The sequence below is a fragment of the Haliotis rubra genome, unplaced genomic scaffold (genome assembly GCF_003918875.1).
Source record: "Haliotis rubra isolate DU_JTF1 unplaced genomic scaffold, ASM391887v1 Scf57, whole genome shotgun sequence".
Lineage (NCBI taxonomy): Eukaryota > Metazoa > Mollusca > Gastropoda > Lepetellida > Haliotidae > Haliotis > Haliotis rubra.
The window spans coordinates 2,304,605-2,376,693 of record NW_025767268.1 but is presented as its reverse complement, the minus strand read 5'-3'; the positions used below and the strand labels follow the sequence as shown (position 1 = coordinate 2,376,693).

General features: G+C 39.9%; 1 protein-coding gene across 2 annotated transcripts; it reads right to left on the bottom strand.

Moving 5' to 3' along the window:
- Positions 1–39,846: 39,846 nt before the first annotated feature.
- LOC124254312 (homeobox protein araucan-like) lies at positions 39,847–65,892 on the bottom strand. 2 transcript variants are annotated; one of them, XR_006892452.1, is made up of 6 exons: positions 65,534–65,892; positions 63,919–64,161; positions 61,996–62,102; positions 57,512–57,822; positions 53,316–53,926; positions 39,847–40,442 (listed from the first exon to the last, which is right to left on the bottom strand). XR_006892452.1 is itself a non-coding variant. In XM_046688230.1 (5 exons), exons 1-5 carry the CDS (start codon positions 65,591–65,593, stop codon positions 53,652–53,654), a joined length of 996 nt encoding a protein of 331 aa, XP_046544186.1. In that variant the 5' UTR covers positions 65,594–65,892; the 3' UTR covers positions 53,221–53,651. The 2 variants fall into 2 exon arrangements, 1 of the variants encoding a protein (XP_046544186.1); XM_046688230.1 differs by lacking the exon at positions 39,847–40,442 and having other exon boundaries at positions 53,221–53,926.
- Between the last annotated feature and the right edge of the window lie 6,197 nt (positions 65,893–72,089).

Genomic DNA, 72,089 nt, shown 5'->3' with positions numbered 1-72,089 from the left:
AAAGTGTTCGCTCATCACACCGAAGACCCGGGTTCGATTCCCAACGTGGGTACGACGTGTGAAGCCAATTTCTGGTGTCCCCCACTGTGATATTGCTGTAATATTACTGAAAGCGGCGTAAAACCATACTCACTCAATGCAAGATTCCTGTATTATCAAATCCCCTACAATAACAATGAACACAGTTAATGATGGTCTCGTTGTGTTGAAGATCTGTATATCGGTAGGGGAACACGTTTCACGAACATGTTTACGACCAGGCCTGCAGAAACGCACTGCAGAAATTCTGGGACTAAATTGATGACAAAGTTATAAAAAAATAGATGAACTTTTTTGAAAGCAGCATGATCTCTTATCCAGACAACAAACTAAATTGTGGCGTGGTGTTTTGGGATAATGACTTTGGCAACTAACCGATAAACAAATTAATCTCTATTATCAACTATTTTGGGTAATAAAAGAGGAGCACGTATTCAAGTAAGGATTGAAAATTTAAGCTATATTTTTTTCTTTAGAAGGCAGTTAATCTTTGTGGAGGGGTATTCCTCTCTAAACGAAATGCATATAAATATGATGTTCCCAATTAAATAAACACGTTTGTCTAATAAACCCCGACCTCCTTTATACCATTAAAGGACAACTTTCTTTATCAACGCTGCATTCCGTATTAGTTGGGTAAAGCAGGGCCCCGGTATACTTGTCTACATTTGTCGATCTGACAAATGAGTGAGGGAGTTAGTTCTGTTTAACGACGCTTTATCTTGATACGGGATGAAAGCCTTACGTAATGCAGGTCTTGAACGAATACTACTTAGGTGCAAGCTACGAGCACGGGTACGGTGCTGGCAAACGAAGAAACGTAGTGAGGAAGTTGGGTTTTACTCCGCTTGTAGCAATATTCCAGCAACATCACGGAGGGGAACACAAGAAATGGGCTTCACACATTGTACCTATGTGGGAATCGAACCCGGGTCTTCGGCGTGACGGGCGAACGCTTTAACCACAAGGCCACCCCACCACCCCTGAAGAAACATAATCGGGGCGAACTGGGATTCAAACTCACCATCATATGTTTCTGGTATGCACAGCGTATTGACGCGCCTCGGACCACTGGGCCACCCGATTGACGAGGCTCGGGTGCTAAGCTATGTGACCTGACTGGATGCGTATCGTGTCTACCATATGAAATCGTCCATATTAACCAGTTTCAGATCGTTTTGCTGTATAAGATATAATAAACGGAAAAGCAGAGTGGCCGTTATTTCGGGGTCCGGATATAGGGCGTTTCGCTGTGTTGTTGCAGTTTTAAAGCAAGAGATATGTCTCTAAATGCTAATGCAAAAGGATGTTCTTTCACTAAAAAATAAAACCGACATATGTAACGACACCCGTTTTAATTTCCCCAACCATGTCACTCCGCCAACCAGGTTGAACATTGCAGCACGTATATCAAAAGATTAAACTCTTAACCTCAAATGTTCAAGCTCAGCTGTCGAGAGCGCCCTGTAGGGTACAAAACAGTCTTTGGGGTGTTGGATACCAACTTCTTGAAATAATGCCCGAAACTAGAGCCATTCTCTTCTGACTATGCGAAAAATAAACGACTGTAGTGCCGCCATTTTGCCGTCGCTTCATCAGCGATATAGTCCCGGAGCGCCATCTATCATAAACTGGCGCATATGTTCCACCAGATATTTGGCAAGTGGTCCCAGGTGGCGCTGGTGTACGTCTGCTTTCGCACGTTATCTCCTCGTGCTCTGCGTGCCGCCATGTTTTTCTCGCACTTCGATGTCGTCTGCTCCTTCCCGCCATTACCACTCCAGCAGACGATATCCCAATGGACAGGTTCAACATTGTCTAAAATGGACAAAACTGGCAAAACTATCGTCGGCCTGCTGGCGGGGACAAAGATTCAACACCTTCAAGGATTGGAAACAATTATTTCTCTGCTGCTTATTAGCATACACTGACAGCGAAGATTTATTTTGCATCTCTTTGACAAAGGCTGCACGAAAAGCATAGAGCTGGTCTATTCGCTATGGACACAACTGCTAATGCAGAAATCATTATTTTGGCAAATTCTTTTGTAATTGTCCGACGTTTGCCTTTTAACGGGTGTTAATCCTTTGGTGCTGTTTTAATTTAGGTTTCCACTTTGTCGCCATAGCCTCTTGAGGGAACTGCCCCAAAACCACATTTGAAGTTTTCTTTGAATTATGAGTAAGAATGATGCACTCATGCCAAAGCGTCTGTTTTCCTAATATGACACCCAGACCTTCAGCGTCTTGTCACAAACATATAAATTAAAGCTGAGATTGGACGTCGCTTCACATTTATCGCGATGACGTTCATTCAAAACTTCAACTCCACAGAACAATCAGTTTCGATTTTCTAGTGAAACTACGCTCATTGTATGAGAACCTGGATAATCCGGACGACTTGATATTACCGGACTGACCACATCTTATGCTGGGTGAAACCCAGGGCAGGTCATGTTTATCCTTTTTGCGATCACTTAGTGGCATCACTGATTTTCAGTGAAGTAGCCAACAGGTTAAAGCGTTCGCCAGTAACAAAAAAGGCCTGGGTTCGATTCCCCAAATGGGTGTAATGTGTGAAGCCCATTTCTGGTGTCCCCAGTCGTGATATTGCTGGTATATTGCTAAAAGCGACGTAAAACCAGACTCACTAGTTTTCTCAGATCCATTCATAAAATGTTTACGGCGATTTTGCCTTTTACGCCCAGTGGAATCTGGGATAATCAAGAGTCGGTATTCTCAGGTGTTGGTGATCTATATCTGTATAATGTGGTGGCCAGTAAAAGGCAGAACAATACGTAACTCAGGTTTCAGAGGAAAACTCGGTGACGTTTGAGTATTACACAGTTAGATTTAAATACGTCTGGAAAAAAACGTGTGTGTTTTATTTTTGTTCGAATCCCAGGTTCCAATATCTTATGAACCTCTTGAAGTAAGATCGGGTAGATTAGTGGTGAAAGCGTTCAACCGCGTTCAGCCGTCTCCTCAATAAACGAGTCTGTTCTTCACATGGGTATACTATGTGGAACCTTTTATATTGTCACCGCTGTGATGGTGCAGACATATTGTCATAAGTCATTGTCACGCACCCATTAATCCAAGTCAAGTAACATATTTTGTATATTTTTTATAAAAGATAAAAGTAAATTAAAATGACACACAACCATACGCAGAATTTAATCACTGACATGAGTAAACAACAGACGCAGCTAACACAACAGTTCCCAAATCTTACCTCCACACTGGGTTTGAAACCAATCTAACAATAGAATCTGACATCAAAACAGGAATAACAACGCGACTCATTCACTTCTTCGCTCCATTAGCCAGCTTTTTAAGCCATCGCATTAGCGTAATCAGGGACAACAGAAATAAACATTATATCAAGTAGACGTGTCTATCTATATCATTAAGGGACGGATAAACGGCACTTTGCCCATGAATACATTGTATAGCCCTTGCGCCGCCTTTGGCTAACACTGAGTTCAAGTATTTATACTTATGTCAAAGGAATATTTTATGTGTAGAACCCCCTTTTCCTAACACATTAACAGTATCGAAAGGTGTTTTCATACTCCAATTATCAATCATGACTTTGATGGTGCCTTCAACAAGATCAGCCTTTCTCATAGTTATTATAAGACTCGCGAAATCGCGTGCATTTTTCCGGCAATAGAAGTAAGCCGATTTATACGCCCACAACTTCAAAAGCCAAGGGAGACAACCGAGTGTACTTAAACATCACGATTAAGCTCTTTTGTAAAGGAGGCTAGGTTTTCATTAATATCCAAGATTGACTTTAACTGCTTGCCCCTCAAGCTCTTTATACAGATTACCGGATCTTAGCAATAAGTTTTAATTAACCTAAGCAGCGGCAAAGGACTCTATTCAAGCTGTTTACATTAGAAATAATTTGCAGATTTACGTTCTCTGGTCGTTATTCTGATTAATATAACACCCTGAGGCTTGGCAACGGAGACAATCCGAAAAGTTTGCCTAAGGAACGCCGAAGAAAGGACCACTCTGGATGAAGTACACCTTTCGACTTTTAAGCTATCTTCCATGAAGGCTTCACCGTAATCGGCAGCCACTGCACACGACCACAATGGGGTCACGTGACCGTGTAGTGTTGTTCTAAAGGGGAGTAATAGTGATCTATCGATCGCCCGTACACAAAGACCAGTGTATCCTCCTTTTGCGTGGAGTATCTTGATTTATTCACGGGAGAGCCCGGAAATTCAATTTACTTCGATAAAAGTGCTTTCTTTCCAGGTAAGGTGGCTTTCAAAACTACAGTCACAAAGGTGTCCTACTAAGAATTGTCGTCCCTACGCCTAAACTCGGAGGCAAGCGGAAACAGCCATTAATGTTAAAAAGACAAGATTGAAAAAATCAAAGAATTTTCACCTGAAAATCAATCGCGCTCATTGGCCGGTTTGCAAAGCTAATGCGAGCTTTGTGGGACAAGCCCGTTTTGACGAGCATCGCAACAAAAAGCCTCGGGCTGAAAAGGCATCGATTGTGACCATGCGTGTAAAAAGTATCCCTAAGTGTGTAACGAACTATCATTTCTCGAGGTATTTTAGTCTTTGTGACATTAAACAAGATGTATTTGTTTAAGCAAAGAGTCCCAACAACACGGTTTGTCTATTACCAAACTTCCAGGTTCCATTCCGCTTGTTGAACTACTCGATAAAAATTGCCTCTCTGGTAGTTATTATGTTACGTCCCCGCATTATCCGTGTTGGGGCGGTTCTTCTCCTCTCGCCTTATTACTTATCTCCGTTTAACGAAGATGAATATTGATTTCATGTATAAAATTCGGTAAACACGTTTATTACATCAAAATTTATCGCTTAATTTGAGCTTAGATTTGTTAGCACCTATTAAATTATTTTCCAAGTCCTTTGATTATATTTAGATTCGCTTAAGTAAAACTGTGCCGCTCACTTAGACATTAAAAAGGAGGAAAATGCATTTTATTGTTATTCGGTTACTTTGTTAAAACGTATTTGATAATCATGTGACCGTTACGTTTGTCTGTTTTAAACATTAAAGTTTTAGTATTTGTGATACAATTGCATGATTGAATGTTCAAAGGCTCGAGAAATTCCAAACACTGTGTGACGATTACGGTAATGTGTTTTAATGTCGGGTAACGGGATTTGTAAATTCAGATGTCATGTCAGTGTGGACGATAGTAGCTCGTTTCGTGATTTAGTAAAATGGCTCAAACTATATTTCAAAGTTATTGTACTTTTTAAATTCTATTTTCTTGATATCAAATTATTTCGAATAACAAATTTTATTAATATAATTTACATAATATTAAATGTAATAATCCAACTGAAAAATTAATAAGGAAAAGCCGATGTCTTTTCAGGAAAAGGTAAACAAGATGTGTGATTAATAAATTAAATTAAACAATTCTAAATTAAAGCGACAAAAATTAGTTTCCATAAATAAATTGTATTTTAGGCTAGTGATATCCAAAAGGAACGTAATTAGCACATAATTCGGAAGAAAGTACATTTTTTGAGAAAATATATATATTTTGTGCATGAATAATATATATCGTATTAATATATGTGTTCAGCCATATGAAGTATTCTGCATATACATTGAATGCATGATTAGGTGTAATCATTCAATACCACTATGTTCTTACTGTTCGTGCTATGTAGATATAACCCGATCTTCGATGAAATAATTACATGATTTTTTATTTCATTTTTAAAAATACTTCCCGCAATGGCTGAGGCATATATGCCACGTAAGTATTCAGCTGAAATGAGAACTAAAATAAAGACACCATAAACGCTGGAGATGTAAGGGTTTGGACAAAAACAAAACCTATAAAGTTATGATTGAAATAGAACTATAAGTGATTCAGCACCAAGGCCCTTAAGGCGGAGTTATTACTCTCGTTAGTGTTAATGTGTCTCAGCATCAAACTGTTATTTCAAAAAATGATATATTTCATAAAATGACATCTGTCATATTTCATCAGAATATGTCGTTCCAGATGAACAGATGTCTGGACAAAGTTTGCACATTTAACGACAAATTAACTTACCTTTGTACCTCGTTAGTGAATCTCCATACAATACCATACTGTATATCAATATCACCGTCATCAGATATCAGAACAATCTGTTCCTAAGGGTGATAAACGTGGTACGTTGACACTAGCCTTCAGAAATTCCTTATATTGAGAAAGTGATAATCAATGGCCTTTTCTTCTTGCAAACTAGTTTCTATGTTTCGTTATTGACAAGGCTATTGACAAGCCTTTAGCCGCGTACACCTTGCACCCTATAAACCTACCATATGTAACAGCCATTCAAATTGCTTTAACACGAATTTGTTAAAGTGAAAGTGCAATGCATCTTTGCATAAGTCGATTATTCGACCGAAAGTAAGTAGGAACATATGTGTACATCATTTACCATCCTTGTCAAAGATATATTTTTATCGAAATTTGTAATAAGTTATTGTTAAAAACCTTTAAAAAATCTTTGTATCCTCAGCAACATACACTTAATGCTCACGGTTTATCAATAACGAATATCGACACTTTAAATACAAGGTACATGTATTTGAATGAACATGGAGAAAAAGACTTTGTAAAATGCTTTCCGCGTTTCTGAGTCAGTTGGAATATTTTATGGGTAATTATCTCTGTATTTTAAATATAACCCCAGTTTTTGATAGTGTAAATATATGTATTCTTACTTCACATACAAATGAGTTAGTTACAGGCAAACCTAACCATTATATGCCAGGCTAGCATGATTTATCAGTCGTGCTGGATTAAAGGATATAGCAATTTTAATCAGGACAAAAAGAAAGCTGTTTCTTAATTTGTAGTTCTTTGCTAAGAACAACGCCCTATTGTGACCCCATGCTATATTGTAAGTATACAATAGCAAAGTCGGGTACTACAATCTATAGCAGGTCCCTCACAGAATTCGCCTATCGTCATAATTATAGTGTCACATTTCACGATACTTTATACACTGACTGAATGAGTAACTCAAAGATAGCTGTACATGCATTAATTGAGCATATTGTATCAAATATGGAGGGGTATTATTGGCACGTTCATTGCCACAATGATATTAAGAGACATCATCATCGTCGTCGTCGTCGTCGTCGTCGTCGTCAGCAGCAACAGCCTTGTCGACATCATCATCGTAACTGTTATTGTTATGATCACCTTCACTTCCGTCTTCATCACGATGTCATTATTGACATAATCATAATCATCAGCATTAACGTCGTTTACGGCGTCTTAAATAACATCAGCATCATAAGCTTCATATTTGAAACCACCACCCTCTACCAGGATCATATTCATCACCCCTCCCACCAGCATTAAAACAATCTCTCAGCCAGCTCCGCCTTCTATCCATCTCACCCTTTAACCTCACCCAATTCCTAATGGTGTCCGTCGGCAACTGTGACACTACCAAAACTACTTGTATCGAATCAAAGTAATTAGGGGCAAGAGACTGGCCTCGGTTTCAGGCCCCAGTGGGCTGTCCTTCCATTAACTCGACCGAGACATGGGTCATGTTACCATCATGTAAGCCCGAGCGCCAGACAGCCAAACATCCAGTGTCGATTTTCGCTTAATTAAAATCAATGTATTTGATAAAGAAATCAATAGTGCGATAAACCTTCCTAACCATGTTCACCAAAGCCATTGCCGTTTTTCCTTAACCCCGTCTTAGAAGCGGTAGGCACTTAGTCAAATTAAATATCGAGGTGACACTGGCTCCCCTCTATCGTCAATTCAAACGCTTTTGGTCCGGACATGGTATCTCTTTTGCTCGAAAATGCCGATAGCCGAGCAAACACGTGTCGGCGTATAGTCTATTAAATGTCAAAAATGTCAACAGCCCGTCAAATTGCCAACCTAACACGCACAGGAAATGAAAATAGTCATCACGGAAACCCCGGCCTAGGGAGCCGCGCCAAGGATGCCAATTCCTTCGGCGATTCTTCGGGCTGTTTCAGAAGCCAACGGTTCTAATAACTTGGTCTTGTCGGGTGTTGTGCGGTAGTTTGCTGAGCTAACGCTAACAACGCAATTCTGAAGAATACACCACCTTAACGTGCCCCCTTTGGGCGACTCTTTTGAGCCTCTGCTTGCCTAGCCGAGATTTCATTTCAGATGAGTCCCCCAAACCACGAACCAACCCTTTCAAGCTACCAGCCTAAATTTCCGGCATTGAAATGAATAGGAAGAGTAAGGAAACGACAAATTTTTCCGCTTTTTCTCTGTTCAACATTGATGAAATTAATTTCTTTCATCAACTTTTTATCAATTGAATGAATCACCGAACATGCCCCTCAACTAAGACCCCTCTCAACTGCTATCATCTTCCTTTAAGTGACTTTTGGTCATGTAAACAATTCTTAAATTTCCGTTCCCTGCCTCTACACATATTTCAGGCTACGGGGCTGTAGAGATCGGAATCTGTAATCCCAAGAACAAGACCAGGCTATCATATCGCCCAATCCTTGTCCAGCTCAGACCCTTCTATCAAATATGAGCGAGAAAAACATAGAGCGACCTTCACATATATGCATCCTTCAAATATAATGCATCACCAAAATACTGCATCTTTCAGTACCAGTTGAAGCAGTAGTGTTGGTGTGCATGAACTATAGTCTTGTTCACAAGAAAGTAGTTGAAGTCTTTCCGAAAATGCAGGAGAAACTTCAGAAGTATTATCAAAACAAAAAGGGAGAGCACTGGAAAACTTTAAAAGAACGAGGTATCTTTCTGATAAAGGCTCTTCCTGAACTACAAGAACTCTAGAACTTAAGAAATGGGCTAAACTTTGAAAAGTTTTTGGAAAGGAAATAAGGTGTGTTCGTATGAATGATAAATAGGCTTTATAAGTGGTGAGAGCGGCGTTAAATAATAAACAAACAAAAATCTAAAACAAGGACGTGCTTTATATTTAATATAAACCAAATATAGAGGTATGGGTAATATGCATAGAAGCTGCTGGTTCAGGAAGCATTGTTCCCTCATGTGGTATCAAGCTGACCCTCCAGGGGCTGTAGATAAATATAGAACCAACATATGGCAAAGTTGTTCAATTATTAGAACTATTGTCTCTTGATTTTGAAAAGCTATTCTTATGTATGTATTCTATATATTTATGTAGTTGTTAATGTCACAAGTTTAAAACATTCAGGTGTTAAAACATGAATAAAAGCGAAAAAACTCATTCCACATCCAGAAGAAAGTTTTACTAAACGTAGAGTCGATTGTACAATTCAGACTATATGATGCTTTTGTTTGTTTGTATATTTAAAGCAACAATCAACAATATTACTGAATTATAACAAAAAAAAAAATAATCGAGTCTGGATCAGACAATCCAGTGACTGACATCATGAGATGACGTCAACGAAAGAGAATATTCAGTCTCGCTAATCTGCCGAACCAGCTGGAGGATTTTACATCTGTGTTGACAAGAAGGATTTTATGTCGTGTAAAGTCGGTAAGTTGCATAAAACAATACTCAAATATTAGAACTATTGAACATTCCACTTGTGTCTAACATGGAACCTGGGTCCCTTCAGATGACTACTTAAAGAGCTGCTTTTTGATCAACCAGTTTCTAACTCATCTCATGAAAGTTCTTGTATAATATTACTCACCGGAGTGAGCCAGGGGAAGTTTCTGTTTCTGTGAGTTTCATCAGTGCATTGTAAGGAACCATTCTTTTAAAGGACAGAGCCCGGTTTTGTTTCTAATTGTTCTCAAACCCGTTACATGTTCCTCACTAGAATATGTGTCATTTTGGACACGCTTCTATTCCCAAATTGCGCGTTACCTTCTTTGATGAGCCTTCTAACTCGTAAAACGTTTGAAATAATGAAAGAATTTGGTTTACTTAATCCCTAGCGTGAACACCATCAGAAGGTTAGACTCATTTGTGGTGACCATTGTCCGTGACATGTCATTATCTTTATCGATATACTCTCAGCATCACAGGCACTCCAACATGGAGAACATCCATGTTATCAAAGTAATGATTACATGTCCGATTGTTAGTGCCCCGTGGCACATGTATATGTGCTTGTAATCATCGTTGTAAGTCATCCACGGCCAACAACAACCTCAACTTCAAGCAGCAGCATCAATTAAGGACATGGTGGCCCCGCTTTATCCAAACTCTTCAAAGATCGGTTATCAAGATTACCCCTTGACGTCCATCCATCAGAAGGGTAGCCAGATTTCTGGACATATGCTCAACCGCTTTTATGTCATCTTCGACATATGTTGTCTTATTTTCAACAGTAACAAAGTTGGACTTATCGTGTTTGCAATTGTCTGAATCAGGGCTGCCTCTTTGAAAGTCCTTCGGGGAGCAGTTAGCTTCATCATCCCGTCAGAGGGCGCGCGCTAAGCTCGATGCTATGTCTCTTCTTGTTAACAGTGCCCCTTTATCTGGCCACGGGACTTCGACAGCGATTTTGGTATCACTACGCCATCTTGCCCCGAACCACCAGTGTGTCTCGCCGCTATTGTAGAGCGTAATCTGCGTAATTATAGTTCTCAAATTTCAGCTGATTCTTAAACCTGCAAATCGACGCTGTCTTTATGATGGCTATTTAACGGGTGTTGCTCACTCACAAAAGAGTCGTGTTTTTTCCTTTTCAGCCTGAGGTGACGTTTTAGTTATAAAATGTTTTTTCGACGGCACGAGAACAATCTGCTACGTGAGAAGCCATGTTTGAATTGGTTGGGACTCCGTTGTTTAGTTTCAGCACCTGTCTGTTAACATATTGTTTCAGAACTATGAGGTGAAATTTTCTGAAAGGGCCGAGTGGATGTATTGGCCCACAGACCTTCTATAGCGTGTAGCGTGTTCCCTGAAACACCCCATACTGTTAGCGTTTAGACAGAGGCGGATTCATGAGGGGTCCATTTGACGAAAAGAATATCATTAATAATATGTCAAACTGCCAGACCAAACCATATATATATACCTTTGTTTGATGGTGGATATGAATGGAACCAAAAGTGGTGATTCGATGGTGATTTATTTGCTATAGGTATCGTGATTGTGTATTAGACTTCAAGCGTGCAGTGTTTCGGCGCTGTATTATATAACGTTTAGTTATAACGTAGGTATAGGTTTTTAATAAAGTCTTTTTTAAATATGTACTTTTTTGTCCATGGTTCTTTTTTTGTAAAAGTTCTTTCACGTGGTAAAAGTTCCCTGGGCACAGATCGATTTGGTATTAACGTCTGTTTTATGGCGCAATAGAAAGTTACGTGGAAGCAAGATAGAAATGTGAGGGATGTGTAATGCTTAACTGTTTCACAACACGCTGCATAATCTTCCTGTAAGAAATTTCATTGTACACGGTGGACAGTGATATGGTCACTGAGAAAGTGAGGTGGCTTTAACACTGCTTTGAATAGCATTTCAGAAGTATAAAAGCTGCAAGAACTTGAAATAGGAGACAAACCCGAATATCATGGGTCCAGGACGTTTGATGACGATATGATCCTGGCAGACCAAGGATCATAACCGGGGAAAGTTTGGGATTTGAACCCGTATTTATTGAAGCATTGCAATTCTGCACGGTTAATTTTGTTATAAAATGGTCGGTAATGGTTTAGTAATCCCTGACTTTACCTTTGGCTACCGACACGATAAAGTGGTAAAATATACAGAGGATATTACCCCATGTCATACTATGTTTACGACACGAGTGCCTAAATGTTGGTATTTCCCGAGCAAGAGCGAGGGATATACCGATATTTAGGCACGAGTGTTTTTTACGTCACGTCACCATGACAAAGGGATATTTTGCCCCTAGGGCATCGTATGAAAAATATGAACCCCAATATGTTCGCCCTCGTAGATCATGGGCTGATCCAGGAATTTTGAGTGTGTGTGTGTGTGTGTGTTGTGTTCCCGAACCCCTGAACCCCCCCTCTGGATCCGCCAATGTAGGAAATAATTAGTAATAATCATTGCCGAATGTGTCCTATTGTTAAAGTCACCATGTGTCGATAGAACATATCTTGCTGAACCACGGCAAGTACTACTGTGCATTTATAGTTTGTCGAATGATGCCAGTTTTCTCACGAAATGTTACGTAATACAGATGTTATTTTTGCACTTGAAATACACAAAATAAAAATACAGTTAAAATATAAACGCAAAGAAGAAATACCCCAGAACATATATATTCAAGCAACGTGTTACATAAAAGGGAACGTTAATATGTACGAATAAATAAACATCCAACATAATTCGTTTTAAAATTATAAGTTCTAAATGGCAGCGATCGATGTTACGTTCAATCGGTTAAGATTTTTATTTAAAAGGTTTAAGCGGAGCGGGGTAACTTCAACGCTTAAGATACGTTATTTTACTACGCTAGACCATAGAGAGCCCATTTGCGACGTTAACGTGCGAGCCACGCATGTGATTAGATAAACATTCACAAATTGATGTTGACAATTATGTCCCTTCTCACGCGCCAGTTACGTCACGAAGTATGCGCGCACATGATTTTGGCGCCTCTCGCTGTAAAAACCGGCAGCGAGCAGAAATTAAAGTGGAAAGGAGTGGGGTGATATTGGGGAGGGGAAATTATAGGAACGTTTCCGAGCTACAGGGGATCATAACTGGCCCGGTTTCGGGTTAATGTGACGCTGGGTGTATTTCCGCGCCCGGCACTCGTGTTTTAGTACCTGTTATATCGTAGACACCCAGGCGATGCATCTAGTCCTGCGTCTCTCTATAGAAAGACTGTTCTACCTCCTTGTTGAATGAAACCAATTTCATGTTTGCAAAGTAACTGTGGCATATCTGAACAGACATAATGTTTTGAGGCGATGGGATTTAAAGTTCATAATTACTGAAGTTATTTGGTAATGGGCATGTGCGTGTGCGTGTGCGTGTGTGTGTGTGTGCTTGTGCGTCTGTTTTCCTGTTCTACTCCGAACTAGTGAGGGTAGTTAGATAGGTTGGTTGTTTAACGCTGCACTCAGCAATATTACAGCTATATGGCGGCGGTCTGCAAATAATCGAGTCTGGACCAGGCAGTCCAGTGATCAACAGCATGAACATCGATCTAACTGGTGCCGGATTTATACTGATAAACCACGGAGATATCTTGCTGCAATTGAACTTACATATATACCTCACTCAGCTTAGTGATTCCGAGTCCCCAGTCCTGGTTTTATTAATGACGAGCACCAGGCATCAGGCAGAGCAACAAGAAGTACCCCCTAACGTATTTTGCTATGACACGGCCAGGGAATCTAACCCCCGACATGCCACTCTCCGGGCAAATGCTTTATCTGCTGTATTACGGCGTCGGTTATACATAAAATGTGCAATCATCTGGACAATATTTATTCCGATGGCATCTTTATCGGGAGAATCCGGATTAACAAATGTCCAGAATGACGAACCATTAGTACTGGAAACTTTAATTTACATAATTGTCTCGGATAAAGGAGTTTTCAGACTAAATGGGTTCACTTTGATGTCTTCCGTTGTAAATGTGTAACGCTGGTTTTGTTTCGGAAAAAAATGTCGAATAATGAATACGTAGTTTATTTGAAATATTATTAATAGGATTTGTTTGAATCAATGATGGTATGAAAATATTCTAACCACACTGGTTAGTTTTAATTATTGCTCTATCAGTCATGTTTTATCAGAACTATGCGGGTATTTTCGAAAGGAAATGAAATTCAAAACGTTTGACTGCATCAAAGATTTTAATCAAAATCCGTACGAGCAGTCCCGTGAGAAACCTTTAAGTTGGCCACCATTTTGAAACAGTCACGTGGTGTCAAGGAAATGAAGCTATCACACTTATTTCCGCCATGTTTTCGTACTTAAGCTATGTCATTGTTTCGAACACTTATACAAATTTGAACACGGTTTTCTCGGTGATTCGGGACTAATTGCAAGAAATAAATACAGGACGGATGTGAGAATTTCTAAGTTAATAATACCTTAGACACTCTGATATGAACATCCATTTTGATTTGAACTCCCCGCACGCGTAAGGGTATTGTTGTAATAATACATTTCAAAGACATGAAAAGCGAAATGGACCATTAATGCCCGTCAACCGTTCTGCCGGAGAGAGGGAGATGGACAATTACATCTCATAACTCATCATTACGGGCAGAGCCACCATGCCGATCTGCTTTGAAAACCGTTGGCTCAAGCTCCTCATTCTTGGCGCATGTTTCGTTGAATGAAAAGGAAATTAAACCAAACGCACTGCACGAAGGTAACACAAAAGCTCAACGTGACGACGTGGGCAAACCGGCAAACCGTGTTACGTGCTCGGAAAGGTAGCTTTTGTCAGTCTACGTCCAAATCGAAATGGAGACAACTTAAGTATTGACGTAGCTACGACAGGAGCGTGGAACACGAACGTAGAGCTTCAGTTCGTTACACAACGCTGCGTAAATCAATGGATACGTATACGCATAGATTATTACGTGAAATGTATGTAGGTCGAGAACAGGTGACGGGGCATGAAGAGGTGAGTTCTCGGTCTTTGAAGGATAGTGGGGACGTGCGTTGGTATACATGTATACAACGTTATCGAAAACATCAGTACAAATATTATTTTTAAAACATAAAGTTTCTGTTTCTTTTGAAAGCAACAATTAATGGACCAGATGACCACTTATGTGTCTTTACAATTGTTTTACACTTACCTATATATGTGACAAACCCCTTCCTTTAATCATCTCTAGTAAAAGCAGACTCCCTTCCACGATTTGATTACACTATTAGCGAAACATATGTATAAGAAATTATCAAGCGTTTCCAATATCAACTTAATGGAATTTGATACAATACACGTCTTTACTCGTGTTTGATTAATAATTTTGATCAGACTTCTTCAAGCTTTGGTTTTACACCCCCTTTACAATATTCCAGCAATACCAGGGCGGGGGACACCAGAAATGGGCTTAACACATTGTACCCATGGGGGAATCGAACCCGGATCATCGGCGTGACGACCGAACGCTTTAACAACTAGGCTACCCCACCACCCCATATCTTTCAAGAAAAATCATCACAGAATCAGTGAGGACAAGGGTGTCAAAGTTATGCCTGGTAAATTCTTGTAAAGTCTCGTAAGCGTGGTTTAACCTCGAGTTTGAAATATAATAAAACCTAGTCCAAGTAATTTCAGTTAATTCTATTTCATATATGTTGTACATGTGTTGATGGAAATCGAGTCGTTGTGAGAATACCGAACAAAACATCTAGACTAGACGGTGTTGTTTAAGATTTTAGAGATGATATATATTCATAACAAATGGGGTATAAAGAGAAAATCATCCAAGTGTCTGATATCAATCATGTTAACACGAGTTGATAAAGTTACAAATATCCGAGGCCTACCGAGGATAATTTTACTTTTATCAACGAGTGTTGATGTATATATTTGATATCAGTAGACACGAGGGTGAGATTCTATTTATCATAAAAAAAACACTCTTCATTAGTTTTCAATGCAAAATGTACATCTCTGAACATGGTACTACCATTAGACTTGCAGTGCAGCGATGTCGTAGCGTTATGACGTCATCAAGTTCATGACGTCATAGCATTGTCAGGGCATTGTACAAATCTACTGGTAACACCCTAGGAGATATAGAGAATACTACACGAGGTCTCATTACATACGAATTATACGAAACGAGTTTCCTTCCTGTGGTATCTGACCGAGTTTCGTATAATTCGTATGTAATGAGACCGAGTGTGGTATTTTATTTATTACCCACGTCTTACATGCATTAAACTGACAAAATAGCGTATTTTTGTTAATATTTTGGTTTCAAACCGAAACCGGTTTCATAAAGGGGTTGCGGAAGAGTTTTGTACTGTAGTACAATATTTGCATGACGTCACACAAATTGACGTCACTGCCTTGGTAACCGACGTCACGATGCATGTCAGTTGTCATCGCCTCGTACAGCCTCCTATAGTAAACTACTCCGTAGCACCCCGTTTCTTGGTTTGCAGTTGCTTCATTCGGCTAACATCACTGGTGGAAACACTGCGTTTATGTTTTCGACGGATATAATGTCTCAGTTCGACTCACAATTAAACAGCGACACGGCAACGTTCTCGATGCTTACATTCCCACAATGCATTTAAGTTGTAGAATGATTGAATTCACGTGTTTGTTATGAATGAAAATATAATTACGTCAGAATGTGACCAAATTGAGAGGTCATCGGTTATCCAATCAAATCGTTAGAATCTCAGGTCAAGTCGTTACGACACAGGTCAACGCGATACGACACTCGTGTGACGTACGAGATTAGTATGCAACTACCCATACGTTGACCACGTGGGTAATAACACACAAGCAATATATTCCGTGGAACACAGTTTTGGATGATAAATGTAAATTTTGGAGCAATTGATATTTAAAAATATGGCAGTTGGAAACAACTGACTGCTTCATATTACTGCAAACGTATTGTCACTCACTGAGAATAAGGTTTAGACATCGCCATTTCTTGCTCATTCAGATAGATAAAAAAAACAGACCTAGCAGATATGTTAATGCGTTATATTTTAAGTCTGCATTTTAATACATCTGACAAGCTGTTGGTATCATTGTGCTCAAATTGACAAAGTCGGAAATGAACGCAGCTAAATACAGACGTTAAAATTTTGTTTAAGATCCATCATTGATTCTTCAGAATGGCTTCTTTTCATAGAGGCATTGAAAGTACAACGAAACATATGCGCTATTGTCAGGATATCAGTGTCTGAAGCAGGTATATTGACACCACAGCGAGTGTATAACAGTGTGTACCAACTGTTGTCAATTTCATGATATTGATCAAAGGTGATATTATGTCATGTTTGTGTAACACATATAATGCATGCAGGGCTGCAGGTGGTGTTGGTGATACGGTACATATTTAATTACTCTGAACTTTATCAACAGAAGTATGAAATAACTGAATCAATTTTACACTATAGTTACGTTTGGAATTCCTGTGTAAAATTTCATAGTGGCACTTATATTATAGGCTCAAAAAGAAGTTGCTATTGATTGACATATTGCACTTTATCTCAGTACCAAGTGTCTGGGTCGCACTAGAGTGGACGAGTTAATAAACATCCAGATAGCATATTGTGAAGCTGGAACGCCCTAATCCGCATTAGGAGCCAGTTGACATGTATAGTATAGGTGTACGTTATAAGTAAAACATTTATATAATGTTCACAAATATTTTGCCTTATCTGCCCATTGGAATATGTCACTGGTTTTTCTCTGGCATTTTTACTCTTATTTCACTACACGGCGAATCCCCATAAACACGCTTACCCTACATTCCTGCAAATGATAACGTACAATTAGATTTGAAGGATTTGACAGGTGAGTCAGTTAAAACATTGTTATCAGCGATGGTTTTAGGCGTCAGATGATGTTGCAAAACCATTTGCTGCTTAAACCTGATGTTTGCGTTAACGAAATTATTAAATATTTCATTATAATCGATATGGCTTCATTATTATCTCTTATTTAATCAAATTGAGCGAACTTTGTGTAATTGTATTGTTGTATTGACGAGATTGAATCAGTAATTTCCACCCCTAAAAAATCAAACAAAACAGTTATACAATTTTCTTTGATTTTTTTTAATGCGTTGGGTGTGTTGCTATTTTGCTTAAGTGTAGTGAGAATGCTAGAATAACAGACAGAACCAGAGTCGGGTTTCATGTTTCAAAGCTCCATGAACTTGTAAATAACAGCTTCACTTCCGGGTTGTGCGTGTTTCACAAATCAGACAGGTGCGTAGAAACACAAACACTGTGCACAAAAATGGATGTCTTTCTCTTTATCATTAATGACTGACGGGTGTCAATAGAGCCTGTTCACCTGTCAGTAGCGTGTTGATTCTTCCGCGAAAGTTGGACTTTGAAATCACGTGACATTAAACTGCGTGAGGCATTTCTGTAAACTTGTGACTTTTTCCTGACTGATTGCTACTGTTGGTTTTTAAAGACACGTGTCAAGAAGGTTGACTTGAAACGTAGGGAAACATACATCACACGTGCAGTGATGTGATCCCGTGTCAATCTCTGTCTCATTGTTTCTTTCTTTGCATTGTTTGATGGATTGAAATATACATGCCAACACGAAAGATGTCCAATGGGTTCATCCAAGAGGAAAGTGAAATTAACAAGTATAAACATACATCAAACCACGGAAACCTTCAAAAGAATCCTGATTTCTCTAAGGTTTTATGATTGATGCATATGTACACAGGTTCTTCAAACATTGTCAAAACGCTCGGGCCGAGGCGTTGAAATTAACACCCCCTAATCACAAATCAACACGCTAACGTGTTGTTGGCCTTTCAATAAAGCGTCTTTGAAATCCGCAACGTCTTAATTGGACCTCACGATTTGATGGCAGTGACAGGCGTGCGTATTTCTACAAATGCTAAGAAACGCGAAAAGAGAGGCCACTTATTCCTCCTGGGATTGCAAGAAATCTATATGAAGACAATGAGGCCACTTGCAGGTGAAATAAACACTCGACTGTTCTCTATATCTAATCACCGTCACCTTAACTGACAGGTGCGCGTTGAAATCAGCACTTGTCTATTGCACGTGGAAGGCGCGGCTGATTAAGACGGACACAATGACAATCACAACACAAGTAATAAACAACCTATAACCCAATTTGATCAATTTTCCGGATCACCTGTGTCAGGTATAAATTCACTGGAATTTCTCCCAGGGGGAACCAAAGACTTCTTTGACCCCAAAAGTGCCTCAACATCGATGTAATAATGCTATTGTTAAATCAAGGGTTAATTTACAAGCATCTCGCCCGAGTGATTTCTAAAGACGGAATAGAACATATGGCCAAGACGCTCTCGAAGGATTTCATTGCTGTGATTATGTAAATAGGGTATGATTAGGCAGCGTCTTACATCCAAATACAGATATTACCCTGTTTCATGACACGTTAAGGCCATGTAAAAAGCTGTCGCCTTCATTAACGTACTGATTAAGCTGTGTTGTGAGCCTAGTTAACTCAAGAATTCATTTGTAAACATGGCTAAGATCGTCCTTTCACAAGAAGTAATTCATATAAGGGGCAGTTTTACTAATTAAGGAAATGATAAAATACTGAGGACGTTTTATCCATACGTAACATTTTAACGTACCCTTAAAAGAAGAATAAAACATTATCGACTGAATTCACTTAAAATTTTGAATACGGATTTTGTATACACACTCTCAGTGATATTGGTGATCAGGATGGAAATTTGAAATGTGAAAACTATTCATATTTTATCAATGCGCGGCATTCCTAATGTATCAGATTCGAACAATTCGTTTTATGAATAAATCAAATTTTAAAACATTGAACCAATATGAAAACTTTGCTTCAAAATCCCTGCCTGATAAATACCTTTAATTCTGAAACACACCTTTCAGGTGATTGCTGTTAAATACAACAACATATTTTACCCTAGAAAGGAATTTAACCCATAGTCATGGTTTGTATATCCGGAGATATTCTTAAAGGGACCATATTTATGTGGTGATATTTTCAATATAATTACATATACGTACGTATGTTGGCTGGGTAGTCCACTGTTAAGGCCTTGCCTCGCCAGGTCAGAGATCAAGGTTAGGTATACATGTTGGCAAACTGTTAACGTCACAACTCGTGGCCTATACTGTAATATTGAGGTACGTGAACCCTAATGACCGGGTTCGATTCCAAACTTACTGTATCTTAAGAAGATACATTGTTGGAAATACCCATTCTAGTACACAGTTGGTGCAGTGGTTTATGACGCATCAAATCTCTGTCCCTGGTGGCCATGGTTCGAACCCTTTATGACCCTTAACTCTACACACTGTCTGGTCCGGACTTGATTATTTAAAGACTGCCAACATATAGCTGGAATATTGCTAGGTGCGGCGTAAAACTGAACTAACTCAATCACTCAGTATGAATTTATTGTACTCACTAACTCATGCTACTTTAATCGTGGAACAGAAGCGTTGTACACAGTGAAACACAGTGCATGTTGGATATCGGTTTGTAGCAGTGGAATACATTGGCAGCAAAGTGGTGACGCCTTGGTGGAAACAGAGAAAAATAAAACAACAACCCAAACAAAACAACGGAAGCATATTTCAATAGTAACACAAATACAGTTCGTCAACAGTTAACTTCTGCAATGACAGTAACAGATGAAAATAATGAAATGGTGAAATCGCAAAACAACCCTCCTCTACAAACAGCCATACTCTTATATCATAATTTCAACAGTAATACACTGATGCAGTATTTTCGGCAGTTGCGTTAATGAAGCGTTACTTCAACAGTATGGTCGCGTAGTAACCATGGAAACAGTACTATTATGACTTTAGTAGTACGAGTGGTTTATTACTATTGATATCTTTGTTCTCCTTTAACCATAACAGTAACATCATAAGTACATCTGTGATAATCATCATTGGTCACCAGGGATAGATCTAAAACTACCTTCCTACGTTGTGACCACTTTGACATACGGGATTGTAGTGCAAATAGCAAAATTATTTCGTTTTTGTACACGGTACGTCTTTTTAACACATACCAGAAAAAAACAATTCCGGTGCAGTATATGGTTTCCTATCAGTGTGAGATGGGCGTAATAATAAACACCTGATACCAAGAAGCTTAGCAACTTACGTTTCCAGCCGTTTCTTTCCCAGAGTTTGTTTTGCCATTCCAGTTGATTACATACAAATTCTGCCTTATCGTAGCGCATGCAAGACGTGACGAGAAGAATGTTTCGGTAACAGAGAGGTATGTAAGTGAAACGCTACAACATCACACAGTAGGAAAAACGGTTACATTTCGTTTTCAAATAGCCCTTGCATAGCTTTCACAGTTTACACTGAAACTTTATATCGTTCTGAGCAGACAGTTGTTACGCGACCATAATTACCTCCCTTTGGTAGACGGCTTCATTACGCAAACATGGAACCAATTTTCCACGTGAAGTGATGTGAAGTTTTTAAGGCGATGACAGATTTTGTTTTTTCCTCGCACGTTCTTCACATGTTTCACGACCCAGCCTCATTCCCACCTGGCCAATGACAAACAGGTGGTGGTGTAAGCGGCCATCACCGGGTCATACGAAAAGTAGAACCCTCATACGAAAACGGATCATAAGGAGTTGTATATTTTTGTATGATTTCTTGGACACGGTCCCTTTGAAATCTCCCAGTGTTGGTGGCGCGATGCTCGTATCTGGGGAGACGGGAAGAAACACAGAGTGATCATGTGACCAATTAGAAAACGAGAAACGGAAGCATCTGATTAGATTTCGACACGTGTCCATCGTTTAAACCTCTTTTGATACTCTAGCCTTTCGTCGAAAGCTATTTGAGATGTCCCATATTGAGAGGGTAATGGTGTACCATTATGAATGCTTCCATACGTCTTAGATACCTGATGTGTCAGCTGATATCAGCAAAGTTTTGTACAACCTTACATATGCTGATCTGGCCCGCATCCTTTATTGTGGAAGCATGTCAACCATTACTACCAGGGAGACTATAAGACGTTCTTGTAGATCATCCCCGTTATTACGTACTAAGCTAACATTCGAAATTATAATGCACTCCCTTTGAAACCAATACGAATCATCAAAGATTTGCTTTGTATTCTGTCCCAGAAACCGTATAGTAGTATCGATATATCGACACATCGATGTGTGGTGTGTGGCTATGTACACAGCTACTGAAGAACTGGGGCCGTGGGGCAGTCTTGTGGTTGAAGCGTTTGCTCGTCACGCCGAAGACTCGGGTTCGATTCACCACATGGGTACAATGTGTGAAGCCCATTTCTGGTGTCCCTGCCTTGATATTGCTGGAATGTTGCTAAAAGCGGCGTAAACCCATGCTCACTCACTCACTCGCCCACTCACTGAAGAACAATTCAGCTGCACAGATATCTACTTTTGACGAGTATGTATTTGATGATTATTTTCGTTAGTATTCCATACAGCCATATCAAATCGATTACTTGTTCGCAAAATCACCCTTTGATTTCCATGTCCAAGATGCAGTTGATGGCAGTAAAATCGGCAACAAGAAAAAATCGCCTACTTGAAATGGAGAAAAACAAATCGCCAACAAGAACTTTTTTTGTCTCGATTTCTCATTTATGCAACGATAGATCCCGATTCTTATTGGCAGCAGTATTTATTGTCGTTTAGATGGTTAAATATAGGTATGATGGTTTAATATCGCTAGTATGGTTTAAAACTGGCACTACGGTCTTCAATCGTCACTATATGGTTTTATATCGGTACGATGTTAAATATCGGGACTAGGGTTCAATATTGTTTATATCACTTAACATCGAAAGAATGGTATATTATTACTAATATCACTACTATGGTTCAATATTTGAACCATGGTCAAATATATCCAAAATGCATTAATATCGTGTGTATAGCTTTATATTCTTACCATGGCTTAATGCGGCTAAATTATCACCACTATGGCTTATATCGCCATTTTGGTCTAATATCGGCACTGTGGTCTAATATCATCACCATGTTTAATATCGCTAGTACGGTTACATATCGGTTCTTATTTTCTTTAAATATTACCTCCATTATTTAATATCGGTGCCAGTGTCAAATATCGGCACTGTGGTATAATATCGCTAGTGTGGTTGAATATCGCCAATATAGTGTAATATCCCCAGTTTGCGTTCATATCCCGAATACGGTTTGATATCGCCATTGTGGTATAATATCGCTACTCGACCTCTCTCTGACTGAGGATATGTCAACACTGTGTTCCCATAGATGTGTGTTTAACGAGGTTCTGTTATATTTAGCTACAAAACTGTTCGCGTGGACAAATAATCCTTTTGTAAACTGCTGGGCAAAAGCAAATTTGTACGCTTGAAAATTGGATTTGATCAAAATGTTACCAAAACGATAGTAGGCTGAGTAGTCAAAGCACTGACAAATTAAGGTGTAAAACCCCAAATCCATAGCTGTGATACCCGCATAAAATACATTCCCCACTTATTAACCATTTTAATTTTTGTTAATTTCAGCCACCTTTAAACATTGATTTGTACATTACTTCGAATGGCCGTTTCTCAAAATGCTAAATATAGATACAAAACGACAGCTCATAGGAAACGAAAATTACGCAACAGTCAGAATATGCCGACCGAAATAGTGACCTTTTTATGGTTTGTGTGATATTAAAATAGGAAAATAATATCTTTAGTGACCAAACAATTAATTAAAGAAGCACCCATGCCGGCTTCCGTAAAAGGAGGACTACTTTCCACGGTCGACCTTGGTCTTGGGGTTGTAATTGACCTGTGTCCAGCTGCAACACATGTGATGGGTGTCTTCATCAACTGAGAGGGAGGGAGTTTGATTTCAGGCTGCTTTTTGCAGTATTTCAGCACATCCTATGGCTGGTGACACCAGAAATGAGCTTTATAAATAAAAAATGTGAAGAATATAACGGCGTGATGAGAGAACACTTTAACCACTGGGCCACCCCGCACCCCCGTTAGGTGAAATATATAAACCATAGCACACTAGTTACAAACATACAGCTTTTTGTTTTGACTTGAATCAAAATCACGGGGACAGACATATTTCCCGTCCCTATTCTCTCTTTAAAGAACAAATAAACTTTTGTTTTTTGTACTCCTTTAACCATTTCATATTTGTCCGGTACTGGTGACAAGTCAGTTTTTGACAAACTTTATGGATAACTTCTGTTATTTCGTGAGTGCGACGTTTCGATGCAGATTTTTGCACCGTTGTCAAGCAGGAATGTCGAAACGTTGCACTAACGAAATAAAAAAAGTTTTTGTCCATAATGTTTATGTCTTTTTGGTAAATTTAAAATACTTCTCAAGGAAGTGGTTACAAGTCCACCATCTTGTGCACGTCTTTAATCAAATTCGATTGGCGCTCCAATTTACACTGATAATTTCAAACGCCTACCGTCCGTGATCCTATTTTTTAAAATCCTGTAATAATCCTGGACAGTACAAATACTGAACTATTTTAAACAATAACACATTATGAGAATACAATGGGTCTGCTTGTCCTTGTAAAATCAAACAATAGTCCCCAGCGACGATGACATATGTTTATAGGTTATGAATCTGCGTTTCATCCAGAGGGATAATCTAGGACTTACGCCGATATAAATGCCATAAAATTAATCTTGTAAGGCACATTTTATGTATGGGCATAAAATGTGAAAAATGATATCTTGTTATGTATGTCATTGTGACCTCATTCAAGCCACGCTGGCAAATTAATAACGTCGCCTCAAAAACATCGCCTCTTTAACACCTTGATGGCATGTGTTTAATTAATGGCCATGTCGTTGGTGGTGTTAATGAGTGGGGTTGCATGACAAGGATTCCTTAAGTATTTTGTCTCCAAATTGGCTCAGAAATACATTGTGCCTGTTCTCATGCATAATTATACAATATTAATGTAAATACCCGTGAATATCCAGGTAAAAAGTGGTCTTCAGTAACCCATGCTTGTCGTAAGAAGCGACTAACGGGATCGGGTGGTCAGGCTCGCTGATTTGGCGGGCACTTCGTATCCGAATTGCGTAGATTGATGCTCATGGTGTTGATCACTGAATTGTCCGGTCCAGGCTTGATTATTTACAGACTGCCGCCATATAGCTGGAATATTGCTGAGTGCGGCGTTAAACAACAAACCAACCAAATCATTTTGTAAAATTCTGTCATCAGTGTAACAATATTCCTGATGCTCCCTCTTTTCCACAGCGGTGAAGGATCGGGTTCGACCCCACACATGGTTACAATGCACAGATGCTGAAATGTCACTTTCCCTTATCTTTCATCTTCTTCCATGCCTTTGTCAATGTCGCACAGTTTCCTTTTTCCTTTTTCCTTTTTCTCTGGGGAAGGTAGGGATGGCCTAGTGGTTAAAGCGTCACGCCCAAGACCCGGGTTCGATTCCCCTCATGGGTACAATGCGTGAAGCCTATTTCTGGTGTCCCCCGCCGTGATGTTGTGTCCCCACTACAACGTGGAGTCTGAACAAGTGTTCAATCCCAAAGGAGAAGCAATTTCAATTCTGTCTAAACATTTAATTGATGTTGCTGAGGGACCCAAACATATTGTATACATTTATACAGTTACCTGTCTCAATAAGCGGCATAAAACATCACTCAATCACTATTACGAGCGGCATAAAACATCACTCAGTCACTATTACGAGTGTGAAGATAGGGGGTATATATGACTGTGTATTTAGAGATGATTGCGGATTGGGTGCGAATTTATCTTGAAACGGACCATTTCATTTCAGGATTTGAACCCTAAACCAACGGATCCTGTCAGAGCCAAGGGGCATAGCTCTGGACATCCTCATCCGACTGGTTTAGCTTCTAAGTCACCCTTTCCCAAGTGGGCGAGGAACAGTGCTCTATACCTAACGTTTGCTGACAACGACTATATCAATGTGGTAAAATTGGGATTTGAACCCTAGAGATGGCATCAAAAGAAGGTAAAGATTTGGCCAATATTCCACTTTTGTGAAGTTTCCAAAACGTGTTATTATGGTAGGCAGGTGGAAGACGTTCTTAAAATTTTGACGCATCGGCGCCAAAAGCGATGTCGGATACAATTTGACTTGTAACATGTTGTTTTTTCGGGTTGATGAATATCTTGCCTTTGTTTGTCTTTGTAGTTGTGCAGGGCGGTGGGGATAGCCTAGTGGTTAAAGCGTTCGCTCGTCACGCCGAAGACCCGGGTTCGATTCCCATTTGCCCATCTGGTGTCCCCACCGTGATATTGCTGGAATATTGCTAAAAGCGGCCTAAATCTCAACTCACTCACTCCGTAGCTGTGCCACTGGTGGGACAGGTCAACGCTTTTGCGAACAAATAACATCACTATTTGATAGTCATTCATAAACACATGCTTATGTTGCAGTCGGAGTCGTAAACTAGACAGATTTTAGTAGACATTTCTAAAACAGATGGACATGGTTGTGTAGCCTTTACTTTACATCACGGCGTGTCAGCCATTATAACCCATTTGCCTACACATTCATATTGTGTGATGTACATCAATCTAACAGAAAAGTAGTCAGTAGCCAGTAGCCAGTTGTAGGAACAGTAGTCAGTAGCCAGTTGTAGCAACAGCAGTCAGGGGCCAGTTGTAGAAGCAGTAGTCAGTAGCTTGAGGTAGGAGAAGCCAGAACCGTAGACAGTAGTAGGAACAGCAGACAGTTGTCCATGGCAGGGACAGTAGACAGTAGCAGGGACAGTAGTCAATATCCGGTTCGTGGAGCAGTAGTCAGTAGCTTGAGGTAGGAGAAGCCTGAACCGTAGACAGTAGTAGGAACAGTAGACAGTTGTCCATGGCAGGGACAGTAGACAGTAGCAGGGACAGTAGTCAATAGCCGGTTCGTGGAGCAGTAGAAAGAACAACAATGTAATTACAGTAGCCAGTATCTGGCAGTAGGAACAGTTATCAGTAGGCAGCAACAGTAGACAGCTGTCCATAGTAGGAAGAGTAGTCGGTAGCCAGTAGCAGGAACAGTAGTCGGTAGCCAGTAGCAGGAACAGTAGTCAGTAGCCAGTAGCAGGAACAGTAGTCGGTAGCAAGTAGCGGGAACAGTAGTCGGTAGCAAGTAGTAGGAACAGTAGTCGGTAGCCAGTAGCTCGAACAGTAGTCAGTTGACAGTGGCAGGAGCAGTAGCTGGTGGTAAGAACAGTTGTCTCTAGCCAGTAGCCAGTAGCAGGAACAGTAGACAGTGGTAGTAACAGAAGCATTCTCAGAAGACTCGCGTTACAACATCATGGTCGACCCGTCATCTACTTCTATGACAAATGCTGATTGTAAAATAACGGTGAACCCAAATCATAACACATTTACACCCAGATCAAAGCGGCGCGAAGTGCTCAGTTCAAACACTGAAAAAACCTCCTCGACGGATGAAATCCGTTTCCTAGTCCTGCTACCAGCTGTGTGCATTTGTGTGTGTACATACCTCCTCGTATATCATAAATGCCAGAGTCTTGATGCCATGTTTAATTAGTTATCTTCTGGAGAGCAGTAATTACCTCGCTTTATTGCCGCATCTATCACACTGTGCCTGAGGGGACCATCACAAATAAAAACATCCCCATTCGTCCCGTCGTGACGGCGTTTACAGCCTCGTCCGTCGTGTTTGGGGCCTCGGCGATCTCGCCACCTTCCACCGCTCTATCATCCAGTAAATCTATGGCACGCTTGTGTCTTGGGCCCAGTTTCTAAAGCAATGACAGCGCTACTACTGTCATAAGTCGTTGTTAATGTTTTGGAACAATGTGTCTCGTTTTACAATGCATATTAAACATCGTGATTGCGAAACAAGTCTGTACTTAAGACTAGGACTGGGTACATTCACAAAGCAGTTGAAAGCTACAGTTTCCATAGGTTTATCATGACGTATTAGAGAACTGGGTTCTGTTGACAATGTGTCTATGGCTGTTGTTATATATGTTAAATGTATTGAAATACCGTCTTCATAACACCATACGTTCATAACGTTACGAACGCAAGGCAACAGTAATAGCATATCTGTCTTAGCTCTACAGATGTCTTACGTCATGTGGCTGACTGACTGAGTTTGGTTTTACGCCGCTTTTAGCAATATTCCAGCAACATCACGGCGGGGGGACACCAGAAGTGGGCTTCACACATTGTACCCATGTAGGGATTCAAACCCGGGTCTTCGGCGTGACGAGCCAACGCTTTAACCACTAGGCTACCCCACCGCCCTTACGTCATGTGGAGCGGTGGGGTAGCCAAGTGGTTAGTGCGATCAGGTTTGATCCCCCCACATGGGTACAATGTGTGAAGCCCATTTTTGGTGTCTTCATCATGATATATCTGGAATATTGCTGAAAGCGGCGTAAAACTCACTCACTTACACATTCACACTCCGGCACAGCGATGACTAACATAACATCACTGCCACAGGCTAATTTGCATATCATGTGACCGGACTTTTCTCTTGTTTGTAAACAAACGCGCATATTCATAATATGAAGAGACTGGACTCACGAAAGCTTTTCGGCGCTCTCTTCATAACGTTTTACATTGTTACATATATATTCTTCCACAACTGCGACAGTAAGGTCTATGACAGTACATATTTAGATATCAAACTGGCTGCATCGTTTGCTCTCCATCAGCTTCGATGACAGCACGTGGAGCCGTACAACTTATGTAAACAAAGGATCGCTACGCATAATCGAAATAGTGTTACACGTTTTTGGATATTTTCTCAGGGAAACTAAACAATTCTATTAAAGATGTTTAATTAGATGTGTAGACTCGTCAAAAATAAAAGTGTAAAAGAAATCTGTACATTATATTGAATGGACATTGCAAGATGTGACGAATCGTCACATTTTTCTGGCCTGTGGCAGAGGTACTATGCTGGCTTGCCGCACGGAACTCTGGGTAGGAGAGTGTTACACATTCACTCTTACGCCATGTTGGAGTATGATGCCGACGAGTATACTGGTGTATTTGCTTGATGAGAGTTGTTAGTGTTCACCATAGTGAAGCCATGAGCATGGGTGTGGCGCTCACAGACAAGAGACCAGTCGATTATACAGAGACGACAGTAGAAGCGTCACCGTTGTTGTAAAATAATTGTTTTAAAAAAACAAGTGGTCGTTTAGCCAGTGTATCGCATCTCATAATTCTATGATAATAAATACCATTGGGCTCAAAGTTTCGTTTCGGAAGTGAAGTCAGCATTTCGATATTCGGTAATTCAGCTGAGAATTTCTCACGCTCATGGTGTACCTTGATTGGACGGCTAGTGAATGGTCCAGGGGGTCATATCAGCCCGGAGGTTAAACACATAGTATAGTACAGGATAAGGTCGAAGATAAAGTAACGGTTACACTGAAAGGGGACGTAATCTGTAAGTTCTACCTGCTGAAAAGACTTGTCTTGTCATGACCAGGCTGTGCCTACCAGTGTCATTAGGGTTCTGTCGCTTCTGATATGACCGTCGTAGACATCGCTTGTTTGTAGTGTAATCTATCGTACAGTGCCGGACAATAGTAAGTATTCACTTGAAAGCTATATTTGTTTCAAAACGTAACCAGGCTGAAACCGCACTGAGAAACACTGCTTACTCAAAGCTCAAAACACAGCAATAATACCATTATCAGATATATCGCCATCAAATAACCATTTATTTGTTTGACATCACCAATGATGGATGTATACCTTCTTTTGCTCAACAGTTTAGTATATGATCAACAGAACGCACTTTATTGAATTCACGGAATGTACTGAAGAAGCAACACCATTTTTTGGATCATTCACCTTCTGTCGAGAAAATGACATCTCCGTCTATCTGTCTAAAAGCGTCTAGACAGAAAGGCTTCGTGTCTGGCCATTTATCAAAGCAACAATCGCTAGAAACTTAACAATGAATAAATTAATATTCCTAGAAATGGCCCCTCTGCCCTTTTGTTACCATACACAACAAATCAAGCTACTAGTAATGTTATTCAATACCGGCTCTTCACAAACGTCAATATTAATTTCATTGATCTATAATTATGTCTGGGGAAAAGGGTACACGGCATTTATTATTGATCCAGAATATGAAAAATCAGATGGAATGATTTATTACTACGGCGAAATAAGGGACTCGGGTGATGTTGCGAGCCTTGTAAACTCCCGATAACACCAGCTCCCAACAGCGTCACATGTCAAATACATTCACCGGATCACCTGACGTCAATCACGGTATAAAGATCCGCGCAACCCGGATCGAATTCACCGAGTACAGTAATTCGCAAATCACCGGTTATTGCCTGTCAGTAGTGGACCTTTTACAACCTTGCTCTATTTCGCTCTACATTTGTCTCGGGGTTTTAATGTGTTTTTATCGATTTAACAATCAAATTTCAGAGGTAATGAACATATGTAAAAGCGCTCTTACAAATTATCTTTGATTCTGTTTTGATTACGGCGCGTTGTAGGTTCCATGCTTTTATCGAATAAAAAGGTAATAGGCCTCAATTTCCTCTGCTTTGGAGACAAGCGCTTCTCTAGTGCTATATGTGATTAACGGATGCTGCGTTGAGCTCATTAGTAAAGAGACCTCTTTGCCACAATCGCTTCACGGTCGATACACACAAGAGCGTTAAGTCAGAGGAGTTATTGTCCTTGAATAGAGTTCTTCTGTTGCTTCCTGTTTTCGTGGCAAACCGATAATCGCCGAGATTTTACGATACATTAATTCAACGTATAATACTGAAACCTGTCCCCAAGAGCTCTTGTGAATCAAGTACCGGCGTTTGAAATACGGGAGAACTGCGCACTACTTCGCATAAGAAACTTCCGCTCCGTGATTTGTCACGCAGTTCAGTCTTTGTTCGTGGAGTGTCTCGGCGCATGTGCACGCATGTTTGGAGAGGGGGTAATTCTTACGAAACAAATGTTTCGTTTTCTGTTTCAGTAGCTATTAATTCAATTAAAGTTCTACGAGAGTGATCGCTACCAGAACGGACGTGTATGCCAAAGCTGTAATGGAATAAGTTGCATTTTTACATCATCAATAAACTCTAATGATATTCAGTCATGCCAATCCTGAAGGAATACTTGCATGACATGACATGACATGACATGCAAGGGATGTTGTGACCTTTAGTTGCAGTACGAACAGATGAAAGTTTTCAAGGCTTTTGTTTTTTTATAGTTTAAAATGCACAAGGGAGATAACTGTTGTTGTATACCGCAACGGGTGGAATTTCACCTTGTCGTTATTAAACAGGCACTCATTCTCAGCACTGTAATCATCTCAATCTGCTGAAGGAAGATATTGCTTGTGTTCTCACTGCCGCTGCTACTTCGGATCATGCAACTGCTGCAACAAACGACTTCTACGTCAGTTGCTGATGTTGCTGCTACTACCACTGTTACTACTGTTCTTACTTCTATTACGACTAGTTCTTTGGCGACTACTGCTACTACTGTTGATACTGTTGTTGCTTCTACTACAACCACTTCTGATACGACTACTGGTGTTGCTCCTACGCTACGACCCGTCAAGGTCCGGGTTAGAATGAATCTTCAGTAACCAATGCTTGTCGTAAGAGGCAACTAACGGGATCGGGTGGTCAGGCTCGCTGGCTTGGTTGACACATGTCATCGGTTCCCAATTACGCAGTTCGATGCTCATGCTGTTGATCACTGGATTGTCTGGCCCAGACTTGATTATTTACAGACCGCCGCCACATAGCTGGAATATTGCTGAGTGCTGCGTAAAACTAAACTCACTCACTGCTCCTACGCTACTGTTTCTACTGCCTGGCGCGTAGCAAGCCATTTTTTTTGTGTAAGCCCGACAGGTTCCAAGGCTTTATATTTAGATAGTATTGGGGGCTTGCCCAACCTTTTTAACAACAATCAAGTGTAAGACCGGGTTTTTTTCATAATGGTAGCTACACCCCTGACTGCTGTTGTTTCCCTAACAGCTAATTCTATTGCGAGTAATAGTTACTTCTGATGCTGTTGCTGTTGCTGTTGCTGTCACTGCTGCATAAGCTCCTACTGCTGCTGCTTCGAATGCAACCGTTGCTTTCTGAGTCTATGACAGCTGCTTCAGTTGCGTCGGCAGCTTCTTCTTCTGCTTCTGCTACGCTGCTGCGTACCTTGAATACAGCAAAGACCGCGTTGTTTCTCACTCACTCACTCACTCAGGTAATGGGGCGGTGGGGTAGCATAGTGGTTGAAGCGTTCGGTCGTCACGCCAAAGACCCGGGTTCGATCCCCCACATGTGTGAAGTCCATTTCTGGTGTATCCCGCCGTGATATTTCTGGAACATTGCTGAAAGCGGTGTAAAACTAAACTTTTTTTACCCAGGTATTTGAATTAAAGGGTAAAAAATAATCATAAATGATTTCCCCAAAAAACAGAGTCTATTGTATGTTTCTGACTGTATCACAAGCATGTATTCATGAATCATCCATTAAGTTTTGCCATCTACTTCCGTTGTTCTTTTAACATGGACTTAAACATGGATATGATTCAGTCATCAGTGCACTTTTTCCAGCCCACTGGCGCGTCTTTTGATAGAATACATGTCACAACATTCATAAACTGAACGAGTCAAGCTTTGCACTCATTTCATGTGTCCATTTCAGGAAAAGTGATATTTAGATAAATGTCTTCAGGCGCCATGTTGTTTTTTAGTGGACAGGGGAGACTTGCTGTCGCGATTTCATTATAATTTCTACTCGTAATATACTATCACAAAAAAGAAACGCATAAGCATTTTGTATTTTTAAAAATCTATTAATTACCTATAGTGTTCAAACAATCGTCAAAATATGTAACAACAGTGTTGATAACATGATTTTACACAATCGTACAAGTAAAAAATCGACTTGACCTGAAAATGTTGATTTTGATGAGATTTCTTACAAGGATTAAAAAGGCATCGCCACAACGCAACAGAAATCACCTTCCTGTTGAAACTGTGCAGCAAAGAGCATGCACTGTCTGACTATAAAAATCCAGATTGCTGTCGGAAATCGGCATTCATTTTGAAGGAGTTTCAAGGTCAAATCACTACGCCACATCTTGACGCTGCGACACGGAACATCGCCATTGAAAGAATGCACGCTGGAGAATATCAATCTTCTGTTGCCAGGCGTCTGAATGTTAGTCTGAGCACGATATCACGGCTTCCAGCTCGTTACAACTAAACAGGTACAACAAATGACCGTCCCCGTACGAACAGACCTCAAGTCATCACTGCAGCCAAAGATCGGTACATCCGGTTACTACATTTGCGTGATCGTACTGACACGGGTGAGAGCACAGCAGCCAGGGTGCCTGGGCCCCTATTCTCGAAAGTGTCCCAGCTAAGACAGATCCTAAGTACTGACTGACTGACTGAGTTTGGTTTTACGCCGCTTTTAGCAATATTCCAGCTACATCACGACGGGGGACACCAGAAATGGGCTTCACTCATTGTTCCCATGTGGGGATTCGAACCCGGGTCTTCGGCGTGACGTGCCAACGCTTTAACCACTAGGCTACCCCACCGTCCCAGATCCTAAGTAGTTAAAACAGAAGTTAGGACATCCTACCGTTAGGATAAGACCCATTCTCAAAATGATCCTATCCCTGTCCTAACTTGTGCTGCCTATCCTAGCTAGGATAGCGAGCTCTTCAGTGGGTGAGATAGAAAAACATTCATTAAGTTGGGGATTCCCCTAAATATTACCCATGATTCATTCCATAAAAAAATACATAATATAAGGAAATTCAGCTTTTCATGGACTTAGTAGATCAAGAAGAAATTATCGATATTTTCATCACATTATAGGAGCTTTGAAGCTTTTGAAAATTCATTTTTGACAAGTCGATAACAATTTGACTTAAGAGTTTGAAAGTCTGCCCCAAAAACAATAAGGATATTAAAGATATGTGCAATAAATATGTTCATTGTATTTGGGTTTTTTAATGAAAATCATGACTTGAACTCTCATTATGCGTCATCTCACAAGCTGAAAAAAGCACCTAGGAAATTAACAGGAGTTACTTCCCCTATCAAGTTGGCCTTGACATTGATATTTTCACGGCAATGTGACTGAAAAGAGCAATGTTGTGATTAAAAAGGCCGAGAATAGGTAAGAATTGAACAAATCTCTTTTGTTGATCTAAAGAATGTGTGCACTGCAACAAGTGTGTCTATTCATTACCGATAAATTAATAAGATAAACTAAAAAAACCTCTTCGTAACACATCAAAACTGTGTGCTGTTGTAAATAATTATTCAAATGTAATTTAGGCGAGTTATTTTGTTTGACAACATCAAAATTGGCGAGCAAACAAGAACCACACTATGTTGACTTCCACTAAGATAGACTTAGGACAAGTCAGAACATATCCTAGTATTTGTCCTAAGTTAGGATATCCTAGCGCTAGGATACTTTTCGAGAATAAGGTAGGACACCTATCCTAGACCCTAGGATCAAAGTTAGGATATCCTAGGGCTAGGATCCTTTCAAGAATAGGGGCCCAGGACTTCGGAAGATATCCGGTCAAACGGTACGGAACAGGTTGAGAGAGATTGGATTGAGTGCCAGGAGACCCGACGTCGGGAACGTGCTACGTCGTCGCCATCGCGTTCAGCATCAGCGTCTTCTTCTAAACTGATGTAAAATTTCATGTACTAAACTCTATTTGTGGACGAGTTGTACATGTTTGAAAATACAACATTTTCGCAACAGATTTCTGGGTTATGCGTTTCGTTTTTGGAATAGTATATAATGACGTCATCAGGACATCATGCGCTCACTCGATACATGTTATAAATTATCTGTCTGCGACTTGTGTGTTGAACGATACCCATATTATATAAATAAAGTTAAACTCTTACTCTCATCATAAAATAATTATAAATAAATCAGTCCCTTATCCGGATACTCTACAACAGGGATAGGTCACTCGCTTGCTTTCTTTACCATTTGTACTAATTAACGTGTGCCTCGTCATGCTCCAACGCACACAGTGACTTGGTTCGGTCCCAGCGCAACTTCGGCTGCGTTTAACAGTACTTCAGCCAGTGTATTGTATAGGTCGGAATTTTACAATGAATGAATGAATGAATTAAGAGCAAGAATTTTATGTGAATGAATGAAAGAAATTAAGAAAAGAACAAAAGAAAAGAACATATGTGAATGAATGAAAGAATAAATGATACACCACGGCCATCCCTCCCCAAACATGTTAAAGAACGCAAAACTATCGGTAGAACACATGTTAACATCAGCTGTCCTTTTTAAAAAAATCTACTTTGAGACATTTTTTTACATTAGTAACTAATTCAGATATCTTATTGCATGTGTGGAATGACATGGGCATTGACAGAATGTTAACTGACACTGTCACAGACCCCTCAAGAACAGAAAGTTTAGAACTATCACAAAGCCTTGCAAACACCTTTCCAGTTTTGTCAAATACTAAGATCAACAAGAAAGAAAGAAGTTTTAGAACTATAACACTCAAGCATCACAAGCACCAATGGCGTATCAGAACAGATCGGCGATATGTCATATTTTTCACACACCTCAAATACACACTAACAAAAAAAAAAATAAAACTATCACTATTACTTGCAAAAAACTTTCACCTGATGGTATATTCCCCTCATAAAAATTAAAGGTGTATGTGAAAGATGTTTTAGAACAATAACTAGAAACACTCAAACAACGCCCTGTAGTATTTCAATGGCAGATCGGCGATATGTCATATTTTTCACACACCTCAAATACACACTAACATTTTTTTTTTTAAATTATAAAACTATTACTATTACTTGCAAACACCTTTCACCTGATGGTATATTCCCCTCATAAAAATTGAAGGTGTATGTGAAAGATGTTTTTGAACACTAACTAGAAACACTCAAACAACGCCCTGTAGTATTTCAATGGCAGATCGGCGATATGTCATATTTTTTACACACCTCAAATACACACTAACAATTTTTTTTAAATTATAAAACTATCACTATTACTTGCAAACACCTTTCACCTGATGGTATATTCCCCTCATAAAAATTGAAGGTGTATGTGAAAGATGTTTTTGAACACTAACTAGAAACACTCAAACAACGCCCTGTAGTATTTCAATGGCAGATCGGCGATATGTCATATTTTTCACACACCTCAAATACACCCTAACAAAATTTTTTTAGTTATAAAAATATCACTATTACTTGCAAACACCTTTTAACAAAAGGTATATTTCCCTTCTAAAAATTAAACGAATATGTGAAAGAAGTTTTTAGCGATATAAGTTAGTCTTTCTTCGCTGTGTACTGAGAATTGAAGCCAGTGAGCTACAACATGCCCACTTGAAACTTTACTACAAAGCTACTGTACTTATACTGACACTAATAACAAGTATTTGACTTAAAATGAAGTGACAGAATAGGTAACTTATCTTCTACATACATGTAGGTTTTCAGTTGTCACAACACTCAGCGTATGTAATCAGCTGTTGAAAATAAACCGGGCTCAATCTTAAAAACTACGCTGCCGCCATATTGGCTGCACTGGTCACGTGACGAGCCGAGGCATAGCTTAGGAGCTTTCCGAGGAGTGACCACTCCCCCTTATAGAGTCTCAACTGAACTCCGTCCGTTTTATAATTGTAAAAAGTAAAGCAAATCCTTTGAGCTTCTGAGAATACACATGGTATCAACTCCACTTGTCTGAAATAGTCACTGTGGAGGAAGTCCTTCTTTGATAGTGTTGGCTATCCTGGTTAAACCGTGAGACCGTGATTTCGGGGTACAGTAACAATGTGTCTGTATTGGACCAAGCAATCTCTCTCTCTCTCTCTCTCTCTCTCTCTCTCTCTCTCTCTCTCTCTCTCTCTCTCTCTCTCTCTCTCTCTCTCTCTCTCTCTCTCTCTCTCTCTCTCTCTCTCTCTCTCTCTCTCTCTCTCTCTCTCTCTCTCTCTCTCTCTCTCTCTCTCTCTCTCTCTCTGTACAGGATTGTATTGAGCTTTGGAGTCCATTACAAACGAGGAATCGACATGTCTTTAGGTTTGTGAGTCGAGTGTCTTTCCAGAATGATACGATGGGTAGCCTAGTGGTTAAAGCGTTCGCACCTCACTCCAAAGACCCGTGTTCGATTCCCCACATGGGTACACGATGAAGAGAAAGTGAGAGAGAAGAAGTACCATTGCATTTAAAGTTACAAATGTAACAGACAAACATGTAGGAAGGAGAGTTTATGCGCGTGTAGCAGTAGCATAATTATCACATTAACGCCCAGTTATTGCTGTCAGTCCCCGTGAATGAAATTTACATCTGTAAAGGGTATGTATTTTATCATTTTATGTTATAGTTATGCCAACGGAAAGGTCTCCAAATAAGGCATGAATGTTTTGACGTAACACTTTAATGAGGCTGTACCTCACTCCCTGACAAACACGTGTTTTTGACACTAATCCCAAGGTGTTAAAACATGATGGTGCTCTGTAACTGACGATACGTGATGCCGGAAGTAAAGGTGCAATGTAAGCCCACTGTGTGAAGAGAACTTTTGCTACACGTCGACGTATATCATGCAGATGTAGCCAGAGACGTCGCGGTGCAAATAAACCCCAAAGCATAATCATTGATCTGAACTCATAACAGATCCTTGAAATTAAGGGACATAACTCTACCCAACAAGTCAGCATCTGTCGTTACGTTAGGGTGGTGGGGTAGCCTAGGGGTTAAAGTGTTCGCTCGTCACGCCGAAGGCCCGGGTTCGATTCCCCACATGGGTACAATGTGTGAAGCCCATGTTTGGTGTCTCTCTGCCGTGATATTGCTGGAATATTGCTAAAAGCGGCGTAAAACTAAACTCACTCACTATCGTGATGATAGGGTTTTCCGAAGTGGTGACACGTTGTGATATAACAAGAACATTGTTCAAAGAGTTAGAACCAACCTACTCACTAACTCAACCAAACACTCATGAGGCATTTTCTATTAACATAACCATATATCACATCTGTTTCTCAACATTTATTTCTAAAATATCTACATAACTATCCTTCATCTGCAGACGCTCTCAATTGTTTTTCCTGAAATAGTAAAACAATAGACACATATATTCCCCATACCCATCAAAAACATTGCCGTTAACATGCAGATGGTTTGTAAGTGCCAGTGTCAGGCGATGTGTTAAATATATAAAGAGAGAAATGTCACACACAGACATCAACGCTGCCCCCATCAACACAGACCCCATTACACCTGCGGTGTAATTATCACACTTGCTTTGCATGAACGAAACACGCACTTGCTGTTAAATACACGAGTAATTAAACAGTCCGGACATTAAACACAAGTGGAAACACCCTTGTAAATAGTTTTTGTAACGAAAGTATTTTGTTCACAAGATGTTAAACCGATGTTTGATCTTTTGCATGTTTGGTCTGTTTATTTGTATAATTCTTTATATTTTTGAAAAGCTTTCAGAATATACCAATGTATCTTCACTCATTTATTGTATGAAAGTATTTCTAATGGTTCATTTTATACAATATTCTTGGTATATATGTATATCATAGGGTTGAGTAGGTAGGCGTGTGAGTGTGTGTTTGTGGTGGTGGTGGGGTGGTGGGGTGGGGTGGGTGTGGTGGTGTTGGAGGTGGTTCTGAGGGTGATTTATTATTTGCTTTAGGAGACAAAACTTTAGTCCTTCTAATTGCAATACATTGTCTACCAGCACTTGTCACCCAGCAGATCATTATGTTAAGTTACTGTAGAAATCCATGTTATATCACGATCCAGGTTATAAGAGGTAACGGACCCGTGAAGATCCGTGTTAGAATTGATCTTCAGTAACCCATGCTTATCGTAAGATGCAACTAACGGGATCGGGTGGCCAGGCCCGCTGACTTGGTTGACACATGTCACCGTATCCCAATTAGATCGATGCTCATGATATCATTCACCAGATTGGATTATTTACAGACCGCCGTCACATAGCAGGAATATTATTGAGTTTTGGGGTTAAAAAAACAAATCCATACCATATCCCATCCACATCCCCAGGTTGCACAAAGTAGAGTGAAGCCTGTTTCTGATATCGTCGTATTGCTAAAGCGGCGTAAAACTAAACTCACTCACTCACCAAAATGGTACGTACCTCTCCGGTCTGGGTCACTTCGCACCTTCTCCAGCTTTAAGGTGACACGCTGGGTCATGACACCAATACTGGTCAAAGTTTGTGAGGTCATTGTTTATGTTGTAGAATTATTACAGTAATGAAAACCACTGACAAAACGGTTAGCCATGCAACACCATCGAGATGCCTCTTTCATGGTTGCCTGACAGTTCATTCACCGCTATTTATCTATTTTTTCTAACACCTTCTTGTTTAGAAAGCCATTTATCGGCCTTGAGTTACAATAGGTGATATGAAAAAAGAGGTCGTAGGCAATAGATCCGCTGACCAGTCGTCATACATATTCAACACAAACACAAGCACAGACACACAGACGTGTGTTGAGGGAGGTGGAGGTGTGTTGTTCGAGCTCGTTGGCCGATACCACCTACACTGTAAACTCTTTTTTTCTTAAACGGAACTGACCTGACCAGTTATCTGTGTCAGAATACATGTACTTGTTGGTTGTCTGGTCAAGAGTGAGTGAGTGAGTATGGTTTTACGCCGCTTTTAGCAATATTCCAGCAATATCGAGGCGGGGGACACCAGAAATGGGCTTTACACATTGTACCCATGTGGGGAATCGAACCCGGGTCTTCGGCGTGACGAGCGAACGCTTTAACCACTAGGCTACCCCACCGCCCCGTCTGGTCAAGATCTCGAGGTTCCAAGTCACCGTCATATCGCTTGAGAATTACCACATGCGGCATTAAACAAGGAATATACATTTTCCTGTATGAAAAGTGAGTGAGTTTAGTTTGATGCCGCACTCTGCACTATCCCAGCTATATGGCGGCGGTCTGTATATAATCGACTCTGGACAAGACAATCCAGTGATCAACAGCATGAGCATGGATCTACACAATTCGGATACGATGACGTGTGTCAACCAAGTCAGCGAGCCGATCCTGTTAGTCGCCTCTTACGACAAGCGTGGGTCACGGGTCTATGAAAAGTGGATTAAAGACAACATGAACGCTTTTGAAAGAAAGCTTTCTTTATTATAAGTATTCATTCCATCATGATACTGCATAATAGTCGACCCTAGAAACTCATGCATGTCAACTGAGAACCTAAACACCTGTACATGTAGATCGGATAGTGATAAGATGCGATGTCGCAGATTCCGCCGTCGTATCGCCACGACATCAGTGGCGACTGTTCCCGGTGAGTCTGGTTTCGACATCGTCGTCCTTGGCCTACGTCGACTGAACATTTGATACCAACAGGTCTACAGTTCCTTACGCTATACAGCAAGACCGATAGCTTTCAATGTTCCGTAACAGGGTATGTTTAATAACATTGAGTACAAACAAAAATTACTAAACGGACTCTTTTATTAACACGATCACGTTTTATACTTATTTCCTACGCTCAAGATTTTTTTTTGGTTTATAAAACAATACCCTATCCCTTTCATGTTGATAACATAAAAATAATACATGTCGAGAATTATTTCAAAAGAAATAATTTCTAATATAAAATTTATATCTAAAATGCATTAATTTATCTTGATTAAATCTGTAAGGTGTTATCATAGAGACAGGTTCAAAGCATCCGACACATCCGAATCTGGAAAACAGGAAAAAACATTTTACAGTAAAAATGCCCATCACATATATTTTAAATTAGTTTGAGAGCATTAAAATATTAAACTATCAACTGACAAACACAGTACAAAAGGGGGCCAGAGATTGCTAGCATCCCTTCCAGGTACAAGCGATTGAGCGCACGCAGTGTCAGCAATTATTGCAAAATATACAAGTACATTACGATTAAAAACGGTGATATCTATGGATATTCTGTGAATGATGCAGACTTATGGGGGGGGGGGGGGAGTTTTACAGTACTTCAACCTCCAGCAAGGGTATAGCAAGCCTTGCTCCAAAGGCTGTACTAAATGCTAAGCCCATATATAGTAATTCTATCCTTTAAAGAGACAAGTCTAGATAAGGGGATGGTACATGAGGCCAGTCTGTTAGAAACTATTTATTTTAACCTCAGAGACTTTTGCAAGTCTAGGGTATAGTCACAAACAATCAGAATGATAGTGAGAAAAAAAGGGAGGGAGAGAGTGACAGGGGTGTTAATGTAATGCAAGTGACACATGTGAAGCTTGAAGGATATATTCATGTTGAGTGTGAATGTCATTTTTATCAGGTAATACGTGTTTGCGTGTGCAATTACAATGTTTTAGTTACCAGATCAAATGTAACCACAACCATCTCACCTGTAATAATATCTAACTGACTTAGAGTACAGAGTAGTAATCGCGACATTAGAAGACGTGTATTTGCAACGTTGCGCCATCAGCACTGGGAAGTTGGGAACATATGATATCCACCCACCATGCTGCGAAACTAAACAACCTGTCAGAAGACGTGCATAGCTGTTGATGTTACCGAATGACCGCGTTAGGACATTCGTGTCAAGTGTCACGGTGAAGATGGTCAATCAAGTCATCATGTAGTGTCAAGGAATCGCTTGACCCCGGTCAGTATAACGCCAGGTTGAAAGTCAAGTGTGGGAACAAGACTCGTGGAAGCAAATGCCCATCGCTGTTTTTATTAATGGCCCGCACCTGCGAAAGAGCTCTGAAGGGGAGTTAACTCTTGTCTCTGCCTTATGCTGATTGTTACCAATGCGAACGAGTTGATCCATTTGAGCTATCCTCCCGTCACCCCTGACTTATGTCAGGAAATGAGAGATATTAACCACACTGCCAACTAATATGTTTTTTTAACCCGTGTTACCAGGTGTTAAAACATACTGATACATCAGCCTAATTAGTTTTTTTGAAAAATTCTCATTAACTTGTTGGCCTTTTTTAGAGTAATTTATGATGTCACGTTGGGAGTATCTGGTGGGTGTCACGTATGTCGTCACGTCTCCTGTCCCTTGCCTCGTGATGATACGTATGATCAATCATGTCGTGATGTAACAAGCACTCCATTGTTGCCGACAGTATCAGCACGTGTCTTACTTTCCGCGTACATCTAGCCAAAGATTAAGACTGCATCTACCTTTCATTTCATATGTTACCCGTCAGTTACCATAACCGGTAACTAATACGTGATACAACTTTTAGTCAGACTTGTGTACTTTCACATAGCATTGGAGACATATTATGACGGTTTGACACGTGTCAGGTCATAGGTCAAGAGGTCGGCCATTATTAGAGAATCCTGACGAATTTGACACATAATTCTTTGCATATGCAGATTAATGAACTGGACCGATACAGGTGCACCGAATCTCGTACTGTTCCTGAAAGTGTCACGTATACCTATTGCAACAAAATAACAGGTAACGATATGTATGTAAGTGTGAGTGAGTCAGTAAGGTTTAAGCCATATTCAAGCAATAAAGGAGGGCTTTAATTTATACATTTGTGGACTCGAACTCGTATATTCGGAGTAACGAGGTAACGCATTAACCACTAGCCTACCCTAGTGCCCCACACATTGACAGGACGTATTACAACACAGAAATACAAAAACAAAACCAACAAAACACGCCTACTATAGTCTGTTTGCAGTGAAAACGTACCGATGAATTTCGCTTTAAACCAAAATGTAAATTAAAAAAAGTGAAATTAAGATTGCAAATCCTCTTTTATTCTAAGTTGAATAAAATTCTGAAATTTAAATGCTCAATTGGCAAGGCAAAATTATGAAGATGATCTTATTTTCAGGTTTAAAGTGAAATTCATATACGTTTTCACTGCAAACAGACTATACAAGTACTGGTACTATCCCTATCAATGATGTGAGTGAGTGAGTATGGTTTTACGCCACTTTTAGTAATATTCCAGCAACATCACGGCGGGGGACACCAGGAATGGTCTTCACACATTGTACCCATGTGGGGAATCGAACCCGGGTCTTCGGTCTGACGAGCAAACACCTTAACCACTTGGCTGCCCCATTGCCCCCTAGCAATGATGTAGTTCTCCGCGTGAGTGAAATATGGTTGTGATTAAAAGGGCAACTACCGGGGTTCTGGGGGTCCGGGTCGCTGACATGTTTATGCTCATGGCGTCAATCACCGGATTTTCCGGTGGAAACTCTAACATTACAGACAGTATGGATTTTTGGCGTGCACGCACAGTCAGAAACACACACACACACACACACACACACACATAGAAAAACATCGTTGTCAATACCACAAATACTATTATCGGCTCTTCTTTATAACTCATACTGATACGAAATTTAGTACTAACATACGAGTATTATAATACTGGCCAAACTTAATACCATGCAACACATTACAAGTGGCATAAGCGTATAAGCATATATGGGTATTTTCATGGATACCCGCAAGTAATATTTCCTTGGTGAAACATGTTTATTTATAGAAACGTACTGAAAGTGAAAAATAATAATGGATCTCCTTTCACATGTTTCACAATAGTAAATGCTAAATAGTTTGAATGATGTACGGTTAAATTACCATTACACTGACTACTCGGTATACTTTCATAAGGGGTATTCACCTTCTAATGTAAGCCATTACAACGAAATACTAAAATCTTCTTTATGGTATAAGCATTGAATAATATTTCTGAAGCCATTACTTAACCAGATCATTGAATATTTTCATATCCACATTTAATTGAAAGCTTGTCATTTGTACAACTCATGTTCAGTGAAACGAAGGCTTCATCTTTGTTTTGTTACTGTTTGATGTTAAACCCGGCATGAAGTTTTATTCGGGAATTTGAACGCATACAACTGAAGGCTTGTGAATGTCGAATCTTCTTCCTCAAGACGAAACCCGGAGTATAATTAAAAGCAAACTGTATATTTAAATAGTCACGTTGTCCAGTGCACGTAGACTTAGTTCTTTTTTATACCCCGTCATGTGGACATTTGCCTTCAGAGGTGAAAGATAAAAAATATTTACAGAAACTGCCGAGCAAAAGAAAGTATACACATTAAAATTGGACTGAACCAAGAAATAACAAGTGTTATGAAAATATTGCCAAACTGCAAACAGACGCCGAAACGCTTCAAACTTAAGGTCCAAAATACAACAGATACCATATGTATCAAATCACTGTGTGTCATTTTAACCACCGTCAGCAAGCGTGTATACAATTTTCTGACCCACAGTTTAGTTAAATTGTTAAAACAAATATTTAGATCTTAAAATAGTGAATACATTACAAGATTGAACTATGAAAATGTTTGAAAACTCTAAGGTCACCGTAAATCGTTTTTAATACCATATTTCTTTTCCCCCTTATTAGACTCTAGAAGTTGTTATTTATCGTTTCTTGACATGTTTTCTTTATGTGCCAAAAATTAAATTTCATCGTTTGATTTTTGTAAAACGGAGTTACAATCTACACACATTGTGTGCAATTAAAACAACCCGGTAGCAAGCCCACACAAACCTACGACGAACTTAGAGGGTGCTTGAAATGAATCGCTCTGAAAGCATTTTCAATTCAGCGGCGTGTTTGTTTTCACTATTGTGAAAAGATATACATACCTGCGTTATCTATAGGTTCAAACTAACTCCAGAGATAAAAGCCAACACATTCACTCCAGAAATTAAAGTCCCAAACATTCGCTCCAGAGTTGCATCCTTTCACGTTATGTGAATTTCCAAATTAATAAACTAATACGGCTTTCTATTCTTATTTTATCTATTCTTACGGTAACGCTACAAAGAGCTGGGGGGCAATGCACCCAGGTTACCCGAGCCACCTGCTATTGGGGTGGGGGGACACATGGTCGGGGTGTCTGGTACGGCGTATGGAATCACAGCATCGACCAATCCAAATTCTCAGCTTAATTGTGAAGAATGCGTGTAAGGTCCCAGCTCGACTTTGGAGATTTTGTTCTTATTACAAGGACATCAAAAGCCCCGTACCGTTTGTTGGAGCTCTCCGCCCTGAGTTGCCAATGTGACTTTGTAACATATTGGGCTAATCCCGGAGAAGCATTGTGAGCCCGAATTGTAGAAAAGGAAGATTATTGAAAAACATGAACGAAGGGAGACTTATTGACTTTGATCTCTGGGGCAAGCTTTGTTACTGCTATGGTAGAATTGTCGCAACGATTAAATGAGTGCAACGCTGTACAATATTCGCGATGAAATCATTTTGGATGGCCGGATCGCCATGCTGGGACGGGATCAAATGTTTTCAAAACGCCAGCCCCCAAGCATCTGTGTAACCTCCACGCCCAGCAACAGTGGTTTTATTGAACCTTTGTTGGGTCGCCTGTTCAATCGTACAGCCGATGGTGTCAGAAAGAGACTTTCATGTTTTCAGAGAATATTGTACAAGAAAAGGGAATGCATTCCTAATTTCATATCCGGGTCATGCTCACGTATAAAGGGATGAATATGATTAGATCAAACTCTAGCCTCTGTCGGTTAATTAATGGTGGCGAACATGGAACTTCCGGTCCCACGCAATGATCCCGAACGAAATTCATAAAAGCAGCTCTTTCCGATTTGTTCTTTTTTCAATTTTCCGATTATCCTTTCAGGATCATGTGTGCATAACAAGACTACTTTTTTCGCAGATTTATGTAAAAATGTTCAAATGAAGCCAGACAAAAGAAATAATTATGTTTGTAGATTAGTAATGAGGATGGTGTTGATGGCTGTATTGATAGTTCATCGTTCGGATAATAAGACGATAAACATTTTACAATAACCTATTAAAATATATAACACCCAGGTATCACAGTTGAAAGCGTTGTGTAAGTGACACAATATAATAACAAACAAAAAATGAGTAAATGGTATGTGTACGTAAAATTCAACTTGAATTCGATTTCAAAATTTAAGATTTGATTGTCTATGTTGTCACTTACCTGAATTTACTCAGGTGAGTTATTGGAATATTGTATCCGTGTTTTATGATTCGTAAAAATTATGTTAAAAGGATGATATAATAAACATAATATAACACTATTATTATAATTTAGCCCTTAAAGGATCATGCAAATAATTTAGTATGAATTTTCTTTACACCGTCATGTGTCGCCATACCCAATGTCGGCTAGTACAAATGTCAGCTATATTTCTGCATAATATGCGGGTTCAAGCCCCACTGGCGACACATGTTTGCGCAACATATTTTGAAATGAGCAAAATAAAGAATTGTATTCTTAGTTCCAAGCGTACATTAATTGATATGTGGGTTTAATTTATTTAGGTCTGAACCTGGCAACTGTCCCTGCAACATGTCGTCTCAGTCTGGGGCTGTAAATGCAAAACAGTCTGGGTTGATATGGTTGAGAGAATGATTATTAAAGGTTGAAATTTAAACCTTTAAAAGAACAATACATAAATTACTAAAATATACACTATGACTTTTTTTACCACAAACTAACTTCACAGATATTAATGTAATGAATTCGCGTAGGACGAAAAGTATGATAACTATACATTTTACAGCATTTTCAATTAATTATGCATTTATTGAGACTATACGTCACAACGGTTCTGTATTTTATAGCATATGTAACTATTCCTACGAAATATAATCTATGTTATATCTAGGACAGATCTTCTTAGAATATGGATTTAAAAATAATGGAAAAAATAATATTTGAATTATTTGGCGATATTTTAAAGCTACAAAAAGTGAAAATTGTTTTGACATTGAAATCAATTTGAAATTAACTTATTTTACACTGGCCTGCCAAGAAAGGATAATGATGTATTTCAAACGATTTTCAGTTAAAAGTAACAGTGGAAATTAGAATGTGTTATGTGAAAGCCTCTTCATTCTCTATATAAAATCGCAAGACTTCTACAGTGGCTGAATGCCTGGTGAAATATACAACATATGGATTTCTACCAAGGTGTTATCGACATGGACTTGTCACATATAATGATGAAACAAACAAGCTCAAGATGTTGCAAATAGTGTCCATTTCAAGTGATGGAAATCTATTTCTCAGTGAAGTGCAAGGACATTTGTTATACGTAAAGTTACATTCGTCACGTATTATAAGGAAGGGTTAACATTTGCATTATCCTAAGAAATTTCATCGTCGCCAAATTGAAAATTGATGACAACTCCACATCAAATTGCAATAAACGTTTTCGAATGAGAAATCGATGTATTTTGATTGGAAATGGGATAATAGAGGCGAAGCATGTGTTTCGTTGGAAATTTATTCATATTTCACCTTCAACAATTAGGACTGACGGCGAAGCGCTCTTCTTGACAATAAAATCAGTCTTTGTGTGGCAAACAATGTAGTGTTTTCCGTCTCAGTTGCAACGCTTAAACAAATGATTTAATGGGGTAACAACAGGGATATTTCAGACAACAGGTCTCCTTTCAACACACTACATCGTTCAGGCGCTGGATTGAAAGACATCGATTTACCGTCTATAGAACATGAGCGCCTTTAACGAAACTTTTGTGTAGAAATGTATTGAAAAGTTTTTTTCTTTTTCACATCAGCAAGCTGTTTATACAATCATGTCGGTTTAACAAAAGTAACTCATAGTTGTGACGTCTCAAGCTAGGGCATGGCATATTATATGTAATAAAGCTAATATGAAAATTGTAATTCAGTTTGTTAACACACTGCTTGTCGCCTAATCAATAGCTGCCAGAAGTCGACGCCCCTATGTGAGATGTGGCATTCATTCAGGTTTATTTCAGTGTATAGATGGCAATCAAAAATTGCCATGCCTGTTTTAAACTACAAGTGAGTGAGTGGGTATGGTTTTACGCCGCTTTTAGCAATTTTCCTACAATGTCACGCGCGGCATACAGAAAACTGGCTCGGCACAATGTAATTAACGGGTGCTCGAACCCAGGAATTAGGAGCGACGAACCGCCATGCTACCATACTACCTTAAAACTATAAGTAATATTATACAGATGTTCATTTTCTTAAATGTTCTTTTTATTGTTGAATACCAAGAGTGGGGCCGTTGAGACAGAAAGGTAGAATTCAATAGCACAGGTTTATTTCAGCCACGTAGTGACCGGCGTCTTTGGTGAAACGTTAGTGTATCAAGGATGAAGATGTATGCATTTTAACTACATGTTTTGATATGTGGAAACAGGTATTGTATGGTCATGATATCATTATGATTAATTCTTCTAAGGTAACGGGCGGAAAGTATTACAGTCATTGTGAAGTCCAAAATGGTTTATAATAACCAACTCAATTGTATTTTGACAAGTTCTAATTATAGAATACAAATGCCCCGAACAAAACCCCGCGTAACTGTTGTCTGTGAAATCGCCAGACAAAACCTAGTCCTAGATTAACAAATAGTGGGTGCCTTAAGCGGGGTTTCCATAATATATTTGTCCCGACTGAACAGGTTTTACTCTATAATCTTCCAAATAACACCACGGTGGCATTCAGACATTCAGTTTTGAAAAATATATTAAAAACCATAATGCTCAGGTGAGATTTGATATTATTAAAAGTGTTAATAGATGTGTTTTAAAAATCATAATCTTCCCCTGTGTAATATACACAAAACCTAGATGAAATGTATGTGTGTTTCCTAACAAATATTTTAAGATGAATACGTCAGTGTCCTCTGGTTACTTATAATCATATCAATAATCATAATCATGTTCATATGAGTTTGGTTAAAGATTACCCAAAGTGGAGGCAACATTTCAGACACTTACACTCACGAATAACTGTGACATGGCAAAGGTGACACCCTATTTCAAGAATATTCTGTCATTAACATTACTGCTTTTATTTCCATTGAAAATCACTGTGCTCAAGTTTGAAATATTCAAATGGCTGTAAGCTTCAAAATCGGAACTTATATTATTAGTTTTTCTCATTTGTTCCATCTGAAGTAGAATGTCTGAACTATCTCTCTCCCATACACTAATGTACATTATATACTAAGATAAACTGTAGAATTATGTGGACATTGTTCAGAAAAGAGTGAAATGTATATTATAGAAATGTCTTTATGTATATTTCACACACGAAATCTATAAAATTCACCTTTATATCTACAGGCATCCTGTTACTATGGTAACTGAATACTAGAAGTATAAGTCTATGCTGATCAAATAAACACGGGTATCATTTTTACTTGTTAGTATAATGGTGTGTCGATTACCTTAATCATTTGGAATGCATTATGACAATAGAAGATTACCTAGCGTTGTTGATTAGACCCCGAAGCATGGCGCAAAGAACACACATTAGCTAACATTAGTCTACCTGTTACATTTGCTAAAATCTAGCTAATATGTTTACCTAAACACTGCCAGCACAACCCAAAGCCTTCAGCCGTTACTTCCATACTGTTTCTACATAAATTGTCAGGAAAATAGTATACACTTGATCATTGGACTTCACTTAAAATCACAAATCCTAAAAATGTCACAAGCCTGGAACACTCCACACTCAGGATCAATATACTTCTATAAATCCCGTATGATATGCATCTCTATAGAAAAAACGTTCTAGTCTGTGTCATGTTTAGCCATCAATGTGTTAGTCTGTCATGCAGACCCTGAAACAAATACAAATGTATATCCAAGAATACCCGTGCAAGTCTAGATTTTGTGGCAAGACTAGATTTCCACAGTTTCTGAAAATGAAGAAAGTCTCATTTTCATTATATTTTATTTGTTTTACAATAAACTGTTTTTTATCTGTAAAATATGTTCTTTTCAGCGACTGGTTGTTAGTCTACAATTGAGTGTTCACTTTGTTTTCACTCGTACAACAGATTCGCGGTGGTGGTGAGTGAGGTTTAATTCCCTTTTACAACGTATGTCAGTGACATCTAGGCGTGTCAGTTCGATAAAGGAGGAGGCCACAATGTGCAGGACTTAGATAACTTCGACATTGATGAAACAACATAGAACCTTGGTGCAAAATAATTCTCAGTCTTGCCTTCTCAGAAACACATTCCGTTTGGTGTATAGGGAAAAATAGAAGTGAAAACCACACAGATGGGCACTGAAGATCAGTGGTAACACCGGGTGTTCGTGTGTATGGGCATGGTGCTGACAAACCTAGAAACTGACCCTCATCTAACCGAAATACTGTTTAAACCGGCGTTAAATCGAACCCGCTCAACACGTATCATGGCTGTATGTATCTCCAGTACGTAGTGTACAATATCAATACAATGTACAACAGTGCGTCGTGTAAACAGATTAGTAAAGTGAGGTGTTACCGACTAGCATCTGAATCAACAAAGGCCACTTGGGAGGAGATCGGAGTTGATTTTGGTGGGACCGCCAGCTTGTCTGGAATCAAATGATATTGTTGCCATTTGGTTCAGATCCCAAGACACCCTGGTTCAAAAACCAGACTTCCGGCGTCAATGCCTGTGGCAGATCGGAGGAAATCAGAACTTGGACATTGTAAACGATTCCAAAACAAAATAGTCCCAATGGGGGATTAAAGAGTTGATTACTTATACAGTATTTGAATTTGTCTTAAATTTCCTTTGACTTTAATAATCAAATTGTCTGCTAAAAATAATATTATCTTGCAAATTACTTATGTCAACACTCACAGTTTCTTCTGTTACATCATGGGTATAGAGTGTCCTGGGTAGGAACTATGTCGAGCTAAAGAAGGACGACGATAATGCCTCTCAAATAAGTTATTGACGTGTGGTGTTGAGTTGATAAAGGGAAGTAATTCCTACCTACACCGTATCCCTTGAGTACACCCTATGGCTGCAATGACCGTGGTCACCATTCACCCTCTTTACCACACCCGTACATCGAGGGATCTCCATCAGCAACACATACATCCGTTGACAAAAAGCAGCTTAATGTTACGTGGAATCAGAGTGTGCATACCCAGGAATAGGATCGCGAAAGAGAAATTCACTCATATTGAGATACAAATAATTAGTTCATGGGGTACGCGCGTGTCTTTTGGGGGAAACGAAACGGGGGTAGGTGGTGTAGTTTTGGAGTGTGGGTTTTGGGTGTTAGGGGGTTGATGGAGTGGGATTCAAATTGAGGTGAGTTTTGGTTGGGAGAGAAGAATTTCAGGTCAAAGTGGAGGTGCTGTCTCTAAGACGCATACCTTTTTTGTTCAAGACTACAAAATGCTCACATCCATCGTACATTTCTTGTGACAGCAACTTTGCATGATAATCAACGGAGTGTATCATTAGTTATAAAACCAGAGAACACCCAACAAGACGTTAAGCCTCCAGGAGAAACCTGGAATCGGGATGATGTAATATATGAGGAAATCTGACATGAAGACACTGCAAGACGCAAACCTGATACACTCAGTCAAGTCTACAGTAGTTGGAAGTTTGGAAAGTCCCTAAGCTCTTATTTAACCTCATGTATGGTTACAATTTACTTCCATTTTTCTTCTCTAAAATATCTTTCACTTTTGAGACAAGATGTTACTGTACATATAACATCCTCGGCAATGGTGGGGAACTAACTGACTGACTGACTGACTGACTGACTGAGTTTGGTTTTAAGCCGCTTTTAGCAACATTCCAGCAACATCACGGCGGGGGACACCAGAAATGGGCTTCACACATTGTACCCATGTGGGGATTCGAAACCGGGTCTTCGGCGTGACGAGCCAACGCTTAACCATTAGGCTACCCCACCGCCCCTGTGGGGAACTAACACCAATGACCGCACTACTGTTCGAAGTACACTCATTTTGAACAAGACCAGGGCCTCCTTTCACAGAAAACTAAGGTGATCGTAAGTGACTAAGGTAATTGTAGTACAATGTTAAAGAATGGGAGTTAAGGTCAACCTTAGTACAGGTTGCTTCGTGAAAGGAGTCCCAGATCGTATATGCTCGTCCATCTGTGTATGGAAATATGGAATCAACATTCTGTGTAATGTCTAAAATAGTATTAACAAAAATACATTTTGCCTGTGTTATAAATTAACTGATTCTTTCTAGCTTTCGCGTATGTAGATATATGTGTTCGTATATGATATATAGAAATATATCACTGTAGTAATTACAGCCTTATTTTTGCCTTATGGAAGTGTGTTCACGCCCGGCTTGAACTGACACCCTTACTGTTGCCTATAACGCTTAGTCTCTGAATATATATCTTTGGTTGTAACAAATAAACACTTTTAAATTGAAAAGGAGCCCCATCGAGACCCGAGAACCTGGGGAAATCTAGACTTGCTTCATTTAGGGCTTTAGCAGTGCAGGGAGGGCTAGGCTGTTGGAAACATAATATGGTTCAGGGACTGTGAGACAGTCTGCGGTATTACTTTCACGTTATATACAATCATTGTGGCCTTTACTTACATAGTAGACGCGCGTTACTAGAAGTCTTTATAGACTGTGTGTTGTTACATTGTATGCATTTTTCCGGTGCTTTGTATTCTCGATTCAACAGTAATGACGTCATGCAGGGGCAAATGCACTTGGTTGTCACGTGGAATGAACGTCACACAGACACTCTATTATGAAACGTATAGACCCCCATATAATGTTTTTTATAGTGTGGATCATTTCGTTGACCTTTCAATATAGTGGTCTGGGTATTGAGACATCCCATGCGAGTTATATAACGTTGATAGCGCCTTTAAAAAGCACACGAGACGCGCCACGTTCTAGTGTGGCCGTTCATAAGATTACAACTTCAACACTCCTTTCAGAAGGATTATTTGGTATTAAAGAAGTAAATAACAATTCAGGTTCAAAGACTGAATTAGAAATCTAACTATATATATATATATATATCTGCATTTATCCTTGTCGGGTACACTTTTTGACACGACCTTTTGTTTTCGTTCGTGTTCAATATAGAGAACCTATTTATTTGTGTATGGTTGAAATCAATCTATTCGTGTAATCAATCAAACGCGGTATTGTGAGGTGAAACATTAAGATGAAAATGTTATTAACTTTTGCTAAGTTCCCTTTAGTTATCACACGATATATGTTAATTATTGCTGGTGTGAAAATTGAACTTTGAAATTTAACTTGTAAACTTTACTACAAAATTGGCCCTCATTACTCAGATATGTCATCCTTATGCATGACACGCTACAGTTAGTAGAGAATCACTCCTTTAGGTGATTGACAGAAATTGATTATACTTGTAAATGTCACCCCAAAGTTGTTTTCATGTCAACATGTCATCACTGGACTATAACTGTTGATGGCTGTCATGGATACGCTCCACTTGTGTGAGGAAATGTGTGATTACATAAACAAATGTGACATTTTGTTATCACATAAATACTCACAGAATGTTTGTCCGTGTAAATTCCACGTGGAAATGAACATGTGTGGCTACGTTGCATCTACAACGTGTGTCTATCATCTAAGAAATGTGCTAAAACCGTGTCACGAAATCAAAGTGTAATCTACAAATAAAGACACTCACTAGCTTACGGATTTCAACAATTTATTGAAACAGAATAAAACACAAATAAGGAGACTGTATATACATGTATTGGCACTGTGACGTCACGTCTGTTTCACTCACCCTCCCGCACTATGCTAAAATCCCGTGGGGTAGAGAAAACCGAGTCTGCGGGGGTCGGGCGAGCTGTAGGGTAAGGGTTGAATCTCCCAAAGGACGGCCGAACCGATGTCTTGCCCAAACCTTGACTAGTGAGTGAGAAGGGGTACGATGAGGGGTTGGAGTACCCGGCTGGGTTGGGGTATGATGAAAAGAGGGGACTGTGCGCGGAGGTACCCGTATGCAAGTCATGTCCATTTGAAAGATTCACTGTCCTTGAACTACGCACAGAGTCACTTTTCTCACATGTTTTGGGTGACGTGGGCACAGCTTTTGATGACGTAGTGTGCAAAAAGTCTGTCACGGACCAAATTTTTGGTTTCTGCTGTGAATCGTGCTCGCAGTCTGATTGGTTGAGACCGTCACTTGTATAAGAGTCTGAGTCACGTGATTGAGGGGGAGATAACCGACTGCGTGAATCCTCCCCACACTCGGAACTGGGGAAACACATTCATCATCGGGAAAGAGACCAGAACACTTGGACTTGTGGTTCGAGTCTGAGACTGGCTTGTCACGACCTAGATCATGAGATAAATCCGCTTCAACATCGATTTCTTCCTCTTTGGTCTCACCATCTGGAATGAACAAAAGTCACATCTTTAGAACACATGTCATGATTGGACTAAGGGTTCTTGAAACAAGATGCAAACAATACATTGTTTGTTGTTTATGACATCACTGTTCCAGCTATACAATATATTAGCGTTCCTTCGTGCAACTGATTCAGAGCCTGAATTTGATTATTCTAAACGTCAATTATAACAAGTAACACTGACGTGACTATAGTTATGCAAAAGCATAGATAAATCATGCATAAATATCAATGTTGATACATGTTCTTGATTGCGCCATTACCGAAACTATCGACCCTATAAACGTTCCACATAGTGTAAATAAGTGAGATCGAGGCCTTTCGTCCCGACCCTAAAACTCTACACGCCTGTATCAGTTCATAAGCTCCCGTCAAACCTTTCAACGTTTTCACATCATTAATACACAAGCTTTATCTGCAGCCGCTTTTTCAGATTAATACACGTCAACCGACCTAACGCCGTTAACTAGCTCAGCGTTAGCCGGATAGAACCTTTAACAGTGTTTATCTGTCTCGGGCATAGTATCAGTACCCCAGCCGAAGAGGTCAAGCCTCAACGGAGGCCCAGATGCTAATGCGTTTTATCGTGGAAAGTTTTAACAATCTTTCATGGACCAGTTCAGATATTTCGACACTTGTGTTGTATTTATCACAGAAAATTCCAGTTGCCAAACCTCCGTTTTGTGGTTAGGATGAGGAGTGTGGAAAGGGTATACAGTATATGGGCCGCAGTGTTTGAGACAAGATAAGCTATTGGCATGTTCTTGGTAAGGGATAGATTTGTTTAATTTTCATCGCCTTCGCTGTCATCATCCACGTCTCCATTGCATGCGATTTTCACATGCCTGCCAGATGTATATCACAGATGTCTTAATAAATACTGAGACACAAGATTTCATCTCTAGGCGGTTATATAATTGTTTTTAGAAAACGTAGCATCCAAAGAGATCTGCCAAACCATGAACAACGCATATCCATTCTCGAGTGCTTCCCCAACCCCAATCCGAACGTACCATCTGTAAGACGATATCATACCTCGGGGATAATTAGCATCCATATTTATCCCTATCTTACATTAAAGCTGGCATGTAAACATTAAAGATATGCTCAGTCGGAAACAGGGGGGTGGGCATTAGGAGGCATTTGAAAAATTTGATATTTCACACTCGACTGTTATTTGAGATTGAAATTATCTTGTATCTCTACAAACATAACTCACTTTAGCTGCCGGATGTTATCTTCGGGCACTTGCCGGTTACTTACAACAAATTCAAATTGATAATGGGATTTATTTATAAGTTAGACATTCTGTTCCTTGTGAGACAAATGCACACTGTTGCTCTGTATACAAAAGCCTTCTTTTGGTTTTTATAATGAATTACCTTTTTGGCTTATCAGTTTCACAATTTCTGTGTTTAAAAAAAAATGAGTTCTCATATTTGGATAAAATGCTGTTTTGAAGATTTGTATGAAATCTCAACAGATCAATTCATGAAAAATACCGATTGTCGAACAAAATCCGTGTGATTCGATTTTTCGTATCAGTTTATATTTGCTATAACTTATGTTACGAATTATTAATACTTCCCAGAATGCAACCTAACAGTGAAATCATGTAGCAAATCCCCCAATAGAAACTTCCTATCAAATCTCGTCAATAACAGGCAACGGTCTCACAGTGGGGTTCCACTACCGACCGACAGCCGTGACGATGTCAATTTCACTGCAAGATGTCAATCATTACGACGTCAGCAGCGCGTGACGAGTGCGCGCATTTTACACGCGCCGCTTGCGGGAGACGTTTGTTCAGGATGGGTTAATTGTATTCCAAAACTTTCAGTCTCCCGTTCATTCAAGTCGTTGATTACTGTAATGATAATCTTTGTGCGTCCAGCAGATAAAAGGGGCCTTTATCAAAGGCCTATCATAGGGATTCGGGCCCCTTAATGAACCTTCGTCTATTACATGAGGTGCAGTGTTCAAGGGTTAATTTCAGATTTCCAAGAAAGTCATCCCGGGAGTGTTGGGGCGAGCTAAAATGGCCCTTCTTTCAAACTGTAACAATGCGGGAGAACGGTGTCATTCTAATGAAAGTGGCACAATTGTTTATGCCGGATAAAAGAATTAGAATAAAAGTTTGTGATCGTATGATTTAAATTCGTTGACCCACATTATTTAGATCCCTTTTCTTTTTGACTGTACTGCTTGAATCCTCCCCTTCAACCTCTTCATATGTAACCCCGCCATGACTTCTGTACCCCCTCGCTCCCCACCCACCCCCAGTTTTTAACCAACTACTTCTGTACTGAGATCGTCCGCTTTCCAACTGCCGCCGGCGCTCGGGGCTGTGGTCGTATTTGCTTTGTCTAAGTGGTTTTATGCAAATGATTTAATGCGCCTTAATATGAGGCATGTTTTGAAATTCAATTTTTTATTAGGTTACCGTGCCACAGTGAGATTGGAACGAATTTGTTAAACCAATTTAAGCACTTATGAAAAAACGATATCTATCTTGGCTGTTCTTGCATATATCAAATGAATACTTAGCTTTGAAATGTCAAGTTGAACATGAAAAGCCCGTTAAGATCAATGCAAATTAGTTTTTGAAGAAATTTGCATAATTTGACACTAGATATAATAGTATTAGGTTTATAAATGTTGGATCATGGTTACCAGTTTATGCGAAATATGACTCGAAAAATTCGCAGACAATCTACATTAAAATTCTAAATAATTCATCGATCAGAGGAGCTGATATTTGTTGTAATGGAAAGTTTATTTGCGTATTTGTCAGCGATTGATATGGAATATTGGTTGAAGAAGATTGGAGAAAATGATTGACACCTGATATTGACATGCTCTGTTATACCTTGATATACAATGACAGGGATGAAACTCTACAACAGTTGTCGACTAGACCTAACGTATTTCTTGAGCCTATTGCCTGAGATAGGGTGTGGTATGAATCGTTGGCAAATGGAGGGGATGGATTAAATGGAGTGCTGGTCCGTACATGTAAAAATAAGGGAGTACATGCGGGAACTGTGTGTTTGTAGTGTCGGGCTCGACAGAGAAAGGAAGAGAATATGGGTTGATGGGGAAATGTGGGAAACATGAAGAAAGGTGAATATAAGATACAAAGAAGGAAGTAGAGAATGAGACAGTAGACAAGTCAAAAGTACGGAAAGTAGGAATAATATAAAGAATGATGTTGGGAGAACAGGTGAAAGAGGAATCTGATGAGAAGGAACAGAATAGGAAGGGGAATGCGGGGGTTAAAGAATTAAAAAGTCAAATAGAAAAAAAGAAAAGTGTCGAGAGAGAAGAAAGAGTGAGTGAGTATGGTTTTACGCAATATTCCAGAAATAGGCTCCACGTATTGTACCCATGTGGGGAATCGAACCCGGTCTTCGGCGTGACGCTTAAACCACTAGGCTACCCCCACTTTCCCCTGAGAAAAAGGGGGAAAAAACCTGCGCGACAAGAACAAGGCATGGAAGAAGGAGAAAGATAGGGGAAAGTGGCGACTCATCATCTGTGGTATTGCGATCGAGTATTTCCAGCTCACCTTTATCGCAAAGTTTTCCCTCATCAGCTTTCTCATCGTCGTCATCTCGCTCGTCGCCGGAGTTGTCATCGTCATCCCCACGGTTCCGAGGAGACCACGTCATTTTATTTTCTTTCTTTAGCCTCCTTCTGGCGTTGGCAAACCACGTGGACACTTGGGTCAAGGTCATCTTTGTGATGATGGCCAGCATGATCTTCTCCCCCTTTGTGGGGTAGGGGTTCTTTATGTGTTCCTGCAACCACGCTTTCAGGGTGTTGGTGCTCTCTCTTGTAGCGTTCTTCCTTCTAGCATTGAGGTCTAGGCCACCGTATCTACAAATATAGTAATATATCATAAGTACCATATGAGAATAAACGTTAGCAATATACATCAAGTTTATGACAGATGAGTGATTTGGTTTTTAAAGGAAAACAATATTCGAATCTAAGAATTTATAATGAATATGTAAACGTTGAAGGTCTATTTCGTAAAATGATTTTGTCATTTCCTCAGAGAAGGTTCAAGGGAGATAATTCATACCGCATTTAGTTGTTATGAGGTGGTTATATTTTGCCTACATAACTCATGAATAAAATACATATTCATCACGATAGAAAGTCAAGAAAAAACAAACATTGAGGAACGAGAATGTAGCAAAAGTCTTTAAAAGGGGAGGGTAAAGTTGTGAGGGGCGGTGGGAGTTTAAAGATACCTCATCTTATAAAGATTGTCTAATACAGCAGCATCTCGACTGCTCGTATATTTCAAAGATGGAGGATGATGAAATTGACGATGACATACGTGTCATAACATAGCGAAAGACGCCACAACACAAGACTCATCATCGCGTAATGCCGTTATCACTGAAATGTCTCTGGCGTAACGCTGAGGCGATTTACTCCCAATTTGAGATAGAAATTACCCTTCGCCGCTAATGTAACTCTCCAAGAGATACGGGAGACAATTAAGCATAATTGAGCGGTAATGTGTCTCGTTCTCGTCGCGTCTCGCTCGGCTGTAACAGTTAAATACGACATGTGGGATACATTTCACTCGCGCAGGAAGTCCACCTATATTTTGACAGTGTTGATTTCGTTGTTTATTTCACCAGTGAAATAAGAGCCGCCTGGTAGTAAGCCGTTCATTAAGGGGAGCTTCCTGGTGGAGTATCTAGACAATCGGCCGCTGGGAGGGGAGGAGGAGACAGGTGGGGCGCAGGGAGGGCAGAAGAGATGGGTAGGGAGGCTGTACAACTTTACTGTATTAGTTTTACAGATTGGGGACAGCGGTTGGATGGGAGTAAATAGAGACAATGTATCGGCTTAACTTAGATCACGATTGGCTTAACTTAGATGATGATGATGATGATGATGATGATGATGATGATGATGATGACGACGATGATGATGACGATGGTGATTTTTTCTTCTATATTCATAATTATATTTTTACGTTTTCAATGCTTTTTGTTGACATTTATTATAATTATTATCTCTTAACGTTCTAATAAAACAATAAATACTCGTTGTTCACAATCAACCTATAACATTTTATGAATAGTATCAGATTTGTAAAACTGATATTATATTTAATGATCCCCGTGTGTCTACATGTATGTATTTATGCAAGTAATTATGCATGTATGTATGTAGAATCAAACTGTTTTGTCATTTAAATACAACATCTGTTCCGCAATGGAATGTTTCCTGCAATAAATATTATCTTTTGTTGTCTATCAAGTGAGTGTTGAACACATGTTAATTTACTAGCCTTTCATTCTCCATCTCAACCACTTATGGAAACGATTTCATTTCGGTATGGGACAGACGATTTAGGAGGGTAGGGGAAAGGGGAGTCACTGACCCATAAACACTAAACACAAACATATGACGACAGCCCGCATCCGTTTTCCCTTATAATGACACCCATCCATATGTTCTTTTCCCATAAATGGAATATCTCGGTATGAAATAGACATCAGTGTATTTGAAATGTATCACAGTGTTAATACCTTGTATGCGTGAGGGGCGAGAAGTCAAGTAGCAGCTTACAGACTGTATGTAAGTCATTACAAAACGATAAAAGGCTACAAAGGGTTATTATTACATCGTGATTTACAAAGGAAGGATTTGATAGGCATCTTCTATTAATAACCGTAGTAATGTTGCAATCTTGATGGCCCTCTGAGGGTTGGGTTGACATAAAAATATCAAGAAATGTACACGAAATGTGAAATATACTCATGTCTGTTGCAATCATTGTATACTGACATTGCGATAAGATCGCTACTTTTTATGCCCTAACAATGAAATGGTCGGGTGAATTTACAATCGCTGCATCTCGAGACGGGATTGTTTATCCCAGCTGCACATGTCCATAGCTGTCAGCGCTTATATCAGTGTCGTCAGATCGTGTAGTGTCGTTCTTTGGAAGATGACAATCATAAGCTTACACTGGATATCTACATCATCAACAAACTAGTGTCTGTCAACTTGGATACCGACATTCGGAGGGACAATGCAGTTGCTTACGACTACGTCAGCCTCACGGTTCAACTGGCTTGATACAATCCACACGCGTGCTCCAGATAAGGATGCGATGGTGGTGGGTTATCGTTACTTTCTAGTAACAGGATTAGAATTAACAAGAATATAAACCAGATAAAAAAATCTGGGTGGCATGCTGAAGGATGCCCAGGTTTCAAACAAAGAAGGGCGGTATGCGTTACTTGTTAACCATTGCAATATTCAGATTAGAGATAACTCCATTCTTGTTACATACATATGTGTACAGACAATGCATTGACGATGTATATATGACAACCGTCAAATACTTTCATCTAAACCTCTTCCGTTAAAATGGTAACCACCAATATGAGTATTGAACACAAAATATCGATCGACAGTTTCATAAAACCTGGATCAGCTGACGAATAAATGTACGATTGACATACGTTCCATGTATCACAAAGGCACGAACATGAAAATATTCATGCTCATCACTAATTATTAAATATTCTTTTCTTATCCAAGCATTTCACCGTTGGGATGTTAATAATTAATTTATGACATACATGTTGATATGTAGCCAGCTGTGGTATATTTGCATTGTATCTGTGGTGTGTCAGGTATTAACATATGGGACTTTTATGCATCTTTTATCACATCGATAACTGCAAATCCCTATTCACGTGTTTCAAGTGACCTATGGGCTGATAAATGAAATGTACAAGCTCACATTGGACGCGACTGAAATCTACACGCCCTAATCATATTTACAAGCATCCACTATGTTTTCATCGATTTGGTACATTATGTTAACTTGATAAAATTATCTTTCTGCTTGAGGGCATTGAGTTCTATTATCCGAATTCATGTGAGTCAGAAATGTGTATTCAACATGTGCTGATGTCAGTTAATATGACTTTGTTCATATCGACACCCTGTGACACGTGTTTATCAAGTTAAACATGTTTACAGATGAGAAAACCGGGAACTAGGGGCAGGGGGCTAAATATGCGGGTTGGGTGGGAAAGGACTTCAAACGAACGTTCATGAAGCCATAATATATTATTTTCCTGCTTTTCGGGATTTTTTTTCCATAATCAGGATATGGGGTACGATTATGTTAATTTATGTTAACTTTCTTTTTTTTACTTTCCGTGATGAATCGAAACAGAACCTAATAATTTCTCATGTACGCGTACTGTATCGAGTGACACCTGAAAATATATACTGATTTTAAATTTGTGTAGCTTTCTTCCTTTTACATTTTTACTTCAAATATATCTTTCCAGTATGTGATAGGGTTAATTCAGTAGTTTGTTAGTAAACCTGTTTTTTTAAGTCGCATCCAAAATAAACATAAAATACACCCTGAAGAACAAACAATATGCATTTCAGAACAAACATCCTCATAACACAAGATGGCATTTACAGCCCACTGTGACGAGATCAGATTACAGTTATAGGTCATATGTAATTGATAAGGGCACCCGGTTGAACAATGGTTCCACTCATCAGCTGTTTGATATAAACATGTTTAAACTGAAATGTACAACAAAACCCGAGAGTGGAGACAGGTTAATAGTAGGAAGGGCCACAAAACCGTGAAATGGACATAAAGCACAGAGAGATGCCGATAGGAGGCAATCATCCAAGAGAGATATTCACCCTTATGTCAAGCTTGTATGACTTGGCACGCTTGATTAATTTTTATTTTCAGTTTTGAACTCATAAATGTCTTCGAACAAACCCCGTCGTAAATAAATAAACACCCCAAGCATCGGGGTACTGAAACTGTACGCTTCAGCCAAACTTTCTACAATTATCTTTTTCAAATCAAAATATTTGTTTTATTCGAATGAAGTTTGATAACTCTATCAGCAGTGTCTAAAATAAAATAAGAATTCATCGGAATAATGACGAAAAGAGAATTCAACACTTTGTAGATGTTCTATGATAAAAGGTGAGGTGAAAAGGAGAGAAAAACAAATATTTTCTTACCCGGCTCCGTAAGGATAGAACCCCACTGAGGGTTCGTATGTGAAGGCGGGTTGGGTGAGGGAGCGCCACGCCTCGGCTCCATCCCTCATGTTGGTTCCCGGTGCACCCTGGGGGTAATGAGGAGGGGGATTAGGTCCAGCAGGGGTGAAAAACGTATTATAGTTATAAAAATTATACTAACAATATATGGTAGATATTGCATCCCCATATACAGATAGATATATGTAAGTCGTTATGTTATTGTCAAATAATAAACAATGGCCATATAAATAATGGCTATAAATATATACGCCCCTACGTACATACATATATAAATAAAGACATGATGTGAGAAGACATAGCCAAACGCCCAATAATGTCATAACATAAAGACGTCAAGCATTTTTGCAACAAAATCATCTATGGGACAAAGATGAGCGTCTATGCAGAGCATAGAGCATCTATGCAACAAAACCACGTCGACTATTAGACTAAATCGAAGTAAGTCGTTTGAATGTTTTTTTTCGAAATTTAACGATCTTACACTTGAATATGATAATTACCCGCATTGATAATATGATAATATCAGCGTTAGTCATAAATGTTAGAACTTATTTAAAATTACAGATAATCATCATAATAATTGTAATTTATTTAAAATGGTCTTTTATTTTCGATTATTAATTTTCAACATCGACTCCATTAAATAGACACTCGTCATGTTGTCATATCAAACATTACACTGTGGCTTTAACCATATGCGTAATAAAGAAAGCTTTTCAGATTGCTATGAAAGTTTAATCTAAATTCGGGCGTCTCATTGACTGGACATTTGTTTCATATCTCGAAATACAATTACACAAACGTTTATTGATAAATGAAATTCCGAACATCACCCCTGGCTATGTACCAATATATATATGTTTAACACATGTCTGCTATTTCGTGAACGGTTATTAACCAATGTCAAACGGCGTTAAAAGTCTGGTCAGAAGTCACCATCTTTCATAGGAATTCTTGAAAGGTTTGTATAAAAGAACATGCAAGGCGGTCGAGTGTTTCCAAATTTAAAAAATCATCCCTGGCTGGGATAAATGCAAGTGTGTAAATACATATAATTTGCTTTAAATACATTTAGAAAGGTCTTGACAGGGGAGTGTGAAATTTGTGAAATGTATGCAAAAAATTTCAACTTTTTCACACAACAATTTGCTCTGTGGCCTCGTACGTGTCAAACTAACCCAGAAGTATGAGCCGTTCTGGGAAGGGTTGAAAAATGACGGATTCTCGCGATAGTAGGGAAAACCGATCTGCCCGTGCGCCTTTTCGCGCGTTATTGAGATGTCGTCTGCTACTTTTCCTTGTCAGCCATATTGGACGTCCCGTGAGGTAAGTTGTCAAGCCAGTGCTTGTAGACTCGGCGTGCGGTGGGCCTTTTGGAGGGGAAGTCAAGCTAATGGCGAGGAGCTCCTTGGCATGGGAACTGGATGTTCCTGATAAAAGATACGCCTGCCAGCGACCTCTTAGCAAGCTTCAATATCTATTTACATTTCACACAGAGAACCGAATGTTTTGATGGCGAATCACAAATCTACTGAATTCATCATACAAATTTTGACCTCCCTGACACGATAACTACCGCCTGATATGCTCATAAGTGACAGTAAAGTTGTCATGTCGGCCTCATAGCATGTGGAAGATGCTTAACTAATGGCCAACAGACAACACCGGCGCGAACATCGCTGTGTGGTTCACCTAGGGTGGTTGGTCAGCGAAGTCGGAGAGTCGACTCGCGTCGGGTCCCCGGGGCGATCGCGATGGGTAAGGCTCCATTCGATGGGACATTCCACATCGTAAAAACATATATGGGGATGCATGGTCATAAACATGGTGCTTAGCACACCTCAATGAAAGCGCTCGGGTGGAAAATAAGATTTAACTTACAAGTGGACTATAGAAAGCAGAGCCCTCGGATCCCAGTCCGACATATCCCTGTGTCCCAGTCCCGCTGTATGGGGCAGCACCCAGGAGGTTGGAAGCTAGTCCCGGGAGTCGCTGGTAGGAATTGAGAAGAGCTGACCCGTACTGACAAGAGCAAATAGTCTGGCCAGTGTGGGGGTCAGTCATAACTGGCCGACCGTTTTCACAACAAGCCCGGGGGGTCGGGGCAGAACTTGGGGGGCTCATCTGAAGAGAAACGAACGCGGTTAGTAAAGAAAAAAAAAGAAGTTTTGTACATGTTAATATCCTTGCCACGAACACATTGACCCATACGATAGGTTCAATGTACACATGATAAATACTATGATTGACAGTGAACACTGACTTCACGCTAGTTCAGTAGTTGAGCAGTTCAACGCACTGTATTATTTGGGTAAGACACGGGCATTGTTAGTCAATGATTCTGTCAGATATAACCCACTGGAATAATATACCAAAAGACACGTATTTATAACCATAAACAAACTCCGTTACCATTATATGGACTTGTTTAAAGAGATAAAACCGGCTTCATGCCCATTGCGTCTGTATAATTTGGCCACAGTTACGTTTTCTGAATACCGTCGCTGTTAATACGATCACAATAAATCCTGCTACAACAATTACCATTTGAATGCACAACACAAAATATGCCAACAGAGAATATTAATACTGACATTCCCCTCGACTTGGTCTACAATGCTATCTATGGCGCGTGGTTACAATCTATGATTAAAATCATAAAGCTTTAACTTCGCCTTCAGTATTTTTTATGATATTGGGATAGAACAAGCCTTCGTCTGAATGTATTTCTGAGGTTGCCTAAATTCCCCTAAACTAACACTAACCTCATTACACACTGACATAGATATTCATGTCCAAGGTTTTTATTGAAATGATAAATATGTATGGTATGTATGATATATTCGAGTCAACATAAACATAAACACAATGTTCATATAATCATACATTTCATGAAACAGTGACAGACGGAAAAAGTATCGACATATACTACACATATCATCTGCGACAAATATATAAATGAATTTATATAAGTGAACGCCACTAAGATTATGAATAAATAAGTGATGTCTTATAAAAACATTTCTAAATTAAAACGTCGGTTATATTTGAATAATTTTGAAATATATTAATGTCGAAACACTTAAGACTTTTAATTTCCGTAACGAGAGGAAATGAACGTATACTAGTAATTCAGATGGGCACAGGACTCCTGGGGCAGCAAACCTGACTTAACGCTCAGTAGGTGACAGACGTTGGAAACTTGCTTGTCAAGCAAACATTTAATTCAAACGATGAGACATTTAGTGGTTTAATAAAAGTTTTTGAAAGAATTGGGATTCTGTAATCTACAGGAAAACAACCAGGACAAAGGCATGTAAAACAGGGCAGAAACTACGTGACAAACTAAAATCGTCACGAACAACATGACGTCACTATGTTGACACAAGCGCGACATCTCGACGGTGTCAGAAGGAGAAAAGACTGGCAGACAAGGATGATATATACATGATATATACAAAGATGATATATACACGGAACTGTGTCAATTTCTTACCTGCGTTGTTGGTAGATTGGTGGTCGTGGCAGGAAACGGTAAATGGGCATAAGCCATCATTGGTGTTTCCAGATTTCCGTCAACTTGATACGTGTGTAGAGAACGTATTCTATATATCCACTGAGAGATGGAGCGTTGAGCTACCTCGGCTGGGCTGTGCAACTGTTCAATCAAAGGCCTGGGTCACTCGAGACACCTTGTGTCGACAACGAGACACATGAACCGTTTTGCTCGCCTATCGTGCCACACTTTTCATATTTCTTATCCCTTTCCTCATTAATATTGAATCATTGCTCAGCTCTCCATCGTGTATTTACCGTAGGATCGCCACTTCGCCCATATAATTGGAACTCGTCACTGTGCTTTTCTCTCATTGGTGCAAGCGATAGCTCAGCTAAGGAGACTTTTATCGATCGGTTACGGCTGCAGGAGCTTAGCTCCGCCTACACAGTTTGAGTGACAGCACAAGGAGGCTCCGCCCACCGCGCATGACAAAGTGCCATAAGAAATGAAAGAAGCCAGATGCTTGGAGATTTGGTTTGCCGTGATTAAAGATAAGTGAAAATGATTAACAACTTATCATCGTCAATTACACCAATAGGCGCAGGCTAGAAACACAGAGATTTCTAATTTTACTCAATGTTTTTCGGGAAGAGTACAAACTCGACATCATGTCCCCGTGGGGTGACAGACAGGGGGACTCGCATCACGCGCCAAAACGGAAATTCACGTTGCAACACATTAAAATAATCTCAAATGTTAAATTAACCACAGTCCGGCAATCTTTGTCTGTAATGATGTTGTCAGTGTTATATATTTGCCGCAGAGAATGTTATTTATGCTTTACGTCTCATGAACAGTATATCCGGCTAAATATCGACTTCCTTTGTCCGGCACCCATGAATCATGCTAGCTGGTGTCTCCAAAACATATTTAGGTTCGTAAATAGTATTTTCAATCTGAAGGTCATTAACTATCCCATCTTTGAATTAACGTGCGGTTTTAATAAAACAACGACGTCTATATAAACGTGTTACACAGCAAAGAATGAATTTTCGTATTTCAGGTTGATTATGCATCCCTAGTTACAACTTTAAACCAAGCGGTTTTCCTCATTGACGTTATTAAAGAGAGCCTAGTGTAATTTTACAAATCTAGTTTATTTAAATATTTGAAGTTGAAAAAATAAAGTGCATGAACTTGATGTGAAAACGCTCTACAATTGTCATGCTGCCTTTCTTGGCTATGACAAATCATTACCATCCTCAAGAGCGATTCAACACAGATTGTTCAAAAGCTCATTTAAAAACGGTATTTAAAAATTTCATTCAAAACCGAAATTTTTGTATTTAACATAAAAATTGCTCCTGAGACTGTCAGTTTACCGCTATGGAATTTGGTCAGGTAATTTAAATTTCCCCGTCGCGCACCTTAACCTAAGTCAATAAACTACTCAATTTCTGTACTTAACGAACCACGCCCCCTTATTCTTCATTGAATAAACATTTAGGAAAGTGGCTCTCTTCGTTAAATAAACACACAATAAGAGATGTATATTCACAATCTTGCGCCCAATTTGATTACTCCGCTATAATTCTTTGGCCTTCGGCAGTGATCAATACTTGGCGAAACAAAGTCCGTTGTTTCTGGTTGATAAGCTCCTGTATGGGTCGACGGAGCCTCACCCTCAGGCAAGCGCGTGGTGATTTCTGCCCGGGGGTGGCGATTCTCCCTTGTGTTATTGGCAACACTGCGGGTGTAAACACGTCAAAGGTTGTCAATTTCACTCAATCACGCGTGATGATAGATGCGCCATACACGAATTCCTCATATCCAGCTTGTTCCGAAGCAAGGTGAACATTGTCAATTTCACTGCCCAGGGCGATTTTCGAAAACTGATTTTTCTTCTCATTTCTCGACCAGTTGACAGTTGACTGGCTACATGTGTACATAACAACCATTGTTGGCCATCCCGTGGATTTGTAAGATGAGAGTTATAAGCTGATATTGATCAACACACAATTCCGACAACGGATAAAACTCGTAACCCGCATGTATTTTTAAGAGCATCTTAAATCAACCAATGAAGCACTTTTTGTAGCATTTCATTTAAATATTTACTGCGGGGTAATTATACCAATTATTGGAATCAAACCTGACCTGGACAATATGTAGGATTTCAACATCTCGTTAAGTTTTGCCAGAGGTTGGGACGTATTTGCATTTTACCCGTATATGATTAAAATATTTGCTTAATATTATGAATTATAGAAAATGGTAATTTTGTATTACCTTTTTACATCAACGAACCATGGCCTACAAATACCATATCAGATATCGAACTAATGATCTGTCTCGCACAGGGGTAGAGGACCGTGCGGTACTCGCTTGCTGCAAATGGGACTGACGAGAGCTAATGGTCAAGGGGGCGCAACTCTGTCAGGCGCTGACTGCACCGGGGGATCAGACCGGCTGTTCGCGCACAAAGACACATGGGCCCTCCAGTTGTACTCTTGAATTCAAATGAAAGTTTGAATGTTATACGCGTCATATGTACATTATTCAGTTTAGGGTGTATGTTTCGTTCTTGTTAAACATACAAAACACTTCGAAAAACATAAACTAAGCCACTTATATTATGACACCTATTCATTTTGCAGATTGTCATGAGTATGGAACACGTGATGAGACCGTTATGTGGAATCCTCTGGTAATACTGTTGACCGTGAAACAATGTGGGACAAGATTCATAAGTTTTGTCTGTGATATGTGAAGGTGAACATAATGTATAATAAGGGGACTAAAATTATATTTCTGTATTGAACATCCCTTAGGTTTTACATGTATCTCGTAATAGTACAATTTAAAAATAATAACAACGTGCAAATGGATTATAATAAGTATCCACTGTGTGTGATTTTGTTAATAAGGTCGGAGTTGTTGGAACCGAGTTATTATCACAACAGAGTACCTGTGGTTTATGTGAAAACATTGCTCTGTCTATGCAATCAGCCCATTTCTTGGCATAAATAACATCCTATTCCATTCCACCTTATGTGATCACCCAGGTCACAATGTACCATTCTCGGCCCCTTCCCAGCTCCAGCAAAACTTTCTCATCAAATTCATAACTAGCAAACCATTCTCGCTGCCTGCTCAGATCCGGCAAATCAGTTTCACCCCCTTCACAGCTCTAACATACCATTCTCATCCCTTCACAGCTCCAGCATACCATTCTCACCCCTGTCACAGCTCTAGCATACCATTATCATCCCTTCACAGCTCTAGCATACCATTCTCATCCCTTCACAGCTCTAGCATACCATTCTCATCCCTTCACAGCTCTAGCATACCATTATCATCCCTTCACAGCTCTAACATACCATTATCATCCCTTCACAGCTCTAGCATACCATTATCATCCCTTCACAGCTCTAACATACCATTCTCACCCCTTCACAGCTCTAGCATACCATTCTCATCCCTTCACGGCTCTCGAGTAGCATACCATTCTCATCCCTTCACAGCTCTAGCATACCATTCTCATCCCTTCACAGCTCTAGCATACCATACTCATTCTTCACAGCCCTTCACAGCTCACAGATAGCATACCATTCTCATCCCTTCACAGCTCTAGATAGCATACCATTCACAGCTCACCCCTGTCACAGCTCTCATCTCTAGCATACCATTCTCATCCCTTCACAGCTCTAGCATACCATTCTCATCCCTTCACAGCTCTAGCATACCATTCTCTAGCCCTGTCATCCCTTCACAGCTCTAGCATACCATTCTCATACCCTCATCCCAGCAGCTCTAGCATAGCATACCATTCTCATCCCTTCACAGCTCTCACATACCACCATTCTCATCCCTTCACAGCTCTAGCATACCATTCTCTCATCCCTTCACAGCATACCATTCTCACCCCTTCACAGCTCTAGCATACCATTCTCATCCCTTCACAGCTCTAGCATACCATTCTCATCCCTTCACAGCTCTAACATACCATTCTCATCCCTTCACAGCTCTAACACATCCCTTCCATTCTCATCATTCTCATCCCTTCACAGCTCTAGCATACCATTCTCATCCCTTGTCACAGCTCTAGCAGCATACCATTCTCACATCCCTGCTCACAGCTCTCATCCCTTCACAGCTCTAGCATACCATTCTCACCCCTGTCACAGCTCTAGCATACCATCCCTTCACAGCTCTCATCCCTTCACAGCTCTAGCATACCATTCTCATCCCTTCTTCTAGCATACCATCCTCATCCCTCTCACATCCTCCCTTCACAGCTCTAGCATACCATCCTCATCCCTTCACAGCTCTAACATACCATTCTCATCCCTTCACATCTCTACCATACCATTCTCACCCCTGTCACAGCTCGAGCACACCATTCTCACCCCTGTCACAGCTCTAGATAGCATACCATTCTCACCCCTGTCACAGCATACCATTGTCACACTTTCCCAAATCTAGCATCACATCATCTTTCCCAGCTCGAGAAACCCATCGCACCATCTTTCCCAACTCGAGAATCACATCGCATCACCGTTTCCAGCTCTAGCATTGCACCATCTTTCCCAACTTGAGAATCCCATCGTATTACCTTTCCTAACTCGAGAATCCCATCGTGTCACCTTCCCAACTCGAGAATCCCATTGTATTACCTTTCCCAACTCGAGAATCCCATCGTATCACCTTTCCCAACTCGAGAATCCCATCGTACCAACTCGAGAATCCCATCGTTTCACCTTTCCAAACTCGAGAATCCCATCGTATCACCTTTACCAGTTCGAGAATCCCATGGTATAACCTTTCCCAGCTCGAGAATCCCATCGTATCACCTTTCCCAGCTCGAGAATCTCATCGCACACCTTTCCCAGCTCGTGCATTTCATTGTGATCCATTCCAGCATAACAATTCCCTCAGGCCAGAAACTCCCATTCTCAGTTCCACTTTGCCATTCTCATCCCCTGTTTTATGAACACTACACATTACGTTACTCGTGGGAACTACAAGCACATGTTATTCTAATAGAGAGGAAGCATGTTGCTGGAAGAAGCTAAAATCTTGTAGTCCGGATACCCCACTATCCGGCCCATTACTACCAGGTACGTGTACATACGGACGAGACAATACCTTCAAGTTCCAAGTCCTGTACCCGTGAAGATCCGGGTTAGAATTGATCTTCAGTAACCCATGCTTGTCGTAAGAGGCGACTAACGGGATCGGGTGGTCAGGCTCGCTGACTTGGTTGACACATGTCATCGGTTCCCAGTTGTGTAGATCGATGCTCTTGCTGTTGATCACTGGATTGTCTAGTCCAGATTCGATTATTTACAGACTGCCGCCATATGGCTGGAATATTGCTGAGTGTGGCGTTCAACAACAAACCAACCAATCAAGTCCTGACCTGATCCCCAGACCCCCCAAATACAACACTCAAACGCATGTACCCTTTATCTAGTGTTCCTGTTTATCAAACCAATTTACTGGGACCGTCCTGGGATCAACCAGGTTTCACTGTAGTCCGGTATCCTTTAGAGTTGAGGAAATTGGCATTTTAAAGTTGAGATCCTTTAAAGTGCAAGAAACTCGAGGTAATCAGAGAGTCTTGCATAACATTTTTCATTATAACGCTTAGTTACAAAACGCAACAGAGAACTGTGGCGCTGTGCAGCAATTGCATTGAATATTGTAATACATGTAGTTGTTTCTGTATGTACTAAAGAAATCATTAAGCAGTGTCTTTGCTTTGTTATAGTGATGAACTGACTTCACCAGAAAGATTTCCATTCCGAAATGAAGATCAAGTATATCTGAACTTTGGGTACGTAGGAGTGGCCAAGTCGACAACGTGTTCGCACGCCACGCCAATGACCCAGTTTGATTCCTCATATTAGTACTTAGTGAGAGACCGCCTCCGTGGTGTAGTGGTTAGAGCGTCCGCCTGGAGAGCGGAAGGTCGTGGGTTCGATCCCCGACCGCATCATACCAAAAGACGTTAAAATATGGTACTTGTTGGTCCCTGCCTGGCGCTCGGCATTAATGGGTACAACAAGGACTGGTCGGCTCAGAGTCAGTTTACTGTGTCTGAGTGCGGTATTCATGCTTCACTGCGGCATGGTATCTCAGTGGGCTAGCACTATAAAACCAGCTTCAGTCTGGGCTAGTACAAGCAGCCGCACATACACATACACACGCATGCACGTCGTCATATGAGCGAAATATTCTCAAGCACGACGTAAAACCCAATTTCACCTCACCTCACTTAGTGAGAAGCACAGTCATGTTCGGTGTCCAGTATATGGTATTACGACACTCGTAAAGCCATACACATTCAATTATGTACAGGACGTTTGGTGTAATGGTCAACTCCAGGTCAACAGCACTCATGGACGCTGCAGACATGTTGGTCAATTCATTGATGGCAACTAAACAAAATTAGCAGTGCTCTCTTTAGTGTCAGGCACATCACTTAGCCCGCTATTTAACCCCGTTTAATTCTCAAGTTGTTATTATTAATCTCAATCCTTTAATTTAA

What these genes read in the sequence shown, in the direction of transcription:
- LOC124254312 (XM_046688230.1), bottom strand. Translation starts at nt 65,593, where the DNA reads ATGATGGCTTATGCCCATTTACCGTTTCCTGCCACGACCACCAATCTA. An exon ending in CCAATCTACCAACAACGCAG is followed by an intron (nt 64,162 to 65,533) that starts GTAAGAAATTGA and finishes GTTTCTCTTCAG; the next exon opens with ATGAGCCCCCCAAGTTCTGC. An exon ending in CTGCTTTCTATAGTCCACTT is followed by an intron (nt 62,103 to 63,918) that starts GTAAGTTAAATC and finishes CATTACCCCCAG; the next exon opens with GGTGCACCGGGAACCAACAT.